This window comes from Pinus tabuliformis, chromosome 9 (genome assembly GCF_031772625.1).
Source record: "Pinus tabuliformis cultivar Carrire ecotype Pingquan chromosome 9, CPIR1, whole genome shotgun sequence".
NCBI classification, from domain to species: domain Eukaryota; kingdom Viridiplantae; phylum Streptophyta; class Pinopsida; order Pinales; family Pinaceae; genus Pinus; species Pinus tabuliformis.
Window position 1 is genome coordinate 1,841,841,648 of NC_142307.1, and position 72,089 is coordinate 1,841,913,736.

The following is a 72,089-nucleotide window of genomic DNA, read 5'->3' on the forward strand; positions in this document are numbered from 1 at the left end:
TAATATGATTATTTATTTTTTTATTTTCTTTTTGTCTTTTATGAAATTTGTTTTTTTTGGTATTTTTGATTTATTTAATATTTTAATAATATTTCTTTCATCTTTTTGCAGGAATAAGGAACTAATGATTGTGATCCAAGTTTTAATGGCTAAGTGGTTAGTTTGCCACTGTGGAAGCCTATGGGCCCCACTTGCTCATTGGGATGCCATGTCACACAATGTGCGCCCCTCTTTTTTCCTGATTGGTCAAACTTCAAACTGCAATAATTTTATCACACAATCTTGGATTGAAGTGATGTATGCATCATCAGATAGCTCTTTTTGAGCTCTACAACTTGATGCCAATGTTGCTGAGGTTCAGGAACTTTGAAAATTAAGCCTTTGTGGAGCCACGTGGATCATTCCACCCCACTAAGGAGCTTTTGGTCCTCCAAAAGCATGAATACTATTTGTAATCTATTGTAATCCCTTGTCTATATAACAAGCACCTTTTCAAGGCATACTTCCTTCTCCTTCACCTTTTTTCTTTAGAGCCATAAGTGATGAGCCGACACTTGCACCCTCTACAAACCTGTAGTACAATATTTGCAAACTACATGTTCAATTACATGACCAATAATGACCCAAGCATCCCCATACTTGACAAGAGTTTATAAGACACACATTTTTCGTCAAATTTACATCATAATAGAAACCAATACCCCATTAATCAACAAAAATCCAAAAACATCATCGCTGCTTTAATAAGCGGTGGAAAACACATCATCATGTTTACAATTATATTGCAACACATGACTTAAAAAATGCGACCATGACAAGCTACTACATCTAGTAAAACAATATCTCACTCATCAAAGTGAATGGGTCATCTCCCTATGGTGGCTTTGCTTGTCGAACATCTTCACCAGTTGGTTCCTGCACAAGTGCCTATTCCTTGAGACATTGCTCTGGATGGAGCGTTCAACATGTGGCTCTTGGATTTCCACCTTTGTTGCAATGATTGAAAAAACTATTCTTCCTCCATAATTGCTTAATGTTCTTCCTTCCATGATGTGGAGAAGGCGTTTCACTTCTCGTCCTCTTTCTTGCTACCATTCTATTCCAGCACTCGGGAATAACATGCTTATACAAACCACAAAAACTACATTGTTTTCTATGCAATAAACTTTTCTCATCCTTAAAAATCTATTTTTAATTAAAAGGAACATTAGCATAATGAGACTTTTTATACCTCACTTGGTTGTCTCTAGTGCAATCCTAGCAATGAGAGCTTGCCTTAGCTCTTCCTCTACAATGTGCACTGTCATGGGAGGATTGTGATGTGTTCCAATCATCCTCTTTCCCTAATGGCTTTGACAATGCCTTGGAAGCTTCTGCTACCTTCGAGCACTCTCCTTCAATGTATCCCATCTTGGTAAGGAGTCTCAGGTCAGTTCCTAAAATGGGTACCTCAAGGCTTCCAACAGAAATAGCATCATGTGAAAATGAAACTGAAGAACGATCAACATTTTAACCTCAATTGTTGAATCTGAAGCAAGTGATTATGGCTCCGCTAAGCCTTCGTTTCACTTCAACGCTTCCAAGGCCTCTTCTATGGCTCATAACTAAAGTTGCAATCTTTGCTTCTCCTCTTTTTCTTCTTGTAGAATTCTCCTCAATTTAGCATTCTCTCCCTAAAGGCTGTAATTGATCTCCTCATTTGAATGATGATAAGATGGTGAAGAAGAAGAGTGTTCACTCGACGAGGTAGATGGAGCATCATCCTCTGCTCTTTCTTTCTCCTGTTCTTTTATTTCCATTTTCTCCTCATAATTTTCATATATTATATCTACAATGTGTGCCATCTTGAGGAGGTCCTCATAGAGATATTTGTTGCTCCCCATCTTCCTTCTTGTTGCACGTTCAATCTTTGCTTATCATTCACACTCGCAATTCACATCGGGGAGAAGACCGCTATGATACCATACTTGATCCGGATTCTCTCAGCTATCGAAATTAACTAAGATCTTTTACTTATGTGATGTTAGCATAATTTCATGTGAAAGAGTATGAAAAAACACATGTGCATACTTTAAAGAAGAGGAAACATAATGACATCCATCAAATCAAAGAACACACATAAGTTGATAATGGAGTTCACCGTGGGTTACATCTTTGGTTAAGGTGTCAAGAGTGAAGAGGCCGCTTCATAAACACTGCAAGATGATGATGATTACATGGTGTATTATTTGTCATTACAAGGATAAACTTCCCTAAATAAGATTAGCATGTCTCTCCATGAGATGTTCTCCTATAAGAACTCTCACTCATATGAGCCCTCCATTAGTATGAAAAAATATCTAATTCTCACATGAATTGGTATACAAGTACCCTCCAATATAGTAGTAAAAAAAGAGGTGAACATCAAAGCATCATCTCAGCAAATCAAAAGAAATACATGGCATCACTGCATCATATAACTCCACTTCTAGGGATGGCCTGAAAATGCACAACTCTGCTGAAGAAATGGACTGCACCATTGAATTCATGGTACGAAATCATGTCAAATGACTATAAACACGACCCCTTTCTAACACCGTCAAAATATGGGCCCTCGGGAATCACAAAGATTCCCCAAATATTCTTTCTCACTGGTTGACTAGAATTCTACTGCTAAGGTCACAAATTTGACTTCACCATTGTGCTCCTTGCGAAAAACTAAGTAATTTGAGTATAAAATCGGCTTGGTTCTAAAACTGTCAAAATTCGGCCCTCAAAGAATCTTTTAGATTCCTCATGAACCCACAAAGATTTCACTCTGCAAGTTGACTGAAATTCCACCACTCAGATCAGGAAAACGATCACGCCATCAGACTCCTAGCTAAATTCTAGTTCGTTTGAGTATAAAGTTGGTATTATTTTGTCACTAAACTCGATCTGGATTCTCTCAGTGATCAAAATTAACCAAGATCTTTTACTTATGTGATGTTAGCAGAATTGCATGTGAAAGAATATGAAAAAACACATGTGCATACTTTAAAGAAGAAGAAACATAATGACAGCCAACAAATCAAAGAACACACATAAGTTGATAATGACGTTCACCTAATGTGGGTTACATCTTTGGGTCGGGTGTCAATAGTAGGGAGGCCGCTTCATTAAATGTTGCAAGATGATGATGATTACATGGTATATTCTTTGTCATTACACGGATAAACTTTCCTCAATAAGAGTGTCATATCTCTCCACGAGACGTTCTCCTATAAGAACTCTCACTCCTATGGGCCCTCCTTTAGCCTGAAAAAATATCTAATTCTCACATGAAGTGGCATACAAGTTTCCTCCAACATAGTAGTAAACAAGGATCTCAACATCAAAGCATCATCTCAACAAATCAAAAGAAAGACATGGCATCACTGCATCATATACCTCCACTTCCGGGAATGGCCTGAAAATGCACAGTTTTGATAAAGAAATGGATTGCATCGTTGAATTTGTGGCATGAAACCGTGTCAAATGACTGTAAACAATACCCCTTTCTGACACCGTCAATATATGGGCCGTCACGAATCTCAAATATTCCTTCTCACTAGTTGACTAGAATTCTACTACTTAGGTGGAAAATTTGACTTCATTATTGTGCTCCTTGCAAAAAACTAAGTAGTTTGAGTGTAAAATCGGCTTGGGTCTGAAACTATCAGAATTCAACTCTTAGAGAATCTTTTAGATTCCTCATGATTCGACAAAGATTTCCCTATGCAAGTTTACTGAAATTTTGCTACTCAGATCAGGGAAATGATCATGCCATCAAACTCTTAGCAAAATTATAGTTCGTTTGAGTATAAAGTTAGCATAACTCTATCACTGTGAAAATTTTCCTCCCCAAAAATATTTCAAATCCCTCACTAATTTTGCATAGAATATTCTAGAATATTCCTTTAAAATATTCTGTGTCGAAAATCATCCCTGCTCTTAGCTCTGTCGTGTGGCTCCACCTCCATTCGTTCTCCCTTAGAATTAAATGTCATGGTTTATATATGATTTCTCCGACACGAATTACAAGGCCCACCAGTGTAGCACATTGGCTAGCGCAGGGTCATTGGTTCCAATCTTACATACGCTCATTTTATATATATATAAAAAAGACCGTTGGTTATGTGTTAATCGTAGACCATCATTACAAACAGCAGTTACAAAACTTTCATTTAAAATAGTCATGGGTTTGTCACTTTAACAAATGGTTATTTTATAACAATACTCGTTGTGTGTTAACCGTCGACCATCATTACAAACAGTGGTTACAAAACTTTGATTTAAAATAGTCATGGGTTTTTCACCTTAACAAATGGTTATTTTATAGCCATATTCATTGCATACATATGGTTCCATATGGTATATTTATTTTTTTAAATAAACCAAATTTCTTTTATTATATGGTTTTTGTTATAACCATAAAAAACTACTTGTTTGAATATGGTTATTTATTTATTTTAATATTTTCTTTTTGTATTTTATGAAAATTGGTTTTTAATGGTATTTTTGTTTTATTTAATATTTTAATATTATTTTTGGTCTCTTTGCAAGAATAAGGAGTTAATGACTGGGATCCAAGTGTCAATGATTAAGTGGTTAGTTTGCCACCATGTAAGGTCCCACCTACTCATTGGGATGCCATGTGCACAATGTGGGCCCCCCTTTTTTCCTGTCTGGTCAAACTTCACATTGTGATAAGTTTCTCATACGAACTTGGATTGGCAGTGTTTGCATCATCAGAAATCTCTCTCCGAGCTCTACAACTTGATGTTAGTGTTGTTGAGATTCAAGAACTTTGAAAATTAAGTTTTTCTAGAGTCACCTGGATCAATGAAAGTGTATTGAAAGAAAGCAATCCTAAACTACTACTATTGGAAACAATTTTTTGCAAGAAATCAAACATGAGGAGGTTAAGTTTGCTTTGATTGGTAAGCCTAAGGTAATTCTTATGAGTACAAATTTCAATAATTTTTCTAACAAAGTTAAAATTATGTTATATGAGTTTCTTAATATTGTAGTTGATGATTCTCCAGATGAATTTCCTACCATAAGGAGTATCAGTCATCACATAGACTTGATTTCACATGCTAGTCTTCCATATAAAGTAGATTTTAAGATTACCGCAAGGAAGAATGAGGAGATTAAAAATAAGTTGCAAGAGTTGTTGGATAAGGGTCTCATCCGAGAAATTTTGCGTCCATGTACTTTTCTAATAGTATTAACTCCAATGAAGGCTAGAGGATGGAGAATGTGCAACAACTCCATAACTATAAATAAATAAATAATACAATTAGGTACAAATTTATCTTGCCTCACATTAATGATGTACTATATTATTTAAGTGGTGACAAATACTTCTCCAAAATAGATTTGAAAAGTGGATATCATCAAATTTAAGTTAAGGAAGGAGATGAATGGAAAAAGGCATTCAAAACTAATAATGGATTTTATAAATGGTTGATGATGTCTTTTGAACCAACCAATGTTCCTATTATTTTCACTAGATTACAAAATGAGGTCTTCAAAGAGTACATAGGTAAATTTATTACCATCAGTCAAAAGAAGAATATTTGAGGCATCAATGTGCATCCTCTCTCAAAACTATCCATCCATTGCATGCATGGTCACCTTGCCAATTGAACATGTGATGGCATTGGCCCGCCGTGCATCTCCATGCATTACCGTGTGTTGCAAGTTGCAAGAATGCCCGCACAACGTACGATAGCATGTTGTGAGATGGCGTGCCACTCATGCTACATTGAATACCCAATTATACCCAAAATTGTACAATATAACCAAATCGGCAACTCCAACATGTGATCATGAATCAATCAATGTACCAAATTTCCCATCCCTTGTATACGCACACATATATTCATCTAAATAATGCACCTTAACATTAAGAGTCTCACATGAACCTAACAAAATTCCAATTCCATATAAAATATTTCAACGTGTTGCAAAACTGACAAAGAATGAAAATGAAAGTGTGGAGCATAGATTTCTCTTCTCAATATTCAAAGTATTTAAATATAATACATAGAAAACACCAACAATAAATCAATGGAGTGAAACTCGACTAAACTGAAGTAAAATTGAACTGACTATGAAACCTAGTAGACAACATAATAAAATGTGATGACACCTAGCAGACTTTGAGATTAGTATCTCAACATGCCCTCATAATCTCAACTGTTACAAGTAGAGGCACTTACAATGCCTAATTTCTCTCTTTGAAATTCAAATACATTTTTTCCCAATGACTTTGTGAAAATATCTACAAGCTGATCTTTGGAACCAAAAAAAGCAAGTACTATGTCCCCATCATTGACAAGCTCACAGATGAAATGAAAATGTGTGTCAATGTGCTTGCTCTTTTTGTGCAAAACATGTTTTTTTTTTATGAATAAATTGCTGAAATGTTATCACAGTAAATAAGAGTTGGCTCCTTCTGAATATTTGAAATATATTTCAACAAAAAGTTGTTGAATTTGTTATAAATATCTTGCTTGTGCCGAAGATATTGAAACGATTGACTATTTCTTGGATGCCCATGAGATCATATTGGCTACAAGGTGAAAAACATACCCTGAGGTGCTTTTGCGATAATTTTAATTGCATGCATAATCACTGTCTATATAACTTGTAAGTAAGCAATCTTCAAAATGAGTGTAGAAAAAACCATAGTCTTGTCCCTGCAATATACCTTAAGATCCTTTTTGCAACCTTCCAATGAGAAATCTTTGGTGATTGCATAAACTTGGAGACAAAACTTGCTTCAAACATGATATCAGGTCTAGTTGCAATGAGATACAACAAACTAAAAACTAGAATTTTATACAATGTGGGATAAACTAGAGGTGCTACATCTTCTTTTCAGAACTTGTTGCCTTGAGCGATCAGTGTCTCAACAAGTTTGCAGTTGGTCATTTTGAATTTTTGGATGATACCAATGGCATATTTTTGTTGATCAACAAAAATTCCATTAGGATATTGTTGAATTTCAATGCCTAAGAAGTATTTTATGACCCCTAGATCATTCATATCAAACTTTGTTTTAGTTTCTGCTTTGAAGTGTTCTATCATCATAGTGTCTGCATAAAGAATATCATCTATGTAAAGGCATACAATAATAATTTTACCTTCATGATTTTTGGTATACAAATTTGGCTCATGGTTGCTTCTTAAAAACCACTTTTTATGAGATAAGTGTTGATGTGACTGTACCAAGATCTTGGAGTTTGTTTCAATTCATACAAGGCTTTCTTCAATCTGTATACCTTATGCTCCTATCCTGGAACTTCAAAACTAGGAGGCTGCTCTATATAAACTTCTTCCTGCAATATACGATTTAAGAAAGCATACTTTACATCAAGTTGATATACTTTTTGTTTATGTTGATATTTTGTGGAAAAAATAGTTCTAACAGTGTCTAACCTTGCTACTGGAGCAAGGTTTCACCATAGTAGACACCAAACTATTGAGAGAATCAATTAGAAACTAGCCTTGCCTTATGCTTCTCAATTTCTCCTTTTTCATTCAACTTGGTCTTATATACCCATTTTACACCAATTTTGGTTTTATCTCTTGGGAGATCAGCTAATTCCCAAGTCTGGTTCTTCTCTATGGCAACAATTTCTTGGGTAATTGCATCAAAGCAATGTTTTTCTTTAACTGCGTCTTCCAAATGGGTTGGTTGAGATAAAAGAAATGAAAACATATTATGTTGGTCAAACTCATGGTCTTGTTCACATATTTCTCTTTCTGATTGTCTTCCGAAGATGTTGAATCACTGGTGGATTCACTACTTGAAGATGTACCATTTTCAGAATGGTATGGCTCTTCTTGAACCTGCAATCTTGGTAGTTGTGGTGGATAAAAAGGTTGATTTGAAGCTTCATCAACATGATCATACCAAGATTTATTTTCAAAAAATTTAACATCTCTGCTTAAAACAAACTTCTTGGTAACTAGATTGTAAAGTCTATAGGCCTTTGACTACTCACTATAGCCTACAAAAATACATCTTTCACTTCTATCATCAAGCTTCTTTCTTAGCTACTCAAGAATATATGCAAAAGCTATTGATCCAAAAATTATAAAGTGAGATAAATTTACCTTTTACCATTCCATGCTTCTTGAGGTACTACATCTTGGAGACTGGTTGTTGGAGATTTGTTGAGAACATACACTGTTGTCAAAACTGCTTCAGATCAATAGTCATTAGACAACTTCTTCTCACATAGCATACATTTGGCCATGTTCATGATTAACTGATTTCCATTTCTTCTACTCCATTATCCCGCGGAGTATATCTTGTTGTGTTATGTATGATGATTCCTTGTTGCTAACAGAAAGCTTTGAAGTCATTGGAACTATATTCTCCTCCTCTGTCTGACCTCAAGACCTTCAAAGGCTTTCCACTCTTCTTTTTTGCTTATGCTTTGAATTATTTGAACCTTGAGAATGTATCTGATTTATTTTTGAGAAAATAAAGCCATATCTTCCTGCTATAATCATCAATGAAGGTCAAAAAATAAAGGCTACAAGCAATGGACTGTGTCTGAATTGGGCCACATATATATGTATGGACTATCTCTAAAGGCTCTTTTGCTCTAGAGGAAGATGTGGGAAAGCTATCTCTTTTACGGTTTGCTAGAATATTGATTTCACAATTACAATCTTTTTCATTTATAACAGGGATACCAATGACTATAAAATGTTTTTGAAGCAAAACTAGACTCTTTACTGGGATATACCCATACCTATAATTTCATAGTTGAGACTCATCTATTCTTGACACATTATGGGAAAAAGACTGTGAGATATTTCAACTTCTAAGAGTCAATGGAAACATCCTATTATTGGTTTTTTCAACCTTTTCTATCAGTCTTCTATTGGGAAGTTTGTCATAAATATAACATGTGTTCCCTTGGAATATTACATCATAACCATGTTCCATCAATTGACCTACACCTATGAGATTATTCTTCAGATGTGGGACATAATAAACATCAGGTATATATTTATGCTCATTATGTTTAGTAAGAACAGAGACAGGACCTTTCCCTTCAGCTTCAATAGAGGAATGATCTCCAAGAGTAATTCATGATGTTATGGAAGCATCAAGATAAGAAAACAAATTTTTGTTACCTATCATATGATTGTTGCAACCACTGTCTAGCAACCAAAGTCCTTGTTGTGTGTATCTTCAGAAAGATGGCAAGAAAGAAACATTGTTTCAAAGGATTCTCCTTCATTGTTGGAGAGATGGACACTGCATCTATGCTAAATTGATTGTTTCTTTCTGCATTGATGTTCATACCACCAAAATTTCTTACAGTAATAGCATTGAACATTATATTTTCTCCTTGTTCTGCTTCTATATGTTTGGTTCTGTGGAAGTCTCAGTTGCTCTGCTGCATGATGATGTTATGATCTGCATGTGCTTCGACCTTTGCCTTACTTGTTGTCACCTCTATATACTCTGCCTCTGTCTCTACCAAGAGAGAGATGTGCTCTGAAATCTTGTTCCAGGGAATCTTTTGCGAAGTTAAGTCTTGTCTCATGTGCCAAAGGTGATCCAAACAATTGTTCTACTAAAAAAGTTGTAAAATCTTTGGATTCTAGAATGGCTATTAAAATCATGTCATATTTCTTGGGCAAGCTTCGAATGACTTTTTCAACAATCTTCTGATCTGTAATGGTTTTACCAATGAGTTTGATTTGATTGGTTATTATCATGACTCTAGTCATGAACTGGTCCACAGTCTGTGTGTCAGTCATCTTCAGGGTTTCGAACTAAGTATTATATGTTTGCAATTTAACAATCTTCACTGTATCATTACCTTGATATGCAACTTTCAAGATTTTTCAAGCTTATTTTGGTGGATGCATGAGTTATCTTATCGAAGATAGAATCATCGAATGAGTTCTGAATCTAACATTTGGCTTTGTGTTTTTTCTTTCTTAGTTCAATAGTTGCATCATTCTGATTATTGATCATGGTTGCCAATTCTTCTTGGGTCGGCTCTACATAAGCATTCTGAAGTGTATCCCAACACTCATGGGCTTACAAAAATGTCTTCATTCTTAAAGACCAAAACTTGTAATTTTTGCCAAACAAATCATTGTCTAAAATAAAGAACTAGACAAAGTCATTTCACAAAGTATAGATGTGCACCCTCTTTTTAACAAAAACTCCTTAAAAAAAAAACTCTCGCAACACCCTTACAAACTTTATCTCAAATCCTTTAATTTTTTTTACCAACTTTCTTTTTAAAATAAAAATTTTTTTTTTTAATTTTAATTTTAATTTTTTTAATAACTTAAAAAAAAAATTGTTATGAAACCAGCTCACAAAAAGATAGAAAAGAGAGATCCACACCTTAGAATTCAGCCTCTTCGAGGGGGCAACCTCCTTTACATTACATAAATGAACAATTCTTGGATGATACAAATGACAAAACCTCCTTTCTATATATAGGAGTCTAAGGAGTCACAATATAATCCAGCCGACCTAACAATAATAATATAAAGCCACAAAAATAACAATAGAGGGATTCTATGGGGCACAGAAATAACAATATGGGGGTAATAGGGGCACAACAATATAAATAAGGGGTATAACTACAATAGTAATGGGGTAATCACTAGTATTATAGGGACCCAACATGCCCCTCTCCTTCAAAAAAGTGTTGTCCTCAACGCTTGAGTAGTTCTGGATACTTCTGCATAAAATTCTCATCCTCCCATGTGGAATCTTCAGCGGATAAGTTCTTCCACTTGATAAGATACTCTGAAATTGATCGATTTCGTAGCTGTCGAGTTCTTGTTTCTGTGACTGCTTCCGGTTCCAATATAATTTTTCCTTCCTCGTCAAGTTCTGGCAATATTGTTTGAACTGGGAGCTTGTCGCCTATAACCTTCTTTAAACATGAAACATGGAAAACTGGGTGCAATCGAGAAGCTGCAGGAAGCTCCAATTTGTATGCCATAGTACCAATCTTTTGCAACACCTTGTACGGACCATAATACTTTGGTGATAATTTATTATCCTTCTTAGCTTGCTTTAGGGACATTTGCTTATATGGTTGTAGCCGTAGGAATACCCAATCACCTACATCAAAACTTCTTTCACTGCGATGTTGATCTGCCTGTTGTTTCATTCTATTTTGTGCCAACACGAGGTTATCCTTTAAGAGTTGGAGGACTTGTTGTTGATGTTCGATGTGATGTTCCACTGCCTGAACCTTAGAATTTTCTCTTAAATATGATGTGATGGATGGTGGTTGATACCCATAAAGTGCCATAAATGGGGTCATTTTTGTTGCTGTATGGAAGGAAGTGTTATACCACCATTCAGCCAGAGGCAACCATTTGACCCATTGTGTCTGTTTATCAGATACAAAGCAACGAAGATATCCTTCCAAACATTTGTTTACTATCTCAGTTTGCCCATCAGATTGAGGATGATAAGATGAGCTATGAGCTAACTGAGTACCAAGACAAGAAAATAATTCTGTCCAAAAATTTCCAGTGAAAATGGGATCTCTGTCACTTACAATAATCTTTGGGTTTCCATGTAGCTTTTGAACTGTTTCCATAAATGCAGTAGAAACTGTACTGGCTTTAAATGGATGTGATAATGCACAAAAGTGTGCATACTTGGTAAGTCTGTCAACTACCACCATGATGACACTCTTTCCCTCAGACTTGGGTAAACCTGTGATAAAATCCATTGAAACCTCCTCCCAACGTTGGCTTGGAATGGATAAAGGTTGTAATAGACCTGGTGTCTTAATTGTTTCAACTTTATTTTGTTGGCAAACCAAACATTCCGCCACAAACTTTTGAATATCTGATTTAAGGCCATCCCAAAAAAATTCCTTCTTAACCCTGTGGTAAGTTTTTAAAAATCCTGAGTGCCCTCCTAAGGGAGAAGTGTGCAATTCCATAAGAATCTTTTGTTTTAGCTGGGAATTCTTACAGAGGTATAAGCGATCTTTGTACCATAACGAATCATTTTGCCAGCTAAATGTATCAGAAGTACTGGAATCTTGTTGTAGCTTTCGAATAAGTGCCCACACTTCTTCGTCATTCTTCCATTCCTCCCTTGCTTCGTTTATCCAATCTGGTTGGATAATAGAAATGGCACACAACAATGCTTCCACATCCTCATCCTTTCTTGAGAGTGCATCTGCCACCACATTTTGCTTCCCTTTTTTGTAGATGATTTCAAAGTCATAACCCAACATCTTTGTGACCCACTTTTGTTGCTCTTCAGAGGATAATCTTTGTTCTAAAAAGTATTTAAGGCTATCATGATCCGTTTTTACCTTGAAGTGTCTTCCCATTAGGTAGGGTCGCCATTTCTTAAGTGCATGGAGTATTGCCAACATTTCCTTCTCATAAATAGCTTTGCTTAAAAACTTTCCCTTGATTGGACGACTTTCAAAAGCAATGGGTCTTTCATCTTGCATTAGAACAACACCAATTCCATTTCCTGAAGCATCACATTCCACAATAAAGGTTTTTGTGAAGTCCGGTGTAGCTAAGACCGGTGCTTGGCACATTGCCTCTTTAAGATGTTCAAAGGCCTTTGTTGCTTCCGGAGTCCATGAAAATGCATCTTTCTTCAATAATGTTGTTAGAGGTGCTGCTATTCTCCCATAATCCTTAACAAACTTGCGATAATACCCTGTCAACCCAAGAAATCCCCGCAGATGCTTTATGGATGTGGGGATTTTCCATTCCTTAATGGCTTTAATTTTGCTAGGGTCTACCTTAACTCCTTCATGAGATACAATATGACCCAAATATTCCACCTCCTGGACTCCAAAGAAAAATTTGGATCTTTTTGCATATAATTGTTTCTCCTCCAATAGTTGTAGCACCCTGTCACCAAGATTTGCTGTAGATTAGTATATCATCAAAAGATACTAACACAAATTTTCTAAGGAATGGTTTGAAAATTGAATTCATCAAACCTTGAAATGTTGAAGGTGCATTGGTAAGGCCAAAAGGCATGACCAAAAATTCATAATGACCCTCATGAGTTCTAAATGCCGTTTTCGGAATGTCTTCAATCTTCATTCTGATTTGATGATATCCCGAACGAAGATCCAACTTGGTGAAGTAAATTGATCCATGCAATTCATCCAGTAATTCATCAATGACAGGAATGGGGAACTTATCTTTAATAGTGAGCTTGTTGAGCTCCCTATAACCTGGACACATGCGCCATGATCCATCCTTCTTGTGCACCAATACTACTGGAGCTGAGAAAGAACTTTGACTCGGTTGAATTATACCAGCCTCTAGCATTTCTGCAACCATACGTTCAATTTCACTTTTTTGGACATAGGGATATCTGTACGGCCTGATGTTTGGAGGAACACTTCCTGGAATCAGATGAATAGCATGATCATGATCACGCATAGGTGGGAGACCTTTGGGAGTCTCAAATACCTTGGAATGATTGTCCAGGACTTTTTGGAGATCTGGAGAAATAGATGATTCCAATGTGGAAACATCTAGCGAACATAATTGTGCAATTACACCTCTTTGCTCCTTTTTTAGAAGCTTTGTCATGCCATTAGAGCTGATTATCTTTCCTGGTTTCCCTGCAATACCCCTTAATTCAACTTCCTTTCCTTCCACAGAAAATTTGATGAAAAGTTCTTGAAAATTAAAAGCTATTGTACCCAAGGATTGTAGCCATTGGACTCCTAGTACAACATCAGCACCTCCCATTGGAATGGAAAGCATTGGGCTAGTCAATACATATTCTCCCATGGATAGCTTGATATTATGGCACTTTCCAGAGCAATTTATTGTTCCTCCATTTGCAATCATCACTTGACACTCTGGTGCTGGATATAGGAAGCAATTCAATTCTTTTGCTACCCTACAATGAATAAAATTGTGGGTGCTTCCTGAATCAATCAACACTATTACCTTTTTCTTCTTGATTTGTCCTTCTATCTTGATGGTTTGAGGAGTGGTAATTCCCGCCAATGCATTACAAGATATGGTCGGATTTATTTTTTCTTCATCTAGGCTTTGTTCCTGGAGTATATCCTCTTCTTTTGACCTTTCTTGCTCCTTTTCTTCTTCCTCTTCACAATCTATGTAGAATAATTTCTTCTCAGCACACTTATGACCTTTTGTGTATTTGCTATCACAATTGTAACAAAGCCCTTTTGCTCTTTTTTCTTCCAATTGTTGTGGTGTCAACCTTGTAGGTTGTGGAAGACTATGGGCAACAACACTTCCGTCTTTATAGTTGTGAATGGTATGCTTCCTAGTTGCCATAATTTTGCTTTCCATTTTTCTTGCTAACCTGAATGCCTTCTCTAATGAATCAGGTTCCCAAAGGCGAACATCATGTTGGATATTATCCTTTAAAGACCCTATGAACACATCAATCCTATGCTCCTCTGGAATATCTTTTACCCTTATGTTCAATTTTTGGAACTCCTCAATGTGCTCCATTATTGAACCCTTTTGTTTGAGACTTATCAATTGGCTAAAAAAAGTGTTGCTTTTTGTATCCTCATAATGTGCTATCAATTCTTCCGTAAAAATTGCCCAAGTGATAAATTTTTTACGAGAGAAAAGCCATTGATACCATACAAACTGATTTGGTTCCAAATATAAAGTTGCCATACGTACCTTTTGTGTGTTTTGCACATTATTGAGATCGAAGAATTGCTCCATCTGTAATATCCATGTGGCGGGATCCTTGCCATCAAACTTCCTCATATCGATTTTTGGAATATGGTGGGTCTTCGATCCAACATTAGCGTCTATGGAATCATGATTAACATTTCTTTTGTTCGCATCATGAGTTTCCTTTACAACCTTTTCACCATTAGTAAGTATTTCTTGTAGAAAATTTGTCAAATCTGTCTTCAAATCTGCCATGTCTGTCTTCAAATCTGTCTTCAAATCTGCCATGTCTCTCTTCAAATCTATCTTCGAATCATCCATCTTAGCTTCCATGCCCTTTATCTTAGATTCCACGCCACTTATCTTAGCTTCTGTTAGCTTTTGTGAGCGTGACATTTGTTGCACTTGTTCTTGTAATTTTGATATATCATGTAGCATTTCTTCCTCTTCTTCATGAGTCATGCTAGAGCTTTCAGGTTCCTTACTAGGTGTTTGCATTTTCTTTCCTCGGGGCATCAGTTACCGATAATAATGCTTTACTATGCCCTTTGAATTCCGTTAAACCAAGCTTACACAAAAATTTAAAAAAAAAACTACACACCTTTTTTCACTTTATAGAAGCCTGATATTGAATCTGATGTATCTCTGTAATTTCGGATCATCCAGTTTTGAAATTGCTACCTGTAGTAGCCTTCTGCGTCCTCTTTCCAATGCCACAAGTCTGAGCCAAATTGGATTCTCCAAGGAAGAGTTATGTGAAATCTCCCACAGTGACTTGCTTTTAGACTGGTTCAGTAGAGCGAACTTGTACGACGTGCCACGAGTCACTGTTTCAACCTTTGAATCTGAAACACACACACAAGAAACTAAAGTTCATCCTCTTTCTGTACCTTTTTACGAAATTTCAATCCGATCCTCAGAGAGAGAGTTATGACGATTTTCCCCAGGTCACCTGTTTTGAATGTAATTCAGGAGTCTGCAAAAAGGCCAACTTCCTCAGATCATATCTCCGAAAATATCACGCAAAAACCTCTGAAATTCGGACCCAAGGTTCAGCACAAATTCTTCTCAAATGGGTTTTTTTTACGACTTCTGAAACGTCACAGAAAAAACGTTATAGCGAAAATTCCACGATGACCTGTTTGGAGCAGCGAAACCCTAGAATCCAAAGCTCTGATACCAAATGTTATGAAACCAGCTCACAAAAAGATAGAAAAGAGAGATCCACGCCTTAAAATTCAGCCTCTTCGAGGGGGCAACCTCCTTTACATTACATAAATGAACAATTCTTGGATGATACAAATGACAAAACCTCCTTTCTATATATAGGAGTCTAAGGAGTCACAATATAATCCAGCCGACCTAACAATAATAATATAAAGCCACAAAAATAACAATAGAGGGATTCTATGGGGCACAGAAATAACAATATGGGGGTAATAGGGGCACAAAAATATAAATAAGGGGTATAACTACAATAGTAATGGGGTAATCACTAGTATTATATGGACCCAACAAAAATTATAATAACAAACTCCTCTTTTTTCAAGTAATATTTTATTTAAACAAACTCTTTTATAAAAAGGTTTATCTTAAATAAAATTATTAATTCAAAACCCTTTTATTACCAATAATCTAATTCAAAGGCCTTTTTGTAATTGATCATATGGAGTATTTTAGAAATACCGGGCGACAAAGCCTTAGTTTGACTTTTTTGAAAGAATGTAATACATGGATGTTTCGTTACATTGTTGTTGAGCGGAAACAAACAACCCATCGTGCCTTAAGTCACACAATTAGCTTCTTCAAACAACAAAGACTTTTTCTCTAATTTTTAGGCTAATAAATTATTCCTTGTAACCTGATCTTCTTGAATGATAAATTCACCCTACAATTTACATCTTTGTGACCATGGTTAGTGCAATTAAAGAAATATCCAGGATAAATACCCTCGTACCTAGTAAAAAATCGATTCTTGTAGCTTGGTTGTTGAATTATCTGAGATGTATCAACATGTTATTTGATTCAATCCTATGAATTTCTCTACTAAACATTTCAACTTGCTTGTTGTGTATTTCAATTTGGGTTTGTGGAATTATTTATCCCTTGCTGGGTGAAATTTTATTTTTCCTTTTTATCCTATAACTACAAATTATACTATGTTTCTCTCTCTGTTATTGCATTGGGTTTGCTACATCTCTTTTGTTATCGCCTAGATTGACCTCAGGCTGAATGGAGGCAATTCTAGGGTAACCACAAACCAAGCTTAACCTGGTAGCTAGCCCTACCAGGTCGGGAGAGGGCTCTCTCCTTATGAATCTCAATCGAGATGACTGAAATAGGTAAAGATTTTAGGCTAGGTATAGTAGCTTGAAAGGTTTGATTGAATTTTATTGGTGTTTTCCAAATCAGGAGGAGCTTGGCAATTTGGTTCAGGGAAACTAAGTCGAAATTGTAGGGGATTCTATGGAGCAAGGTAGGTATTATCTTCAGCACCATAATCTTGATGGGGTGAAAGGCTAGACTGGTTAGGAGCTAAGAAGGGCCTGAGCAAGTCAAGAATCCTTCCTAAACAAAAGAAAACATGAAATACTAGTTTTTTCCCAAAGCAGAGCATTAAAACCTAATGTATTCCACCTATCTAACTTGAAAAAACCAATCAGAAGCAATTATATGAAAGAGGCATACATAAATGACATGAAAACATATTAACAAAAGAATAAACACATGCTAAAGGCCACACCATAGGGATCCCATAAAAATAGCTGCAACTTTATTACTTTCCTGTCAAAACTACTACAAAATGATATGTGTTCAGTACATGAGCATCCAGCTAAATCCAACCCTTGCAAATGAGAAAGAGAATACATGACATAGACATCTAAACCACTCATTCTAGCCATCAAGGGTTGAATCCAAGAGAATATGAGTTGTTTCAACCATTTCTAAACTAAGAACAGGAATCTAGGCAGTCAAACAACTTGCCTCTACAAGAGTGGAAATAGATTCATTACCCTCAAAACCACTTTTTGTCCATGAATCTACCATCTACTAGTGTTTGACTATTACATTTACAATCCATGGAATTAATTACATCAGCAAATTCACTTGCATGAGAGAGAAATCAAGAAAATAGGTGAAATTAGGCAAAAAAGTCATCCTGAGTGAAAAATGCCCTACGTGCAGCGCCACTGGTCCTATGCACAGTGCCAATTTGAGTCCACTTTTGGAGGCCTTCCCATCATCCAAATTGAGCCCAAGATAGCTCATTGGAAAGGTATTTAAGTCTAGTTTTTGGAACACCTAGAATTTCTAGATTTGGAGCTCATTTTCCCCCTCAAAAACCAATTCTCCCAAGGCTGCTTCTGTGTGTCCAAAAACTGGCAGAGAGGTCAAATTTTGAGTGTTTTTGGACCTTTTGGTGGACTAAATCTGCTCCAAAAATTCTGAAAATTTCTAGGGTACCTGTTCTTAATGCCTTCAATCCAAAAATGCAAACCATTTGTTCATTGAATGCCCTAGAAAAATCATAGCGCTGGTGGTGCTGCACTTCTGGGAAAATTTCCTGTGTTTTGAATTTCCAAAATTTCAAAATGTCAAAATTTCTTCAAAAGCTGCCCAAATTTGGCATGAGACACCACCATCAATTGCTTTGATGGGCTAGGGAGGCTTCAACCAACATCTTCAATCTATCTTGCTCCTTTTTTCCTTCCAAATCTCTCCTTAGCCTAGCCTTTAACTTTCTAATCCTCATGTTACAAATTTTGTTGCAGGTCATGTAATGGTATGCCATATGTCTGAGCATTTTCTTATCCCTATTGGCCTTCTCAATGAGTCCTTCAAGATGTATGTTGACTCTTTCAAGCCAAGTTTCCCTATCATTTTCAATCTCCTGCTCAATAGGAGTCAATGTGACATGAGCCTCTTTGGAAATTTGCCTATTTGCTTTGATCATTTCCAGCTCCATGAGGACTTGTTTGTCACTCAACTATTTGTTTTCCTGTTCTAAGTATGTGATGACATACTTGGCTCTCTCTAGGTTGACCGCCAAAGCTTGTATTTGAGCTTCCCTTTCTTTTATGATGATGTCTTTGATGGTTTCTTGATCCTAAGCCTCTAAATAAATAACATCATTGTCATGTTGCAGCTCCTCATGCTCAGTCAAGTCAAAATCTCTTTCCTCCTCATCACCAAAGCTTTCCTCCTGCACTTTTTCCTTGCCTTTTCTCAGCTGCTCGACCTGTACCTGTTTTGTCAATGTAGAACGCAAAGCCCCTTCCACATCTTGTGGAGATAACATTTTCCTGTGGACTGATAAAAAAGGCAAGGTCCCTTCCACTCCTTGTGGAGCAAACACTTGTCTGGCAGCTGCAAACAACTTCCTTGACCCTCTTTGATATGTCAAGAACACCGGCACTTCAGCAGTCTTTGTCTCATGGTGTTCATCTCCTATTTCCACATGAGTTGAAGGCCCAGCTATCTCTTGCACCATGGATGGAGGAATCTGAGGTCCCCTGAACATGTCATGAGCTATGAAAGTCTCCCAAGGAATATTGAGAAGACTGAGATGGTGAAGGACAATAATTTTAATTAAGGAGTAATGATATATACTGTTCATCTGCTGGGGATATGGATTCTTCTGTACAAGGTAAGCCATCTTGTCAATGTTTCTAAATAGAAAGTAAGGGAGATTCAACATTTTTACTCTCCTAAAGTGCATGACAAGTCTGATATGGTAGGTATACAACCTGGAAAACCTACCCTCACAAGTGAAATACTCTATGATAATCTTCATCAAAGAGAAATACCTATTCTCCAAGAATTTGAAGGGGAAAAGCCTCTTCACCTGGTTTCTGTACTGAGGCTTGATGTAAGGCTCATAGTAATGCTCATCTAGGTCCTGAGCCTTATACCATTTCTCACCAACATTAGGAATTCTAGTGGCCTCTGAAATAATTGATGGTGACACTGTGAAAGTCACCCCAGCAAGAGTCACTTTGTTGTTATGTAGGTTGGCCACAAAGAGTCTAGCCAATTCATGATGAAACTGCACTCTCTCCACTAGTTCACAAAATTCATAACAATGAAGGTGCCTGAAACAAGAAACTGCTAATGGAGAGGCTTGTAGTTCTACTAAGCTAGTTGGTTCCTCTCTTGTGATTTTGCCTCCCTTATGAGGCTTTCTCTGTTGCCTTCTTCTCTCCACTGAACTATCACTTGTTGTCTCTTCATCATAATCAGAATCACCTCTATCCATGATTAATCAATTTTCTTGGTTTACACAGTTTAGACAATGTATGGGATGAATGATATGCTCTAGGGTTTATAGGGATGGGTATGGATGACTTTAGGAAGCTATGGGTAAAGTATGAGAGGGAGGGGAAGGTTTAGGGGGTGATAAATGAGTGGTGGAATATGATAAAAATGATGGGAATAATAAGTGTAGGGTTTAGTTATGGGTTTGAATGATGAGAAAAACAAAATGACTAGGGTTTTATATTGAAAATTAGGGTTTTTTTGTAGAGAGTGAAAAACGTGTCTAAAACTTCATATATGCAAACCAATAATCAAGTAGAGCAATGATACTTACTTGTGCAAGGTGGTTGTGGAGGTAATTTGGAAAAAAATTGAAGTTTGGAAAGTTTTTTGTGCTTGCTGCCCTAAGCGCAGCGCTCCTGCTCAGACATGCAGCGCCATGTCCAACACACATCGCCCGTTATAATTTACACTGCTAAAAATGGCCCTAAGCACAGCGCAAGGCTCTACACGCAGCGCCCTCCTCCCTACGTGCAATGCCAAGCCAAAACACTCCAGGAGCGTAGCGCCAGTTGCCTACGCACAGCGCCGCCCCTGTTTCACTCAAGAACACTTAAAAATTTATTTTTCCTTCTTTCCTTTAGCTCCTTTGATTTGCAAGATGAGAATATGAAATGAAAATAGAGTAGATGGGTTTATATATGAACACCATTTTAATTTTTGTCTTTTGAAAACCCACTTTTCTAATGTTTCTTTTCCTTTTTGGAAACCCTGATTTTGATGCCTGTTCATTTTTCTTTGCAGGTGGATTTGCTCATGTTGACTTGATTTCTTTGCAGGGTTTGTAGCTAGGCAATGTGGATTGATGCTTGAGAGCAGCTGAGGATCAATATTACATATAGGAACAATGAAATTACATAAGAAATGACAATAAAATAAAATACTCTGTTTTCACCTCAAAACATGTTTTGAGGTGAAAATTACATTAAGCTGTAAAAAGAATAACTTTTGACTTTCCAAATGCTATGCTTGAGTTTATTTGACATCCTCATGTCCTTGCTGATCTTTATTGGCATTTTCATCATCAAACTTGACTATGGTGAAAACCCTAAAACCTAATGAGACCAAACCCTATGACCTAATGAAATAAACTGCAGAGTGAAAATGAATCATGACTGAAGACTATAGAGAAGAGGATCAGCAAGTATATATCATGAGGGAAAAATGAAGTGACCTCAACCATCAATGAATCCATGACCTAATGGAGTGATGGAAATTTATAGTATGGGACTCCTATTATGCCAATGCAAAAGAGCAAATTTTGATCACTGATGGCAGTATGACAAGACTAACACTAACATCTTGCATTGTTTGAATTTTTAACAGCTTGTACAAAAGTAATAACTTTCTTACCCTTAATCACAACTGTCAATCTTGACTCACCTTGAAATCCTAAGCTTCTTATATCATGTGAGAGTCTTTGTGCTTCAAGAATTTCATTCAAACAGTTAGTCCCTTTACCAAATTTTTCATTAATACTCAAGTGGGTATTTTCAAGCTCTTTTCTTAGAGAAAAATATTCTCCTTCAAGCCTTTCACATTCTTATTTTTTATCTTTCAGTTGTTCATTCGAATTTTCTTGGATTTTCTTGCCTTCATCAATTTGTAAGAGCAGGGATTCAATTTCTTCAGTTTTATAATTGACCAACAATTCCTTTTGTGCTTTATTTTTCTTTCTCAACCTTTGGATATCTTCAAGAGCACTAATTAAACTCACGCTCAAGGTTAACTTCAACCTCTTCTCCATCAAACTCAACAAGTTCTATTTCCAAATTGTCTATGGCCATGAGCATAAATTATTTTAAGGTTTCATGAGATTTATCCTCATCAATTTATTAGTTGTCTTCACTCTCAAAGGAGTTGGAGTCTTGGATGTAGAATCTCCCTTTGAAACGTTCTATACTTATTCCTAGAACCATGCTCATTCTTCTTCTTATATGGACACTTAGATGCATATTGACCTATTTTTCCACAGTTAAAGCACCTAAAAGGTAGCTTACCTATGTACTTTCCTAAGCCTCTCTTAAGCTTCCTCACAAACTTGTCATGCTCTTCATCTGACTCACAACATGAGTCATTATGTTCTTCCTTAGGCTTCTTGTCTACTTTGAAGGTTGAATCTCTTGCTGTAAGTTTTCCATTAGAAATCATAATCTCATAGGAAATAAGAGTTTCAATCACTTGATCCAATATGATAGAATTGAGTTCCATCATCTCGTCAATTGCTGAAACTTTAGGATTAAATATTTTAGGGAGAGATCTCAACACCTTTTTCACTAGTACTAGCTCTTTAGTTCTTCATCAAGACCTCTTATTATATCCGCAACTTCATCAACCCTAAAAAAATATTTTGTAATATATTCGTCATCATGCATCTTCAAAGACTCAAATTGCATTCTAAGACCATGAATTTTTTCTTTCTTTACCTTGCTATCACCTTCATAGAAGCTTCTCATTTTGTCCCATATTTCTTTTGTAGTAGTGCAATCCATGACCTTGACTAGTTCTCATTTAGGTAGGCCAGTGAGTACAAAATTCATGGCCTTAGCATTTCAAGTAAATTCAATATTTTGATCTTTAGTAATTATAGTTGGATTATTTTGATATTCTTCTTCCATTGTGTCCCATACATCAGCACCAAGATATTGAATATAGGTTTTCATCCTTACCTTCCAAAAAACATAGTTTGTTCCACTGAACATAGGTTCCCTATTGGTGTATCTTCCTTCCTCGTTTTCCATGGTCCCTGATACTTCTTCAAGTTGTTAAACTGATCCTGAGGTAACCAAGCTCTAATATCAATTATTAGAATCCAAGACAATATTGAGAGGGGATGAATTAGTATTGTGAGAATTTAAAACTTTCCTTCACGAAGTAAAGAATACTTAAACACCAACAATCTCTTTAGCAATAACACATGTTATCATCATTATCAATCAACATAAGAAGAACATATTAAACACATAGATACTCCAATATTTTTATCAATTGTTTTTATAAAGGCAAGATTCAACTTACTATTACATTAATTAGTAGGTTGCAACCTACTTGAGAGCTTCGACACTCAAACTATTGGTTTCTTAGGCTCCAACCTGAAGGATACTACTACTACCTATTTTATCAATTGCTACTAAAAGGAGATACAACCCCTGAATTCATCAGCGAACACTAAAAGGAGCTACTACCCTTGTATTTCAAGATACAACTTGTTGAACCTCCTTGGTTTATCTTTCATTCCAATTTCAAAATCAAACCATAAAAACCTCTCTTTTGCAAAATAATTTTTCTTTGTCTCCCAACCACACACCCTAATCACCAATGCAAATTTTTCTACAACATCACCATAATATAGCTTCATCAATATTTTTATTTAATATCTTGATCATCATACTTCCTTTTTATTCAATTTCTGCTTATAAAGAATAAGAGTTGATATTTTTAGATTTACAACTTTAGTTAAGTTCAAATCAATAAATTCTTTCTTTTAACTTGCTTTTCTCTTACATTCCACTTTCTTCAATTTATATTGATGTGTGCTAATATTATTTAGTCTATAATCACCATTATATATGATAAAATATGAGTTGAACATTTGATTTCTTCAATTATGGTGAGTTACAGGATTTAACAGTCAGTCTAGCTACAATTATAATTTTGGTGAACTGCCAAATTTGGATAAATTTCCAAATAAACCACTAACTACTCTAGTTCTCCACTAACTTCACCAAGTTCCACTCAGTTATGGCTATATTGTCTGTTAAATTTTTTGTAACTACCAAATATGGCACACAATGCCAAAAACTCCACCAACTTCAGTATTTTTCCTGTCGAATGGCTACTTCAACTGTTGAATTCTGGAATGCCTGCTTGTTAGCACATTCACCAAAAAATCACAAGCTATGACCAAATATTGAACACTTTTGGGGCTAAACAAGGTTGGGGGTTAGGACCATTTACTCTATGCAGATTTCGTTCTTCCATGACTATCCGAAGGCCTAAGTAGGTCATGTTCTAGAGGCTTGACTAGCTCAAGTTTCTGACTAGGAAAAAAATCATTAACACTGAAAAATCAAACAAAACATGACCCCTCGCACAATTTTTTAAACTCTGCAATATCACTAAACTGCATCATGTTGATGCCATTTGGGCCACATGGCCTCCTATGCATGGTCCATGTGTCACTCGTAAATACACCACTTAGGCACCTGAAAATTCCAAGTGAGCATGACACATGTCATCTTCTTGGAGTGCCATGTCACATGTGCTTATGTCATTCTAACATCATCCCAGATCTTTCAATTTCTTACATCATGCTGACCCCATGCATCATCATTGTAGGTTTTAACCCCGTACAGAAATTACCTGCATACAAATTCTAAAACACAGAAAATAAACAATGCGAGATCATAACACATAAAACACATATACACAAAGATTTTCCCCTAGATCCCAAAACCGAGACTACCAGCTTGATTTTTCATTATGTTCCTTTCAATGTTACAATACATATTTATACATGCCGAAGCATCCAATACCATGGACCAAAAACCATCGCGTCCAATACCATGGAATGAAAACCATCGCGTCCAAAAAACATGTACAAAAATCATGCCAAAACCATAGGTGGGTCCGCCCAACCTAACATAGGGTCCAAAACCAAAAACAGGTGCCCTTCAAACCCCCTATTAACTACGTGGAAAGAATATAACACAACCCAACATTCTCCCACTTGTTTTTTTCTTTCCACAAGGGGCCACAAGAGAGCTTAGTCATTTTCCCAGCCCTGAAATGTCCATTGTCTCTCTACACCAAGAAATCTTCTCAGAGCTCACAAATTTTGTCAATGCATCTGCAGTATTCTTCAAAGTGTCCACCTTTACCAGCAACACCTTTTTATCTTCTATCATATCCCTCACAAAGTGATACTAAAAATCAATGTGCTTTATCTTTGAATGATATGCAGGGTTCTTTGCCAAGAAAATTGCACTTTGGTTGTCACAGTCTATCCGTATAGCTTCCTGTACTAATCCCATACTTGAACACAATCTCTACAACCAAACTGATTCCTTGCTTGCATGAGTGGCTGCCATGTATTTTGCCTCTGTAGTTGATAGTGCCACTACAGATTGTTTCTTACTCATCCAACTGACTGCACCTCCAAATAGGTTAAACACATACCCACTTGTAGATCTTCTTTGATCTAGATCTCCAGCCCAGTCTGCATCAACAAAGCCACAAATATCCAACACTCTATCCAATCTTGGTCTTCCTTGGTAGCACAGACCATAACCACTAGTGCCACGCAAATATCTGAAAACCCGCTTCACTGTTGTCCAATGCTCCTTTCCTGGTTTTGACGTAAACTTGCTCAATACTCCCACTGCATGTGCAATGTCTGGTCTAGTACAAACCATTTCATACATCAGGCTACCGACTTCACTTGCATATGGAACAGGGGACATGTCCTCTTCCTCTTCTTGTGTCTTGGGACATTATTCAGCAGATAACCTCACACCTACACTAATATGAACCTTCACCGGTTTACTATCCTGCATATTAAACCTCTGCAGTATTGTCTCGACATACTTCCTCGGGTTTAACCAGAGCTTCCTCTTTGCCCGATCTCTTTTAATTTCCATGCCCAAAATATAGTTTGCAGCACCAAGATCTTTCATGTCGAATTTGGAGGACAATTGGGTCTTCAAATCCTAGACAATTTCTCTGTCATTTCCAACCAACAACATATCATCCACATACAAGACCAGATAAATAACATGGTCACCAATTAATTTAAAATACACACAATGATCTACTTTGCTTCTGGTGAAGCCAAGTCCCCGTATAAATGTATCAAATTTCAGATACCACATCCTTGGTGACTGTTTTAACCCATATAGAGACTTCTTTAACTTGCATACCAATTTTTTCTTGCCTTTCGCTGCAAAGCCTTCAGGTTGCTTCATGTAGATTTTCTCTTCCAGATCCCCATGAAGAAATGTTGTCTTCACATCCATCTGTTCTACCTCAAAATCAAAAGCAACAACACCAGATAAAAGTAATCTAATAGAAGTTACCTTGGCAACAGGAGAAAAAATATCACCAAAATCAATCCCCGGCACCTGGGAATAACGTTTTGCTACCAACCGAGATTTGTATTTCTCCACTTTTCCTTCTGCATTTGTCTTCTTTTTGAACACCCATTTGCTGCCAATGGGTTTCCTTCCAGCCGGCAACTCCACCAGATCCCAAGCCTCATTTTTGCGCAAAGATGCCATTTCATCAACCATGGCCTCTTTCCAAAGTTTTCCATCCTCTAAATCTATTGCTTCCTTCACAATTCTGGGATCATCGTCAGTAATATATAAAGAAAAATTTGAATAGAAAGTAGATGGACTATACCTTTCAAGTTGCCTTCTTTCTCAAACTGATCTTCTCACAGCCAGAGTTTGTGGCTCTTCATCTTTTGATTCCTCCTCTGCTGTAGAGTCTGATTCTTCCTCCTTTAGCTCAAACTCTATCTTCTCAAGTTCCTTTCGTTGGACTTCATGTTTAATAACATCTTTCACCTCTTTGAACACCACATCTCGGTTGTACACAACCTTCTGTGTGACTGGGTTCCAAAGCTTATAACCCTTTAAACCATCCTTATACCCAATAAAGATGCACTTTTCAGATTTACTATCCAACTTGGTTCATTTCTCCTTTGGAACATGTACATATGCATCACATGCAAATACCCTTAGATGTGAAAGAGAGGGTTTCTTACCAGTCCATACCTCTTGTGGAGTCTTATCCTCCAACACTGATGAAGGTGACCTGTTGACCAGGTAACATGCAGGTTCCACCACCTTTGCCCAGAATTCCTGTCCTAACCCGGCACCACTGAGCATGCTTCTTGCCCTTTCCATCAACGTCTTATTCATACTTCCTGCAACTCCATTTGGCTGAGGTGTATATGGAGTAGTCTTCTGCCGTGCTATACCACACTTCTTGCAGAATTCTTCAAATTCCTTCCTGCAAAACTCTTCGTCATTATCCGTCCTTAGCACCTTTATCTTCTTCTCTGTCTGGTTTTCCACCAGAGCCTTAAATTCTTTAAACTTATCAAAGACTTCAAATTTATTCTTAAGGAAATATATCCATGTATTCCTTGAGAAGTCATCTATAAATTATACATAGTACATAGACTTACCCAGTGATGGAACCTTCACAGGTCCAAACACATCACTGTACACAAGTTCTAATATCTGTTTCGCCCTCTTACTACCAGAGGGGTAAGTCAGCCGATTCTACTTCCCATATACACAATTTTCACAGAAATCAAAATCCAGAGAGCTATTACTCATACCTTCTACCGTACCTTCACCATGAAGTATCTGAAGGCCCTTTTCTCCAATATGTCCAAGTATTTGATTCCACAGCATGATCTTCTCTCCAGAGACCACTAGATTTTCTGCTCCACTTTCAGGAACCATAGAACTGTTGCACCCATCAATAACAGTGCTACCTTGTAGCGTGTACAGAGTTCCAATCCAAATTCCCCGCATCAATACCAATGCTCCCCAAACCATCTTGCAGGTATCCTTCTCGAACATTGTTTTTACACCTGCATCATCCAGCTTGCTAACAGAAATTAGATTTCTAGCTAATGTAAGAATATGTAGAACACCTGGAAGCGTTCTAACCCTTCCACCTTGCAACTTCAACTTTACTTTTCCACGGCCAACGATTCTAGCCTTCCTGTCATCCCCCAAGAAGACATCACCACCATCATATTTCTCATACTCGGAGAACCACTCTCTATGGGGAGCGAAGTGAAAAGATGCACCTGAGTCAATCAACCATGCCTCATGATCTACATGTGTACTTGAAGAAGCCAAGTACACATCCCCACCTTCATCTGAGGTGGTTTTCACCTCTGCAGAAGGAGCCTCATCAGATCCCTTTCCTTTGTCAGGAGATTTAGATTTACAGTCCCTTTTGTAGTGCCCTTCCTTTCCACATTTCTAGCACACCACCTTTACAGGTTTTCTTGGAGATTTAGATCTCCCTTTAGATTTAGATCTCCCACTCGATGACTTATTTTTGTTTATGTTCTGGGTCCGCCCTCATACAGACAAGGCATCGCCATTTTGGCTCTCCATATTTTTCCCTCTCATCTATTCCGTCAGCAAGGATGAGACTATTTCATCAAAATGCAAGGTAGTTGCATTCCTACCTATTGCAATAACCAGACTATCCCACGAATCTGGTAGAGAACACAACAAACTGATGCACTTATCTTCATCTGAAATTTTAATATCGACAGACTCTAACTGACTTACCACAATATTAAATGCATTCAGATGCTCCATCATCGAGTCTCCATCTTTCATCCTCAGGTTATACAGTTTTTTCCGCAGGAACGGTTTATTCACCAAAGACTTAGATTGGTACAAAGTCCCTAACTTTTCCCACAAAGCCTTCGTCGTAGCTTCCCTTGATACATTTAGCAATACTAAATCTAAGAAACACAATCGTATTGTGCTCTTTGCCTTCCGATCCAACTTCTTCCATTCTTCATCAAGCACTCCCGTTGGTTTAGTACCTGGATCTACCGTGATCCACTGGTCTTTATCCACCAACAGATCCCCCATCTTGAGTTTCCACAACTCAAAACTCTGACCATTAAATTTCGCGATCTTTATCTTTCCACTGCTTGTCATCTTCTTTCACCACCAGAATCGATCTCACAAATCTCCCACTAAACAAGGTCTACCACAGGCCTGAGCGAAACCCCTCAGCAACAAAGGCATCCCCTTGAATCCAAAATAACTCTGATACCAAATGTAGGTTTTAACCCCGTACAGAAATTACCTACATACGAATTCTAGAACACGGAAAATAAACAATGCAAGATCATAACACATAAAACACATATACACAGAGATTTTCCCCTGGATTCCAAAACCGGGAATACTAGCTTGATTTTTCATTATGTTCCTTTCAATGTTACAATACATATTTATACATGCCGAAGCATCCAATACCATGGACCGAAAACCATCGCGTCCAATACCATGGACCAAAAACCATCGCGTCCAAAAAACATGTGCGAAAATCATGCACAAAACCATAGGTGGGTCTGCCCAACCTAACATAGGGTCCAAAACCAAAATTTTCTGGGGCACTGCCCTAGACCCCATAAAGTGGGGTTACGGGTGCCCTTCAAACCCCCTGTTAACTACGTGGAAAGAATATAACACAACCCAACAATCATGGCTCCACCTATGCTTCCACGCCATTTCTCTCACACAGTCTAATTGACTTCTACTTCAATAGACTTCCATTCTAATCAAATTTCAGACTAATCAAATTCCATTCTAATAAACTTTCAGTCTAATCGACTTCTAGTCTAATATAATTCCAGTCTAATCAACTTATAGTGTAATAGAATTCCAGTCTAATCTACTTTTATTCTAATCAACTTCCAATCTAATATGACAAAATACACTGACTTATTCTACCCTTAGCCTATGAAATTTGGTTGCTCATAACATTTGATCCAAGGGTTCCCTTTTTTTACTTCCATATATTGTTCGAAATGGTTTTTCAAGATCTATCCATCTGAGAAAATTCCAGGACTCAGAATTTAGGTTGATCTTTCATTCCAAAAAATGATCAGAATATATTTCTCCATAAGCACCTATTTCACGAATCTACCTACACACAACTGATATTTTCCAATCCATGACTTCCTTTGACATCAATGGCAACATATTTATAATAGAAAATTGAATGAGTGACTTCTTGTATCTTTATAATGTGATATGTTGGAGCATTAAGACTTTCATGTAGGAAATGTTGAGAAGAAAAGTGTAAGAAGTTTTGTGTTTCATGAAAATAATAGAGTGTTTCCAGCATAAAGGAGTCGTCATTGGTATGAGTTGCTCATGAATTTTTTTTGAGTTTATTTTATTTATATTGTTATTTTCATGGAGATGCTTCTAGCAAATTTCATGAAGTTGTATGAGGTTTGAGGTCCGCAAAAATATTTTTCTTTGCATTCAAAACCCAATTTGGAGGTGAAAAATATTTGGGGTTTGGCTTAATTTATGATAGCTTGGAGCATGCTAAGAAATATGAACCCAAATATAGACTAATTTGGTGGAGCTTGCACAGAGACTTGGAGCTTAGAGATTAAGAATTAGTTTGCAAAGAAATAATGGATAAAGGTGTGTTGGAAGTTGAGTGAAAGTAATTGGTCGTACTAGATCAAGAGGTCAAATTACACAATTCCAAGTGAATTTCTTGGATGATCAAAACTAGATAGTTATGAGGAATGTGAAACGACCTGTCAAAGAGTGTGATTTCCTCACTCTTTAGAATCTAAAAGGTAAGAAAGAATATTGTGGTTATGTTATTTAGATTATAGATTAGATTTTTGGTAATCATGTTATTCATATTATAGATTAGGAGTTTTTCAATGGATTATATTTACAACATTTTCTTTTTTTTTTTAAATGCAAAGAGATAACATGCAAGCCACTAAACTATATGTGATAAATGCATTTCAATTTGTTTAGGAGTACTAAGACCTATCTTAAATTTGAGAGAATTAGAACCATAATTATGAATTCAAATTTAGGTTACTACAATTATAATTTTATGTGAAGAAGAATTATTACATAGTTGTGCTTCCTTCCACAAGAAAAGAAATTATCAAGAGCCAAGTGTCTGTAAAATAAATTGTGAAAAAGATTGCACATATAGCTCTAGGAGCTAGAGGAGAAAGAATAAGTCAAGGAAGACTAATTTCCAACCAAATATTACTTGAATAAGTAAGAAGCATATAAATAAGATTAGATGCAATGGAGATGGCATAAAGGAGAGGCATTGACATCCAAAAAATTAACAATTGAGAAGAGTTCTCAAAAGAAAAATAAGTCAACATTGAAGAAGAAATTCCAAAAGAAAAAAAGGTAAATATAATTATGGGATTGAGCACAAAACTAATTTTATAAGTTCCCTTGTATGAGGATAACTTAAATTCTGAATATTTTATTAATTAGATCAATGCCATGGATAAATATCTTAATTATGAGAATGTAGATGTTGAGAAAAAGGTGAAATAGGGAATAAGTAGGATAAAAAGACAAGCATCATTATGATGAGACAATGTGCAAGTAAAGGAGAAGAATAGGGGAAGAATAAAATTACCTATTAGAATTGAATTATGCTAAAACTAAAGGGTAAGTACATGCCTACATATTATCAGTTAAATATTTTTAGTCAAAGGAAAATTTTTAAGAAAAAAAATATGTTTTTTAAAGAATATACAAAAGAATTTTATAAGATAAGGGTTGATCATGTAGAAGAACACCCTAAAAAAATAAGAAAGATATATTAATGGCTTAAGATATGAAATTCAATATGAACTAAGTATTTTGTCTCCAAGAAATATTGAATAAGAATATAAAGTAGCTCTCAAGGTAGAAGATAAATTGGAAAGAAAACAAAGCCAGAGAGGAAGTCGTTGAAGTACAACAAGAAGCAGAGATCAATTAAACAAAGGAAAATCAAGTGGTCAAGGAATATTTCCAACTCAAAAAGAAGTAGTGGTTCCTATTAGCTAGAAAAATCATCAAGAGCGGGACATTTTAAAGGAAGTAAACCATATCAAAGAGGTAGAGGAATATGTTTTGTTTTTAGTTGTTTCATGTGCAACAAAATCAACCACAAATAAAATGAATATTCAGGGAACTAATCTATAAATCAAGGAAACATACACATTGATTATATTGATATAAAAGGTATGAAATTATCTATAGATAAGAATATACTAGAAACTATAGAATCTTTAGTGATGGAGTCATATTGAAACCAACCAATGAATTGAAAGAACTTCCAAAAAGAAAAATAATTTCCCTAACTATTTGCAAATAGAAAGGTAAATTTTGTAAGGTTGTTATTGGTAGTCGGAAAACTAGCATTTTTTTGTCTATAATGGTGGAGAAATTACGTCTAGAGAAAACAATGCATCCTACTCCCTATAGAGCATCAGGGTTGTAGAAGGGACATCAAATATTGGTCAAAATGTGAAGTAAAGTTTCAAAATAGATGTTACAAATATAAGGTACTTTGTGATGTTATTCCCATGGATGTATGTCATGTTTTATCAGGCATACCTTGGCAATATGATAGAAGGAACAACACCTACATTTTTGGAAAATATTGAGAAAAGAATACACTCTTTTCTTTGAATGATGAATGATTGAGATTCTCTTAGCTACCAGAATTAACCAATATCTTTTACTTTTGTGATGTGCAGCAGAATTGCATGTGAAATAGTATGAAAAACCACATGTGCATGCTTTAAAGAGGAGGAAACATAATTAGATCTATCAAATCAAAGAACACACATAAGTTGATAATAGAGTTCACCTGGTGTAGGTTACGTCTCCGGGTAGGGTGTCATGAGTGGGGAGGCCACTTCATTAAATGTTGCAAGATGATGATGATTACATGGTGTATTCTTTGTCATTACAAGGAGAAGATTCTCTCAACAAGAGTGGCATGTCTCTGCACGAGAAATTCTCCTATAGGAACTCTCACTCATATGGGCCCTCCTTTAGCATGAAAAAATATCTAATTCTCACATGAAGTAGCATACAAGTATCCTCCAACATGATAATAAACAAGGATCTCAACATCAAAACATCATCCCAGCAAATCAAAAGAAAGACATGACATCATTGCATCATACACCTCCACTTTCAGGGATGGCCTGAAAATACATAACTCTGCTAAAGAAATGCACTACACCATTGAATTTTTGGTGCAAAATTGTGTCAAATGACTGTTAACAAGACCCTTTTCTGACAATATCAAAATCTAGGCCCTCGGGAATCTCAAAGATTCCTTCTCACAAGTTGACTGGGATTCTGTTGCTCAAGTGATAAATCTAACTTCACCGCTACGCTCCTTGTGAAAAACTAAGTAATTTGAGTCTAAAGGCGGCCTCATTCTGACACTGTCAAAATTTGACCCTCGGGGAATCTTTTAAATTCCTCACGATTCCACAAAGATTCCCCACTGCAAGTTGACTAAAATTTCACCGCTCAGATCAGGAAAATGATCATGCCATCAGACTCCTGGTGAAATTTTGGTTTGTTTGAGTATAAAATTGGCATGATTATGCCATTATGAAAATTTTCCTCCTAGGAAATATTTTAGAATCCTCATTAATTCTACATGGAATATTCTAGGGAATATTACCTTGAAATATTATTTTTCTCAAAAATAATGCCCACTCTCAGTTCCTCCATGTGGCTCCACCTCCATCCATTCTCCCTTAGAATGAAATGTCATGATTTATATATGATTTATCTGATGGGCATTACAAGGCTCATTGTTCTAGCACATTTGGTATGGTGTTGACCACGTGAGGTCATTGGTTCCAATCTTGCCTATTCTCATTTAATATATACATATATATATATATATATATATATATATATATATATATATATATATATATAGATAACAGATACCATTGGTTATGTGTTAACCATTGGCCATTATTACAAATGGTTGTTACAAAACTTTCATTTAAAATAGTCATGGGTTTGTTACTTTAACAAATGATTATTTTATAACCATATTCGTTGGCATAAATATGGTTCCATATGGTATATTTATTTTTCTAAATAAAGCATGTTTCTTTTATCATATGATTTTTGGTATAACCATAAACAACCACTTCTTTTAATATGATTATTTATTTTTTTATTTTCTTTTTGTCTTTTATGAAATTTGTTTTTTTTGGTATTTTTGATTTATTTAATATTTTAATAATATTTCTTTTATCTTTTTGCAGGAATAAGGAACTAATGATTGTGATCCAAGTTTTAATGGCTAAGTGGTTAGTTTTCCACTGTGGAAGCCTATGGGCCCCACTTGCTCATGGGGATGCCATGTCGCACAATGTGCGCCCCTCTTTTTTCCTGATTGGTCAAACTTCAAACTGCAATAAGTTTACCATACAATCTTGGATTGAAGTGATGTTTGGATCATCAGATAGCTCTTTTTGAGCTCTACAACTTGATGCCAATGTTGCTGAGGTTCAGGAAATTTGAAAATTAAGCCTTTGTGGAGCCACCTGGATCATTCCTCCCCACTAAGGAGCTTTTGGTCCTCCAAAAGCATGAATACTATTTGTAATCTATTGTAGTCCCTTGTCTATATAACAAGCACCTTTTCAAGGCATACTTCCTTCTCTTTCACCTTTTTCCTTTAGAGCCATAAGTGATAAGCCGACACCTACACCCTCTACAAACCTGTAGTACAATATTTGCAAACTACATGTTCAATTACATGACCAATAATGACCCAAGCATCCCCATACTTGCCAAGAGTTTATAAGACACACTCTTTGGTCAAATTTACATCATAATAGAAACCAATACCCCATTTATCAATAAAAATCCAAAAACATCATCGCTACTTTAATAAGCGACGGAAAACACATCATCATGTTTACAATTATATTGCAACACATGACTTACAAAATGCAACCATGACAAGCTACTATATCTAGTAAACAATATCTCACTCATCAAAGTGAATGGGTCATCTCCCTATGGTGGCTTCGCTTGTCGAACATCTTCACCAGTTGGTTTCTGCACAAGCGCCTGTTCCTTAAGACATTGCTCTGGATGGAGCGTTCAACATGTGGCTCTTGGGTTTCCACCTTTGTTGCAATGATTGAAAAAACTATTCTTCCTCCATAATTGCTTAATGTTCTTCCTTCCATGATGTGGAGAAGGCCTTTCACTTCTCGTCCTCTTTCTTGCTACCATTATATTCCAGCACTCGAGAATAACATGGTTATACAAACCACAAAAACTACATTGTTTTCTATGCAATAAACTTTTCTCATCATTAAAAATCTATTTTTAATTAAAAGGAACATTAGCATAATGAGGCTTTTTATACCTCACTTGGTTGTCTCTAGTGCAATCCTAGCAATGAGAGCTTACCTTAGCTCTTCCTCTACAATATGCATTGTCATGGGAGGATTGTGATGTGTTCCAATCATCCTCTTTCCCTAATGGCTTTGAAAATGCCTTAGAAGCTTCTGCTACCATCGAGCACTCTCCTTCAATGTATCCCATCTTGGTAAGGAGTTTCATGTCAATTCCTAAAATGGGTACCTCAAGGATTCCAACAGAAATAACATCTTGTGAAAATGAAACTGAAGAGCGATCAACATTTTTTACCTCAGTTGTTGATTCTGAAGCAAGTGATTATGGCTCCGCTAAGCCTTCGTTGCACTTCAATGCTTCCAAGGCCTCTTCTATGGCTCATAACTAAATTTGCAATCTTTGCTTCTCCTCTTTTTCTTCTTGTAGAATTCTCCTCAATTTAGCATTCTCTCCCTAAAGGCTCTAATTTATCTCATCATTTGAATGATGATAAGATGGTGAAGAAGAAGAGTGTTCACTCGAGGAGGTAGATGGAGCATCATCCTCTGCTCTTTCTTTCTCCTGTTCCTTTATTTCCATTTTCTCCTCATAATTTTCATATATTATATCTACCATGTGTGCCATCTTGAGGAGGTCCTCATAGAGATATTTGTTGCTCCCCATCTTCCTTCTTGTTGCACGTTCAATCTTTGCTTATCATTCACACTCGCAATTCACATCAGGGAGAAGACCGCTATGATACCATACTTGATCCGGATTCTCTCAGCTATCGAAATTAACTAAGATCTTTTACTTATGTGATGTTAGCATAATTTCATGTGAAAGAGTATGAAAAAACACATGTGCATACTTTAAAGAAGAGGAAACATAATGACATCCATCAAATCAAAGAACACACATAAGTTGATAATGGAGTTCACCGTGGGTTACATCTTTGGGTAAGGTGTCAAGAGTGGAGAGGCCGCTTCATTAAACACTGCAAGATGATGATGATTACATGGTGTATTATTTGTCATTACAAGGATAAACTTCCCTAAATAAGATTAGCATGTCTCTCCATGAGACGTTCTCCTATAATAACTCTCATTCATATGGGCCCTCCATTAGTATGAAAAAATATCTAATTCTCACGTGAATTGGTATACAAGTATCCTCCAATATAGTAGTAAACAAAGATGTGAACATCAAAGCATCATCTCAGCAAATCAAAAGAAAGACATGGCATCACTGCATCATATAACTCCACTTCTAGGGATGGCCTGAAAATGCACAGCTCTGCTAAAGAAATGGTCTGCACCATTGAATTCATGGTGCGAAATCATGTCAAATGACTATAAACACGACCCCTTTCTAACGCCGTCAAAATATGGGCCCTCAGGAATCACAAAGATTCCCCAAAGATTCTTTCTCACTGGTTGACTAGAATTCTACTGCTAAGGTCACAAATTTGACTTCACCATTGTGCTCCTTGCGAAAAACTAAGTAATTTGAGTATAAAATCGGCTTGGTTCTAAAACTATCAAAATTTGGCCCTCAAAGAATCTTTTAGATTCGTCATGAACCCACAAAGATTTCACTCTGCAAGTTGACTGAAAATCCACCACTCAGATTAGGAAAACGATCACGCCATCAGAGTCCTAGCTAAATTCTAGTTCGTTTGAGTATAAAGTTGGTATTATTTTGTCACTAAACTCGATATGGATTCTCTCAGCGATCAGAATTAACCAAGATCTTTTACTTATGTGATGTTAGCAGAATTGCATGTGAAAGAATATGAAAAAACACATGTGCATACTTTAAAGAAGAAGAAACATAATGACAGCCAACAAATCAAAGAACACACATAAGTTGATAATGACGTTCACCTAATGTGGGTTACGTCTTTGGGTCGGGTGTCAATAGTAGGGAGGCTGCTTCATTAAATGTTGCAAGATGATGATGATTACATGGTATATTCTTTGTCATTACACGGATAAACTTTCCTCATTAAGAGTGTCATATCTCTCCACGAGACGTTCTCCTATAAGAACTCTCACTCATATGGGCCCTCCTTTAGCCTGAAAAAACATCTAATTCTCACATGAAGTGGCATACAAGTTTCCTCCAACATAGTAGTAAACAAGGATCTCAACATCAAAGCATCATCTCAACAAATCAAAAGAAAGACATGGCATCACTGCATCATATACCTCCACTTCCGGGAATGGCCTGAAAATGCACAATTTTGCTAAAGAAATGGATTGCATCGTTGAATTCGTGGCATGAAACCATGTCAAATGACTGTAAACAATACCCCTTTCTGACATCGTCAAGATATGGGCCGTCACGAATCTCAAATATTCCTTCTCACTAGTTGACTAGAATTCTACTGCTTAGGTGACAAATTTGACTTCATTATTGTGCTCCTTGCAAAAAACTAAGTAATTTGAGTATAAAATCGGCTTGGGTCTGAAACTATCAAAATTCAACTCTCAGAGAATCTTTTAGATTCCTCATGATTCCACAAAGATTTCCCTATGCAAGTTTACTGAAATTTTGCTGCTCAGATCAGGGAAATGATCATGCCATCAAACTCTTGGCAAAATTATAGTTCGTTTGGGTATAAAGTTAGCATGACTCTATCACTGTGAAAGTTTTCCTCCCCAAAAATCTTTCGAATCCCTCACTAATTTTGCATAAAATATTCTAGAATATTCCATTAAAATATTCTGTGTCGAAAATCATCCCTACTCTTAGCTCTGTCGTGTGGCTCCACCTCAATTCGTTCTCCCTTAGAATTAAATGTCATGGTTTATATATGATTTCTCCGACGCGAATTACAAGGCCCACCAGTGTAGCACATTGGCTAGCGCAGGGTCATTGGTTCCAATCTTACATATGCTCATTTTATACATATAAAAACAAGACCATTGGTTATGTGTTAACCGTAGACCATCATTACAAACATCAGTTACAAAACTTTCATTTAAAATAGTCATGGGCTTGTCACTTTAACAAATGGTTATTAGGCCGATAGGCCTTCCTATGCATCAACAATTGTCAACACTTTTAACCTGAACCGTTTGATCAAGTTTGACAGTTTCAACCGTTGATTTGAAGTTGACTGCTTTTTCCAAATATTTGAGTTGCCTTCTTTTCACCTCCAGTTCTGCTGTGCATTGAACCTGGCGCTTTGAGTTGCATTACTGCTTTTTCCAATTCTTTTGTCACACTGCTTTTTCCTTGACAGTTGTTGTTGCTGTTCTTCTTCCCTAGCTTTTGGCAGCTTCTTGGCAAGCACTAAGCTTCATCCCAGTGAAAAGGAGCGCAAACATGAGAACTAGTGCAAACATCCCATTTCCAAAATTCCATGAAGGTTGGAATTGAGCAAGATTTGGATATTCCCCGTGAGGAATACAGAATTCATCCACAGCACCATGTAGCAGGTAGTTTAATGCATTGCATCAGTTATCTTCCAAAGTTAGTCTTCATCTTTCTTTACTGTATTCTAATATTGAAGGGTTGGAATGTTTTAGCTAATCTATAATTCACGTTTCAGATATTATTAAATATATTCTCCCAAGCCACTATAGAAACATATTATCAGACTTTTTTCTCAGTTTTCTCAATCTATAAGCCTTGGATTTAGAATTGATAGCAATTATATTTCCAAGTTATTGAATTCTTCACACATGAAAATGGAAGTATGTTATTAAAGATTTATAAGCATTTGTATGTATGCTAGTCTCTGAACTGTGTTATTCTTAAGATTGATAGGAATAGAACATTCTGTAATCTGCAATAACCATAGAACCTTACAGTGATTGCCTGTTGCATGAAGAGAATCGCAATCAGCATAACAAAAAGTTCACCAGCTATGCGGGTAAATCTATTAATAATTGAGCATGCACCCAAGAATGCAAACAAGATCAACAAGAATGATGTCCAGACACATACCCTACACACCAAAGAGCGGAGAAGTTATCGAGTAAAAAATACATATAATACACAGGAGCTGACAGTTGACCCCTGAAAAGCTTGGCAAGATAAATTTATAGCCATCAAACATGATTAATCATCTTGTTTGACATAACAAAGGTCTACAGGGAGATCTAGATTCTATACCATGCTGCCCAAGCCAAAAACAATTTTGGGCCCAAATCTGCTCTGCCTTTGGCAAAATTATACATGAATGTATACATTATTACAGTTGGCTCTTTTTCCTTGACAGTTGTTGTTGCTGTTCTTCTTCCCTGGCTTTTGGCAGCTTCTTGGCAAGCACTAAGCTTCATCCCAGTGAAAAGGAGCGCAAACATGAGAACTAGTGCAAACATCCCATTTCCAAAATTCCATGAAGGTTGGAATTGAGCAAGATTTGGATATTCCCCGTGAGGAATACGGAATTCATCCACAGCACCTGTAGCAGGTAGTTTAATGCATTGCATCAGTTATCTTCCAAAGTTAGTCTTCATCTTTCTTTACTGTATTCTAATATTGAAGGGTTGGAATGTTTTAGCTAATCTATAATTCACGTTTCGGATATTATTAAATATATTCTCCCAAGCCACTATAGAAACATATTATCAGACTTTTTTCTCAGTTTTCTCAATCTATAAGCCTTGGATTTAGAATTGATAGCAATTATATTTCCAAGTTATTGAATTCTTCACACATGAAAATGGAAGTATGTTATTAAAGATTTATAAGCATTTGTATGTATGCTAGTCTCTGAACTGTGTTATTCTTAAGATTGATAGGAATAGAACATTCTGTAATCTGCAATAACCATAGAACCTTACAGTGATTGCCTGTTGCATGAAGAGAATCGCAATCAGCATAACAAAAAGTTCACCAGCTATGCGGGTAAATCTATTAATAATTGAGCATGCACCCAAGATTGCAAACAAGATCAACAAGAATGATGTCCAGACACATACCCTGCACACCAAAGAGCGGAGAAGTTATCGAGTAAAAAATACATATAATACACAGGAGCTGACAGTTGACCCCTGAAAAGCTTGGCAAGATAAATTTATAGCCATCAAACATGATTAATCATCTTGTTTGACATAACAAAGGTCTACAGGGAGATCTAGATTCTATACCATGTTGCCCAAGCCAAAAACAATTTTGGGCCCAAATCTGCTCTGCCTTTTGGCAAAATTATACATGAATGTATACATTATTACAGTTGGCTCAGCCACTCCAAGAATTAGCAATGGTTGACCTCCAAAAATTGAATGTACGATTCCACAGATGGCAGTGGAAGCCAAGGTCTGAGCTCTAGTCAGGATGCCACCTGCAAGAACCAAATTCAGATATTAAATTTCAGGTTGTTGAATTTTATTTAGACTCGCGCTTAATTAATTAAACTGGTCCAAGCATTTCTTAAACAAAATTGTCCCGAAAGGTACGTAATTATGTGAAGGGCCAACAATCTCAAAATTGCTGCAATTTTACCTATACTCCTGTGCAGTTGCTCTCCAAATGATATCACGGGAATGGCTGATGCAAAGAATATGTAAGTTGTGGGAGCAAGGATTCTGAATATGACAAAAAATCACCAGTTAGTGAGTGCAAACAAATTTGTCTATCGATATAGATATTTTGGAATCAGTGATCCATTCTCAAGTTTGTTAAGTGTTGTGACCAAAAAATTGAAATGTCTTCTCTTCATTTTTAAACCCATGTAGCTATTAGATTGTAAGCTTCAAAGAGTTTAGGAGGCAGACCAAAACAACTGTCCAGGTAAATATTAACTTTCAAATTCCAATTCTAGAAAAAAGAGTTTTTCTAGCATAAGAGGCCAACAAAACAATCACATATTGCAATTCAAGTATTTCAATGTTTAGTATCCTCTTCAAATCAAGATATAAGCACAAAATGGAGACAATAAATTGCAGGGTGTCTGTTATGTTGCATCCAACAGAGAATAAATGTACAGAAAGCTGATGGAAAACAATGCATCAATTTTTATTTTTATTTTAATTTGTGTGTGATTTATGGAGAGATCCAGATAATTCCCAAAAAAACATGGACTGACAATAAGTAGTTCAGTAGTTTTCATTTATTTCATGCAATTGGCCTTTAATTCAGAATTATTTAAGTCTTCAATGTTTTCATCATTCAATATGCTATTGTTACCCAATCATATGAATGAGATTGTTCCTTCTTTCAGTGATCTCTAAGCATGCACTGCAATTTGACTGCTTTTTCCAAATATAAGTTGAGTTCCCTTCTTTTCTGCTTTTTCTGTTGTGCATTGAACCTGGCCCTGTTATGCTTTAATTCTGCGTGCACTGAGGACGATCCTCCGAAAATGCTGATAATTCCCACCTAAGACCATAACAACCGCAAGCTTCCTTCCTCTACTCTGCTTCTGTTCGGGACATTCCTCACCATAACCATGGTGGAGCCGAAGCAGCTAGCTGATTGTAACGGTGTCAAGGTAAAGGCAGTCCCCTCACATACGTTTGGGTTCTCTTATTTTAAGCTCAAGTTCAATGTGAGATTACTGACCAGCCAATTTTTTAACACTTACTCTGCTAAATGAGAGGGAAGTTTTCTTTAAATTTGTTCATTCTTTACTTTTCCTTGTATTTCAAGATTGTGCCCCAAATTTGACGTGAAATTTATTGTTTATCAAGGATGAATGTTTACAGACAGCCTGCACAGGCTCCAACAAGTGGAATTTCAGTCCAAGTGATGCCGTCATGGGATGTAACCATAACATGTTAGGAATTCGAGGTGTTCTGGACTATGTGATGTCGCATTTGAATCCTGACGGTCATTTTGGTTTAAATTCTGCTTCTATGTTTTGAGCGATCGGAGTCATTTCCCCTGTTTATTGCTGCATTTTGAGTTTTGCAAGGCATTCTAGTTTCCTCTTAAAAAAAATAAGGTCTCATTAAATTTACGCTTTCTGGTAGTGATTTTCGAGATGTCAATGAATTTACCTGACTGTCTGTTCCAATTCATTCATTCATCCATCATTTGAGGAATTAGTGCAAATACGAAACCATTATTCTCATTGTTTTGTGGTAATAGCAGTAGTGGCGGGAAGACCTCTCTGGGTTAACCTTTTGGCTCAACTTACCCTCCAATAGCTCATGCTACAAAAGAAAACCCTTTAGTGATAAATCTGCAATCACAACTAAAATTTCTGATTACTATCATCAGGTTGATGTTCAAACTGTGGAAATTTCATTACGGTAAGTGGTTTACTGCATGTGTTTTGTTTCATCTTGCGTTTTTAGTCTCAAAGACTAGGGTTTAATGTTTTTTTTGGTTCATGGCGTCTCCTTTTGTTCTAAGAACGACCTTTAGCAAAAGTGTTGTCTGCACCCTGAGGAGGATCATCGCTTGGGTTTCTCCTCGGAGAGAAAAATTTAGAAGAGTAGTGTTTTATATCTATATACATGTGTTTGGGGTAATAAAGAACTTATAATATACGTTTATGTAGTTAGAAGAAATAGGGTTTCTAAATTGTAATACGAATCGTTGATGGAATTAAAGTTTGACAAATTGTTTGCCGTGGTTGATATGAACGGATGTAAGATAAAGCCGATAATCTCCTCACTCGTTGTTGTCTCAGGTTGGATATCAATTCTTCTCATTTATCACACTCATCTTACCCTGGAATAAAATGTACGACTTAAACAATGGTCCTTGGAGGACAACTTTTTAGTTTGAGATTATATTTGACACAATTTTTTAATCTCGTGGCAATTATAATTATCAAAAATTATAATTGCCTTGACATTGCCTTTGTTTATTTCATTTTACTAAATGTTTACATGCCTATCAGGACAATTAATGATTTCTATGTGAAAATGCTAGAGTATGATGTACAATGCATGAGTATCCATTCTACAATCAGTATACATTATTTTTTTTTTGAATTAAGAGTGTCTTTAAAAAAAAAAGTGGAAAAGAGATCGCTTGTTCCTTTAAATCACACTCTCTTTAAATAAAATAGAGCTATAATTCATTGGGGATAGGCATAACTGTTTAAAATGCCGAGGATAATGTATATATTCTACAAGTTTTTATGCCTATAAGTTTTTCGTAAAATTTCAAAAAATACATGGCAAAGCATGTAACTATCTCCTGTATAATTGCTTGTGATAAACACACAATACTAAGTAAAATATTTAGAAGTATTCAAGTGTAATAAGTCTAGTATGTTCCACCAAACATGATGCATAGCTATGGAGTGTCATAAGTTTTTTTGTACCTACAATTTTAATAAAAACTCAATTTACATAGATTTGGCATTTTCAGTGTGGTTTCTATTGTTCATGGAATGCTAGATGTTATGCTACTCACGTTAAGTTATCTTTGTTTTTGTTTTCAAAAAAGTTATATAGGAATATGTATACCTTACATGGGCTTCTGCAATGACATTTATAGTGTTGTTAGTTGTTTGTTTTTAAAATAGAATACATTTACATGAAATTTTCAAATTCTCTTCTTTTTTGTTTCAGTCATGTCAGCATTTTTAAATACATGTGAATGAATAGAAAGTCTTGTGGTTTTCTTTAAGTATTTCTGCTTTGACATGTTGCTTTGTTCTCTTTTTCACTTCCAGTATAAAGAACTTACATTCCCAGTCTGTTCTGTCTCCTATATCTTTTACTCTATTTCATATTTAATAAACTGTACAATATCAATAGCAGCGGAGAAGGTGGCCCAACCTTTTATAAAAATTCAACAATTCCAACTTCATAAATCTATCGGCCTCTCTTTGTACCTTTTGGTGCAATTGCTAGTTTTATAACAATACTCGTTATGTGTTAACCGTCGACCATCATTACAAACAGTGGTTACAAAACTTTGATTTAAAATAGTCATGGGTTTGTCACCTTAAAAATGGTTATTTTATAGCCATATTCATTGGCATACATATGGTTCCATATGGTATATTTATTTTTTAAAATAAACTAAGTTTCTTTTATTATATGGTTTTCGTTATAACCATAAAAAACTACTTGTTTGAATATGGTTATTTATTTATTTTAATATTTTCTTTTTGTATTTTATGAAAATTGGTTTTTAATGGTATTTTTGTTTTATTTAATATTTTAATATTATTTTTGGTCTCTTTGCAAGAATAAGGAGTTAATGACTGAGATCCAAGTGTCAGTGATTAAGTGGTTGGTTTTCCACCATGCAAGGTCCCACCTACTCATTGGGATGCCATGTGCACAATGTGGGCCCCCTTCTTTTCCTGTCTGGTCAAACTTCACATTGTGATAAGTTTCTCATACGAACTTGGATTGGCAGTGTTTGCATCATCAGAAATCTCTCTCCGAGCTCTACAACTTGATGTTAGTGTTGCTGAGATTCAAGAACTTTGAAAATTAAGTTTTTCTAGAGCCACCTGGATCAATGAAAGTGTATTGAAAGAAAGCAATCCTAAAGTACTACTACTCATTGGAAACAATTTTTTGCAATAAATCAAACATGAGGAGGTTAAGTTTGCTTTGATTGGTAAGCCTAAGGTAATCCTTATGACTACAAATTTCAATAATTTTCCTAACAAAGTTAAAATTATGTTATATGAGTTTCTTAATATTATAGTTGATGATTTTCCAAATGAATTTCCTACCATAAGGAGTATCAGTCATCACATAGACTTGATTTCACATGCTAGTCTTCCATATAAAGTAGATTTTAAGATTACCGCAAGGAAGAATGAGGAGATTAAAAATAAGTTGCAAGAGTTGTTAAATAAGGGTCTCATCCGAGAAATTTTGCGTCCATGTACTTTTCTCATAGTATTAACTCCAATGAAGGCTAGAGGATGGAGAATGTGCAACGACTCCATAACTATAAATAAATAAATAATACAATTAGGTACAAATTTATATTTCCTCACATTAATGATGTACTATATTATTTAAGTGGTGACAAATACTTCTCCAAAATATATTTGAAAAGTGGATATCATCAAATTTAAGTTAAGGAAGGAGATGAATGGAAAAAGGCATTCAAAACTAATAATGGATTTTATAAATGGTTGATGATGTCTTTTGAACCAACCAATGTTCCTAGTATTTTCACTAGATTACAAAATGAGGTCTTAAAAGAGTACATAGGTAAATTTATTACCATCAGTCAAAAGAAGAATATTTGAGGCATCAATGTGCATCCTCTCTCAAAACTATCCATCCATTGCATGCATGGTCACCTTGCCAATTGAACATGCGATGGCATTGGCCTGTTGTGCATCTCAATGCAAGTTGCAAGCATGCCCGCACAACGTACGATAGCATGTTGTGAGATGGCGTGCCACTTATGCTACATTGAATACCCAATTATACCCAAAATTGTACAATATAACCAAATCGGCAACTCCAACATGTGATCATGAATCAATCAATGTACCAAATTTCCCATCCCTTGTATATGCACACACATATTCATCTAAATAATGCACCTTAACATTAAGGGTCTCACATGAATCTAACAAAATGCCAATTCCATATAAAATATTTCAACGTGTTGCAAACTGACAAAGAATGAAAATAAAAGTGTGGAGCAGAGATTTCTCTTCTCAATATTCAAAATATTTAAATATAATACATAGAAAACACCAACAATAAATCACTAGAGTGAAACTCGACTAAACTGAGGTAAAATTGAACTGACTATGACACCTAGTAGACAACATAATAAAATGTGATGACACCTAGCAGACTTCGAGATTAGTATCTCAGCATGCCCTCATAATATCAACTGTTACAAGTAGAAGCACTTACAATGCCTAATTACTCTCTTTGAAATTCAAATACATTTTTTCCCAATGACTTTGTGAAAATATCTACAAGCTGATTTTTGGAACCAAAAAAAGCAAGTACTATGTCCCCATCATTGACAAGCTCACAGATGAAATTAAAATGTGTGTCAATGTGCTTTCTCTTTTTGTGCAAAACATGATTTTTTTGATGAATAAATTGCTGAAATGTTATCACAGTAAATAAGAGTTGGCTCCTTCTGAATATTTGAAATATATTTCAACAAAAAGTTATTGAATTTGCTATAAATATCTTGCTTGTGCAGAAGATATTGAAACAATTGACTATTTCTTGGATGCCCATGAGATCATATTGGCTACAAGGTGAAAAACATACCCTGAGGTGCTTTTGCGATAATCTTAATTGCATGCATAATCACTGTCTATATAACTTGCAAGTAAGCAATCTTCAAAATGAGTGTAGAAAAAACCATAGTCTAGTGTCCCTGCAATATACCTTAAGATCCTTTTTGCAACCTTCCAATGAGAAATCTTTGGTGATTGCATAAACTTGGAGACAAAACTTGCTGCAAACATGATATCAGGTCTAGTTGCAGTGAGATACAACAAACTACCAACTAGACTTTTATACAATGTGGGATAAACTAGAGGTGCTACATCTTCTTTTCTAAACTTGTTGCCTTGAGCGATCAGTGTATCAACAAGTTTTCAGTTGGTCATTTTGAATTTTTGGATGATACCAACGGCATATTTTTGTTGATCAACAAAAATTCCAATAGGATATTGTTGAATTTCAATGCCTAAGAAGTATTTTATGACCCCTAGATCATTCATATCAAACTTTGTTTTGGTTTCTGCTTTGAAGTGTTCTGTCATCATAGTGTCTGCATAAAGAATATCATCTATGTAAAGGCATACAATAATAATTTTACCTTCATGAGTTTTGGTATACAAAGTTGGCTCATGGTTGCTTCTTAAAAACCACTTTTTATGAGATAAGTGTCGATGTGACTGTACCAAGATCTTGGAGTTTGCTTCAATCCATACAAGGCTTTCTTCAATCTATATACCTTATGCTCCCATCCTGGAACTTCAAAACCAGGAGGCTGCTCTATATAAACTTCTTCCTGCAATATACGATTTAAGAAAGCATACTTTACATCAAGTTGATATACTTTTTGTTTGTGTTGATATTTTGTGGACAAAATAGTTCTAACAGTGTCTAACCTTGCTACTGGAGCAAGGTTTCACCATAGTAGTATTGAGAGAATCATTTAGAAACTAGCCTTGCCTTATGCTTCTCAATTTCTCCTTTTTCATTCAGCTTGGTCTTATATACCCATTTTACACCAATTTTGGTTTTATCTCTTGGGAGATCAGCTAATTCCCAAGTCTGGTTCTTCTCTATGGCAACAATTTCTTGGGTAATTGCATCAAAGCAATGTTTTTCTTTAACTGCATCTTCCAAATGGGTTGGTTGAGATAAAAGAAATGAAAACATATTATGTTGGTCAAACTCATGGTCTTGTTCATATATTTCTCTTTCTGATTGTCTTCCGAAGATGTTGAAACACCGGTGGATTCACTACTTGAAGATGTACCATTTTCGGAATGGTATGGCTCTTCTTGAACCTGCAATCTTGGTAGTTTTGGTGGATAAAAAGGATGATTTGAAGCTTCATCAACATGATCATACCAAGATTTTTTTTCAAAAAATTTAACATCTCTGCTTAAAACAAACTTCTTGGTAACTAGATTGTAAAATCTATAGGCCTTTGACTACTCACTATAGCCTACAAAGATACATCTTTCACTTCTATCATCAATCTTCTTTCTTAGCTACTCGGGAATATATGCAAAAGCTATTGATCCAAAAATTATAAAGTGAGATAAATTTACCTTTTACCATTCCATGCTTCTTGAGGTACTACATCTTGGAGATTGGTTGTTGGAGATTTGTTGAGAACATACATTGTTGTCAAAACTGTTTCAAATCAATAGTCATTAGACAACTTCTCACGTAGCATACATTTGGCCATGTTCATGATTGACTGATTTTCCCTTTCTTCTACTCCATTATCCCATGGAGTATATCTTGTTGTGTTATGTATGATGATTCCTTGTTGCTAACAGAAAGCTTTGAAGTCATTGGAACTATATTCTCCTCCTCTGTCTGACCTCAAGACCTTCAAAGGCTTTCCACTTTGCTTTTTTGCTTATGCTTTGAATTATTTGAACCTTGAGAATGTATCTGATTTATTTTTGAGAAAATAAACCCATATCTTCCTGCTATAATCATCAATGAAGGTCAAAAAATAAAGGCTACAAGCAATGGACTGTGTCCAAATTGGGCCACATATATATGTATGGACTATCTCTAAAGGCTCTTTTGCTCTTGAGGAAGATGTGGGAAAGCTATCTCTTTTACGGTTTGCTAGAATATTGATTTCACAACTACAATCTTTTTCATTTATAACAGGGATACCAATGACTATAGAATGTTTTTGAAGCAAAACTAGACTCTGCACTGGGATATACCCATACTTAGAATTTCATAGTTGAGACTCATGTACTCTTGACACATTGTGGGCAAAATACTATGAGATATTTCAACTTCTGAGAGTCAATGGAAACATCCTATTATTGTTTTTTTCAACCTTTTCTATCAGTCTTCTATTGGGAAGTTTGTCATAAATATAACATGTGTTCCCTTGGAATATTACATCATAACCATGTTCCATCAATTGACCTACACCTATGAGATTATTCTTCAGATGTGGGACATAATAAAAATTAGGTATATATTTATGCTCATTATGTTTAGTAAGAACAGAGACAGGACCTTTCCCTTCAGCTTCAATAGAGGAATGATCTCCAAGAGTAATTCATGATGTTATGGAAGCATCAAGATAAGAAAACAAATTTTTGTTACATGTCATATGATTGTTGCAACCACTCTCTAGCAACCAAAGGTCCTTGTTGTCTGTGTCTTCAAAAAGATGGCAAGAAAGAAACATTGTTTCAAAGGATTCTCCTTCATTGTTGGAGAGATGGGCACTGCATCCATGCTAAATTGATTGTTTCTTTCTGCATTCATGTTCATAACACCAAAATTTCTTACAGTAATATCATTGAACATTATATTTGCTCCTTGTTCTACTTCTCTATGTTTGGTTCTGTGGAAGTCTCAATTGCTCTGCTGCATGCTGATGTTATGATCTACATGTGCTTCGACCTTTGCCTTACTTGTTGTCACCTCTATATACTCTGCCTCTGTCTCTACCAAGAGAGCGATGTGCTCTGAAATCTTGTTCCAGGGAATATTTTGCGAAGTTAAGTCTTGTCTCGTGTGCCAAAGGTGATCCACACAATTGTTCTATTGAAAAAGTTGTAAAATCTTTGGCTTCTAGAATGGCTATTAAAATCATGTCATATTTCTTGGGCAAGCTTCGAATGACTTTTTCAACAATCTTCTAATCTGTAATGGTTTTACCAATGAGTTTGATTTGATTGGTTATTATCATCACTCTAGTCATGAAGTGGAATAAAACTAAACTAAACTAAAACTAAAATGACTATGATACTTAACGACTAAATTAAAATAAAATTAAAATAACTATAACACTTAACAGACAATATAATCAAATGTGATGATACTTAATAAACAATAAAATCAATATGTAAATAAAAACTAGTTAAAAATATCTTTCAATAGATTTCAATATATTTAAGACTTGAGAGTGAAAGGTAATACGGAAATGGCAAGCAAGTGGACCCGTAGGATGTTAGTATTTGTTATTATATTGCTCTAAAAATCTGATATCGATAAGGATATCTTTAAAATAATATTTTGCGTGAGATTTTAATATAAATTCATCACATGTGACTTTGACGAAAACATGCAACAACATAGGGATCATGTAGTTGCATATCTTATAAAGATACTGCATATCTTATAAATGATATCAAGTGTTTCGTGTCACCCACTTCATCACAAATGTCTACCAGTGACATGATGACCTCTCACATCTGTCAAAGAGAGAATTATCCAACTACTCATTTTAAAAAAATAAAATCCGATTATCCATACTTTTCCTTCACAGAAATTTCTAACATCTTTGGAAGAATGAAAGGATCCCATTATTCATCGGTTTCTTCCATATAGCATTTCAAATACCAACAAATTCATTTTTTCTGAATATAGAGTCGTTGCGGTGGTCCTTACTGAGAATATAGAGTCGTCGAGAAAGCACAGAAATGAAAATTAATTGTCGTCTTCTCACAAAGGATCTGCAAGATAAATTTTCGGTTAAATTCAGAAATGGTTTTTGTCTGTGTGAATTCGCTCAATCCAAATATACCCATTGGACATTCCGAAAAATGATATAACATATTTTACGGTGGTGAAGGATATGTGTTCGTGATATCGAATAACTATAAAGAGATTAGATATGCTTCTAATAACTTTTTTCAAATGAGAAAGTCAGTGCATGTATATATAGTTTTGTCTCAGATTGGACTACAGAGACTTGTGAGACTAAACTTGTCACGACCCCACACTATAATGTTTTAAGATTATTTGTGGGTATTGTGCGGCACCGACACAATTTCATCTTTTTAAGTTACTTTTACCCAAACTACGCCTACTTCCAATATTTAGCCAGTTATTTGTTCAAGTGTATTCTTACTCAATTATGCAAAGGAATTACATTTACTTCAATTCATATTATATCTACTTCATCAATGTGCGATATTGTAAACAAAGAATACAAGTATATGATGGGAGGGGGAAACTCCCCAAGTAGTTCGCCCCAACTATTATAATTATTCAAAGTTACAAAGTATCTTTACAACGGGTCAGCCACACCAATATGCAATGGGCTATCTCTACAAAATATAATGGAAGTGCCATGCCCTTACGTTGTGCGCACTCATAAAAGTAAACCAACCATGTGCCCAACCTGTCATTGATGCACTATAGGAAACCCCAAGAAATTTTCACCCAAAGTAACCAAGTTCGGCCCTCTCCCACGGAAATTTGACCTTTCAAATGTTTGGCCCCTCTTCCTTTAGCGAACTGCCCAACCTGCATTTTTACCAAGTTGTGCAACCCTTCCTTCTTGTTCGTCCCACAGTTCTGCGATTCACCTTTTGACTTCATGTTTTGTGTGAGCTCGTTGGTGATGTCCTCCTCCAACTCATCCCACTCCTACTTATACATGTTTGTCGCCACCCTTGTGTTTGAGTTGATGCCCCTCATGTTGAGTCGATGCCCCTTCACATGTGTTAGCCAGCATAACATATGTGCATATGTCGCGTGGTGTTCGCCCATAGCTTTCCAAGTTCTACACTCAACACCCATGCCCGTCAAATGGTTCGTTTAGTCAGCGTTCCCATCATTCGTCCACACGCCCACCCATGCGCACATCCTTCCCGCGTTCTCCAACTCACCCAAGGCTCCTCTCTGTGCCCATGCATTCGTCTCACCTTCTTTCTTGGTGCTCTCTTGCCTGCACGTCACACATCAGTTCACCCTTCGTTAACGCACTCGACGCCCATGCGCTCACACACTCGAGTGACTTGGGCACGCACGTTGCCAACTCCTTCAATTCGTGTTTTGTGTGTTGCCCTTGGACGCCTAGCCTTTGTGCAAGTGTGTCCACCATGCGACCTACCCACTCGGTTCAGTATTTTGACTCTTCAAGTGTCTGTCAGAGGTCATGGGTGACCCCTGGCCATGGTGCCAACTCAGGGCCCTAACATCCTCCCCCACTCTAAAAAGGTTGTCGCCTTCAATAACATCATCTCAGCAAACTCCATCACTAAGACCAAATGTTGCAAAGTGCTACCAACTCCAACGTCAATCGTCCTTGCTGCATAACTCCTTCCCTTCATCACACGAACCTCCACCAAGGCTTATGAATCTATGTGGGTAAGACTCCTCAATCGATGGTCATCAGCCATAACTTTCCATAATCCTCCATACTGCCCCATCTCGTGGAAGGTTTCTCCCTCCAAGTCAATTGTATGGTACCACTGCAACATATATCGGGCCAACCTACTACATCTCGACATCATTGAATTGTTGTTGCAATACTTCAACTCAACTCCAACATATCTCAACGCATTTCATGATCCCATGACTTGAACTAGTTGGGTAGCTAATCCAACTATCACATCTAAACCATGAGAATGCACCTCCTCATGCCTTTGTCAATCATTTCTCCAACATTTTGTCACATCTTCAACTCGATCAAGAACTCTTCCCATTAATCCAACGCTCAATGTGCCATATCCAGGTCCATGAAGAAGTCTCCATCTTATCTACGATATGCTACGCACTAATGTTGTGAAAGAGGAAAGTTCACACCTGCCTCATCATCCCATCCATGTGCTATCCATAGTCATAGACCAACAACCTCCATGTTCATAAAAAATTGCTAAGTCTCAGCAGATCAACCCATGCCTAAGTGCTCCCACCTAGGCACCTCCATCGTTGCAACTCCATCCAACTCCAAAGTGTCTCGCCTCTATAGAATCCATGAAGTCACTCCTCACGAACACATCCCATACTATGCCTAAGGTATGTGTCCCATACTGCATCAAAGTCAGGTGTCAAATTGACCTCAGCTCCTTAATGAACCAGATACTCCAAGACACCATAGTATGAAGTCTTCATTGGTTGTAACTCTCTCAAGTCATCATAAGCTTCTAATAACCATCTCCATTCAACATTTCAGCAAGCACACTTGTCTCAATCACAAGAATCATCACAAGTTGCCTTTACCCACTTCATTGTATGAATGCTCTCATAAGCTGCCCATGTTCTCCTTCAAAATGACCATGGTCTTGTTGTTCTTCAAAATGACCATGGTCTTGTTGTTCGAACATGTCCAACATATCCATTGGTCCATATGTAAAATGTCCTCATGTCGCATCAGCAAGTCCATCTTTCCCACATCCCTGCCTTGGAAATTCTCCTTGATGCCAATATATGACATGAATACAAGTGCTCTCGCTTGATGCCTCTGCATGAAGTCTGTCATGCATCCCTTCTTCTTTAACTCGATGCCCATGACTTTGGTTTCCCAACATGTCCACTTCAGCAGACCCATCACAACTTCAGTCGTCACATCCTTTCTTTCATTCAGGTTCATGCCCTCAGTCACTCTACCTTCATATCATTATCACATGTTCCTTCCTTCATCCTTGTCTCCCCCACTACAGGTCCACCAATACTACTCCTTGGCCTCAACGAAACTGTAATGATGAAGTACACCCAAATCATGTGTATATCAAGTTTCCTCCACTTCATTTCGGTGTGCCCTTCCTTCATTCTATCCATGAGTCATGTCAGACACCTAGCCAATTCTCCATTCAGCTAAGCATGACTCATTCATTGCAAAGTTCATTACGTTCCACCATTTTTACGAGCATTCGCACCTTCTACCCCAAGGTTGCAAACTACCCCAACAAGTCCTGCAACAAATAATGTTCAATGATGCCCAACTACACAAGGTCTCATCCCAATCATCCATCAAAATACTTTCCATTGCATCGGAAAACACATACTCCCTTTGCCCATCTCTACATATGGCCCATCTTCTAAGAATTCCAATGAAACACAAGTTATAGTAATACTTACATTTTCATGAGGTCACTCCAAGTGAGTGCCTCCTTCTTCCGATGGTTGCATTGTGCACGAATCTGGTTCAACTTGTGCAAGTAATATCGCGCCAAGTTCCTCCTCTTCCGTCGGCACATTTGCAACACTTACTTCCTCATCATATATTGCATCTTTGCCTTCATAGCAATCGTTGGCTTCATCCCGCCCAACAGCCCATCCAAGTCGAAGAATCTCTCCTTTAACTTCATCCTCCAAAACTTCAAGTTCATCCCGAACTGTACAAGGTCTACATAATTATTTCATGGCACCCTAGCCAACTTTCCATTATTTAACTCAGCCCTTGACCCAAGTCTATGTCATTGTAAAACACGTCACACGGCAACCACAAATCAACTCTTACACTTCGACCTTCTCACCCAAAAAATCATGGCAGTTGTGCCTCCAAGTACCCAATCCCTTTAGCTTAGCCTTGACCCTGACATGCCTCTACCACTGCCAAACTTCAACACTTCAAATTAGGTCGGTATTACTCGAACCAAGATGATACCATCTGTCACGGCACCACGCTATGATGCCTTAAGATCATTTGTGGGCATTATGTGGCACCGACATAATTTCACATTTTCAAGTTACTCTTACCTAGACTATGCCTACCTCCAACACTTAGTCAATTATTTTTTTAAGTGTTTTCTTACTCAATTATGCAGTGGAATTACATTTACTTCAATCCATATTACATCTACTTCATCAATGTGCGTTATCCATCAACAAACATAACAATTCAACAACAATGAAATATCGTAAATAGAGAATATAAGTATATGATGGGAGGGGTAAACTCCCCAAGTAGTTCAACCCAACTATTATAAATCTTCAAAGTTACAAAGTATCTTTACATTGGGTCAGCCACGCCAATATATAGTGTGTTGCCTCTACAAAATATATCAAAAGTTCTACACCCTTACGTTGTGAGCACTCATAAAATTAAACCAACTGTGTGCCCAACCTATCGTTGGCACACTATAGGAAACCCCAGGAAATTTGCACCCAAAGTAACAAACTTCAACCCTCTGTTGTGGAAATTTTACCATTCAAAATTTTGACCCCTTTTCCTTTAGCGGACTACCCAGCCTGCGTTTTTAGCAAGTCGTGCAACCCTTCATTCTTTTTCGTCCATAGTTCTGTGATTCACCTTTTGAATTCATGTTTTGTGCGAGCTCGTTGGTTATGTCCTCCTCCAACTCATCCCACTCCTACTTAGAAATGCTCATCACCACCCTTGTGTTTGAGCCGGTGCCCCTCATGTTGAGTCGACGCCCCTTCACATGTGTTGGCCAACATAACATATGTTCATATGTCGCGTGGTGTCCACCCATATCTTGTTGTGTTCTACACTCAACACCCATGCCCGTCGCATGGTCCGTGTAGTTGGTTCACTTGTCGCATCATCCGTGTAGTTGGTTTGCCCGTCGCATCGTCTGTGTAGTCGACTTTCCCGTCATTTGTCCACACGCTCGCCCGCACACACATTCTTCCCATGTTCTCCAACTCGCCCCATGCGCCTCTCTGTGCCTAAATTCTCATCTCGCCCACTTTCACACACGTCGCACATTGGTGCGCCCTTTGCTAACACACCCGACAACTTTGTACTCACTTGCCTCACCCTCTCGGGTGAATTGGGTGCGCATGTCACCAACTCTTTTAATTCGTGTTGTGTGTGTCGCCCTTGGGCGCCCAGCCTTCGTGCAAGTGTGCCAATCGTGTGACCTACCCACTCGGTTTGGTTTTTTGACTCTTCAAGTGTCCATCGACAGTGATGGATGCTCATTGGCCGTGGTGCCAACTTGAGGCCCTAACTAAATCCCATACCTACTCGTTGGACCAAAGCCTCAAAAGTTATTAGGTATTTATTTATTTTAATTTATGATTGCATCGAGAGTTAGTAGTTAGGTGATTTTTATGATTGCAATTGGAATTTTCAGTTTGTTTTAGTATAGACTTTAGCTTTTACATTACATTACAAAATTTAAAATAAATTTTAATATATATATATATATATATATATATATAATAATTTAAAGAATTAAAATTAATCTATATTCATTTTTAAATATAGATTTATGAATTTATTAAATGTCAAATGTATTATATATTATAATGTAGATTTAAATAATTATAAATATTACATATTAAGAAATTATATAGGATATAAGTTTATTTTATAATTACAGTGATTTATTTTTGTTTATTTAAATTTTTATAATTATTAAAGTTGTAATTACAAAATTTTGATTTTAAATTTTTCATATATTTATATTAAACAATTATAATCACAATATATAATTAATTCATAATTGCGTTTCTATTTATTAATATAAATTATTTAAATATGTATTAAATATCAAATCAAATTTAAAATATTTTCACATTAAATTAAAATTATCTCCATTTATATATTACGCATAATTTTATTTTTTTGTTATTATATTAACTAATTCTCGTGAGTTTCATAATGAAAGTGGGAATAACATCAGATTGTCAGTAAGTGTTAGTATTAATGTGAAGTTTTAAAGAAATGTTAATCTTTACCTAAAACAATATTAGTTCTGATAATCAACCTGCAATTTAATAAATCTTTATCCAAATGCACAATAACATTTCCAACTATCTCATATGAACATAATGGTGATAACGAGATAACATTACTTAACGAGTTAGTGCACATTCCCATATATTTTCACATGAACATTGATAATAATGAATTACTACTTACTGCTACAACGCATGCATTAAATATCAGATGAACCTATGGCCAAATGAGTGATGTTGATTGATGAGGGGTGTTCCACCCATTCGTAGTTGATCGATAACTCAAACTTCTTTACCGACACACCCCCAAGCATTGTATTATGATTTTATAGAAATGACTTACTCAAGTCTACCTATTCTTGATCTGCAAATATTTATCACTTTCAATATTAGATGGTGGAATAACTTGACGCAGCCTCAGTGTAGCATATCTACCTATGGTTCCACAGCTGGAGACTCCTTTCCCTTTTTCTTCGGGTCATTATGTACTCAACTTGACCACTTGTAGCCTCATAGCATGCAGGACAACCTCCCACTATTAGTTAATTATTACCTAGGACTTGTTCCATCATCAGACCATATCCCATCTATGCTAGGTGGCCCTTAAAATATGTTGTTTGTCCCCCATTCAAACATCCTTTTTAGGGAATCGGAGTTGTTGGGCTTGCCATTTTTCCTTCAAAATATTTTCATCAATCAAGTAGGGATCCCTTCTATAAAATCACAATCCATACTCATTACATCAAATCTACATCTACATTTGTTTAGTTATTATTACTGAAATAAAATGTCTGCGATATATATTACAATGTTTGTCACCTATTCAGGTGCCTTAATTCAAATAATAGTTCACGATAATTTTCTAAAAAGAAATAAATAATTTTTGGGCATTACCATTTTCTAGATGTTCATATATTAAAAAGTGAGGTCATAACTTACACAAAGTGAGGCCATAACTTATACCCAAAATAGCATCAGATGAAAGAGTTTTTCACTTGTGTTATCCATCCCATCATTGAGCTCTCTTTCCATAAGATTCTAGCAATACATTGATCTCATTATCTACAATAATTCTTTAATAGCGGACTAAAAGATAGTTGATCATAATGATGTTGTAATCCTAAAGACTGTTATTATCTCCAATTTCAAGAAGAACATATTTGAACAAAACCATCAAAGAATTAATAGATGTAAATGTTTGGTTTGTCATTTGTCTTTAAAAAAAAATTCATCAATCAAACGGGGATCCCTTCTATAAAATCACAATCCATACTCACTAATATCTCTCATCAATCTAGATTTGTTTATTTATTATTACTGAAACAAAATATCTACCATATTTATTACAATATCTATCACCCGTTCACATGCCTTAATTCAAATAATAATTAATAATAATTTTCTTAAAAAATAAATAGTTCGAGGGCATTACCATTTTCTAAAATTTCATATATGAAAAAGTTGATGAAGTGGATTGAAAACATAACATTATTTTGACTTCAATGAAATTGAATAAGTTCAACTAGTAAATATTACCTTTGGTAAATAAAAAAAACTATGTATACAAGTAGTGGGAGGTGCTAAATATGGATAGGAGATGGAGAAGAGAACACAAAATCCTTAATTAGGAGAATATGGTCATGAAATCAGGATGTAAGTACCTAAATTTCAAGCATAGTACCTAAATTTCAAGCATACTTGGAACGTGTGTATAAAGTTAAGAGAAATTAAACTAGAATGAATCATGTTGAGAGAATTATTTTGGAAATTTTTATCGCATGACGATGAGAATTAGTTTCAAAGAAGGTAAAGAGAATACGATAATGTAAAATGGATTGAAGCTGTCCATTAAAAGATAGGTATTTGTATAAGAATTAGTTTCAAAGAAGGTAAAGAGAATACGATAATGTAAAATGGATTGAAGCTGTCCATTAAAAGATAGTTATTTGTTTGGGATGTTCTAAATATAATAGATTTATGATGATATGGTTTTAAGAATTGAGAAGGTGAATATGAGGAGAAATAATAAGGGAAAGTAAGAGAGGAGAAAGAAAATTAAATTATTTTAAATATGATTATTTAGTGTGTTAATTGTGAATGTCGGATGTATTTTACTAAATAAAATGTGTGTAATCTCAATATTGTGGATAGCATTTCAAACAAGAGTGTAGAAGAAATCATTTTGGTAGAATATTCTATAGAAAAGAGAGAAAAGATTGAGGTAAATGATTTTTTGAAACAATCTTAAGAAGTAATAATAAAATTGTAAAGAAGAAATGTTGTATAAATGAATGACATTGCTACATTAAGTATTTTTATAGTGGGAGCTGGTATTTGATCATAGATTGGTTCTGCAATAGTGGAATTGTAAAGAGATGATGTTACTTTACATGTAATAATATAGATAATATAAATGAGAATCTATGTTTTCCATAATATTTTGAATATTAATGTTTTTGTATGTGAAATCATATTTGTAATAGAAAAAAATAGAATGGAACAAATAAGAAAAAGAATGTAGTAATTATACCAAGAAAAGCTAATACAAACGGATGGAGATTAAGTGGAATAATGTTTAATTAAAAAAAATAGCAAAGAAGTTGTTGCAATGAAAGTAAAAAAAATGAGATGCTTGATTACCCAGAAATGTTGGATTTTTTTGAAACAATAATGATGGCGTAGAACAAGGAGCATGGAAACGTAAAAAAAAAATAACTGAGATGGAGAAATGTGAGGGAATGATCTCCATCATGTAATATTTGTAATAATTCCAATATGTAAATGAATTATAGTGAGAAATAAAAGAGAGAACGATGATGGTGATGGATTTTGATGATGAAGGATTTGTTTATTTAGATAGGAAAGTTATAAAGTTGTGGATTACAAAGAGGAAATTGAAGAATGCAAACTATAAAAGAAGGAAATATGAATTAATAAAGTTTGTATAAAATGAGAAAAGTAAATTTAAAAAATTATAAGGATATTCAAATTGTTTTTGTTTTGTTTTTGTTTTTGTTTTTTTTTTTTTTTTTAGAAACGGTTATGGGATTTCATTAGGTTTTTGGCAAAAAGCCACAATTCAGATTACAGATAGTGGAGCTTCTTTCTGAGCGCCTTTCCAACAAGAGGATCATAGCACATATGCTTATGAATCTCCTCATTTTACATTTTATAATGTGATCTATTGTTGTTGTTTTTCTAAGCTTATGAATGCATACAAACTTCTTCAATAAAATGCAATAAAACATGGAAGATTAGGGGATTGGATCCCATGAGGTTTCTTTGTCTTTGATAATAATCCCAGCAGATAACTGGGCTACCTTGTTTGCCTCTATGTCTGCCTCTTTGTTGTTTACTCTCAATACATGGAAGGATTTCAAATTCAAGGGTTTTGTCATGTCTTTGATCCTTGTAATCGTCCTTGCAAGATGCAGATCTGCTGGATTAGAATCTGTCACCATTATTTTGATGATGACCTGTGAATCTCCAAATACATTTGCCTCCTTGTGGCCCAACTCTTTAAGTAGTTTGATCCCTTAAAGAAGGGCCATCGCTTCAGCTTGCATGCTTGAGGAGTGACCCAGTCTCCAAGCATATCTGTGAATAGAAGTTTCTTTTGAGTTTATTATGAGCCCTCCTGTGCCAGCAATTCTTGGATTTCCCTTGGCTACCCCGTCAAAGAAGAGAGAAAGAAGTGTTTGCTTGGAAATCCAGGACTGAAATTCTTCTTCATCTTTTCTGATTTGCCAATCTTTGGGAAAGATAGGTATGGTGGTCGATTTTTGGAATTGGAGATTGAGTGTAGCTCCCAACTCGATATCTTGCTGGAATAGATTTGTATCATCCCTTTTGTCTCTCAGACATTCGTTCAACTGACATTTTATTGTATTTGCAACGAGTTTGAAATCCTGTTATTTATTTCTGAATATCCTTCTATTCCTCTCTAACTAGATTTTCCAGCTGATGAATTTAGGAAGGGCTGTCCAAGCTGCTATGATTATTTTATTTTTAGGATTTGGACCTGGGTATCTGGCCAGCGATCCAGCAAACAGGTCCAGGACGGAACAGGGGAAGATGAAGTTAAAGTTCCAGGTTCTAAGAAGCTCTTGCCAAATAAGGCCTGCAAATTTACACTCTATCATGATATGAGGGGCGGTTTCCAGGTTTTCTTTGCATAACGTGCATCTTGAAGGGCCGAGAAAGCGCCTCTTCTGTAACCTATCATTTGTAAGGATTTTTCTGTGGCAAAGAAGCTAGCAGAAATGATCGATTTTTGGAATAGAGGGGAATTCCAGATGCCCATCCAAGGAGCAGGGTTAGGAGGAATGTGGGGTCTTTCCACGCACTTGGAGTAGCCCAATGCAACTGTGAAACCTTCCCGCTGCTGACCCCACCCTCGGACATCCTTCCTCCGAGCGTGGATAGGAGCCAGCCCATGCAAAATGTTAAGGAAAGTTGCGTAGTCATTATGCAGTGCGGGTGGAACTGGGAGCTGCTTCCAACCAGACCAGCAGTCACTGCTCCAGCTCGAAATATCCCACAGCGATTTGATATTGGCGTCCTTCATCCAATTCCTCAATTTGATCATGGAGTTCTATTTAGCTAGTGGGGGCTTGTTCATGATGCAATCATCCCACAAGTTGATGTATTGACCATTCCTAGGTATCCAGAAGGCATGAGCATTTACTAGTGGGGTTGCTTTGTTACTGAGCATACTGAAGGGGGTTCTATATTCAAATTGTTGTTTGAATGACATTGTGAGAAAAATGCTAACATTTTCCAACTAACTGAGTTTGATTCAAGAACTTCCTTTATTATGTGTTCTTAAGTTTTCTTATATTTGTGTATTAAGAAAAATATAAAATTTTGCTTATATTGGTGTATTAAGAAAAAAAGTATAAAAAAAATATGTTGTATAAAGATTGTATAAAATGAGAAAAGTAAATTTAAAAAATTATAATGATATTCAAATTGTTGTTTGAATGACCTTGTGAGAAAAACGCTAACATTTTCCAACCGAGTTTGATTCAAGAGCCTCCTTTATTATGTGTTCTTAAGTTTGCTTATATTTGTGTATTAAGAAAAAGTATAAAAAGACAAAAATGTATTGCAATGGAATAGTATAGTTTTAAGGAAAAACTCCAGGAAAATAATAATAAATATGAAATAATAAATATGAAAAACTATTAGGTTTGTTTTTTTTAATTAAGAAATTAAACTAAAAAAAATTAACGTAGTGATATAATTTTCTTTCCTTTAGTAAAGTTTTATAACTATTAAAATAAGATTTTTCAATGGTTGGAGTAGTTTTAGGGAAAAAAATCATGAGAAGCTTATGAATGGGAAAATATTTTTTTGGCCTTAGATTAATTTGATTATCTTATTTCTTATGGTTATATTATTTAGAAACTAGTACATAGATTTTTTTAGAAACGAGTACATAGATTTTATGAATGTACATGGGCTTGAGAATATTAAACATTAATTTAACAAAAAAGTACTTGTAAAATTATATCATCATATTTATTAAAAAAGCTTGTAAAATTATATAATCATATTTATGTTTTTAATTAGATTGTAAATTGCGAAATTTATTTTCTTAATTTTAAAAATATTTTTTTTTACAAATTATTAAATATATTATACTTTGTTTGGTATAAATTATGATCTTATTTTTTAAAATTATTAAGCATAAATGAATGGTGGTAGATAAATTATAAGTAATGTTTCAAAATTATTTATTTATTTTTTAAATTATTGTGAACTAATATTTGAATTAAGACACATGAATGGGTAACAAACATTGTAATAAATATTGTAGATATTTGATTTCAGTAATAATAAATAAACAAATGTAGATTGATGAGAGATGTTAGTAAGTATGGATTGTGATTTTATAGAAGGGATCCCCACTTGATTAATGGAAAATTTTTGAAAGACAAATAGTAAGCCCAACAATTTTCATTCCCTTAAAAGGAAATTTGGGTGGGGGATAAAAAATTGATTTTAAGGGCCAGTTAACACAGAAGTGATATGGTCTGATGATGGAACAAGTCCTAGGAAATAACTAATTGATAGTAGGAGTTTTTCTACACGCTATGAGGCTACAAGGGGTCAAGTTGAGTGAAGAATGACCTTTAAGGAAAAAGAGAAAGGAGTCTCCAACTGACATAGCATAGATATATGTGCTAGGCTAAGGTTGTGTCAAGTTATTCCACCATCTAATATTGAAAGTGATAAAAATTTGAAGATCAAGAATAGGTCGACTTGAGCAAGTCGTTTCTATAAAATCACAATACTGGGCTTGAGTGTGTGTCAATAAAGAAATTTGGATTATCAATCGACTATAGATGGGTTGAACGTCTCTCATCAATTTGCATCACCCATCTAGCCACAAGTTCATCTAATCTTTAATGCATTTGTTTTTGTTGTAAGTGATAATTCGTTATATCGATGTTCATGTCAAAATATCTTGGATTGTGCACTAACTAGTTAAGTAATGTTATCTCGTTATCACCAATATGTTCATGTGAGATAGTTGGAATATATTACTGGAAACTTAATTGTGGGTTTGGATAAAGATTTAATAAATTTCAATTTGATTATCATAACTAATATTGTTACATGTATGGATTAACAATTCTTTAAAACTTCACATCAAGACTAGCACTTACTGATCGAGGATCAACAATATGGAAATTGTTGAAATTCCTTTAATAAAGTGTCAAATTCGTGAATGTCTAATCCTTACAATAATGCATTCGATTAAGTAGATGGAGAGGTCCAAGGTAGAGCACTTATCATTGAGAGGATGGTTTACATTCTAGACACAATCGAATGCCTAGATAGGTAAATGGAGAGGGTGATGTGAAGGTTGTACTAACTCCTCTCTAAAAAATCCCTTCTGCACTCACAAGGAAGAATAACCTAGAGTCAAGGGAGAGGATAAGACAACAGTCCTATAACATTCACAAACTTTAGGAAGAGTCTCATAACTAAAGGTTATCTTAGTGGAAGCCTTCGATTCTAAAGGAAAACATATGGGTTCAAGAAATGTTGAAGACCCATTTTGTGCCAACCATGTATGAGCTCCCCTCTTCTCATATCTTATAACCCCTTTGAAGTAAAAGAAAAGGAACTAAGGTATACATTGTGATTGGAGAAGAAGCAATCTAACATAATGTAACACGAGGTAGCATACGAACTAACTAGTGTGGAAGGAAATAAAATATGTAGGCCATAACACAGAATAAACTGGGATCAATTACCCGAATAACAAAGGAAAGGGACTAGTCATAACTAAGAAAAATTATGATATCGCCTAGAGGAGTTTTCTAATCCTGAATAACATCTCGGTATGACAGTGATGGGAAATTAACAATCCCTGAAGCCAAAAATATCCTAGAAGAGTATATGCTCTAGGGTTGACTATCCACGGTTGAAGGTGAACGAGGGCAACACAGAGTGCAATTAAACTCCACATACAAAATGAAAATAAAGCACTTATAACACGCACCAAAAACCCCATTTGTGACTAAGAGGGAATAAAGTGTCTCAAAACTTATGACCAAGGTTGGTCTAAAGACCTACCAATAACCCTTCGGGAAAGGTTGCAACCCAAGTCGAGAAAACCCCAATCTCAAGAGAGTTAAATCCTACTGAGTTGTATACATTTTATATCAAAAGTTTCATACAGTTAAGGTTCCATAAGTAGAATTTAATAATACATAAATCACAAAAAAAATCATATACCATACATAGAACCCAATATTACGAAGCAATGGAATCACAAGGTTATGGGAGAACACCCATACCCTATCCAGCCAAAAGAATGTACACAAAAGAAAAGAGGACCCCTGAATTAATATTTAGAGAAATGTAAACAGAAATGTTTTCCATTAAAAACCTTAAAGGGAAAATATCAAATTAATGTTACAAATTCCATGAACATGGGTCTTAGGGTGTAACTCTCTCCCAGATAATTACAACAATGAAGTCCAAAAAACTTCTAATAAACATTAAAGAGTAGAAACAATCAAAACAAATCTAAAAGTATCCAAAATGAACCAGAACCATGTAAGGAGTTGAAAAAGAAAGGGGGAGTAGCCATCCTCTCATCATAATGCCAAGGGTAATAATGTCGTAGAGGAGTTCGACCAAAAGCTAGCTTAACTCCTTGCCTTAGCCTACAACAAACCATTCCCCAACCCACACTTTTGAAATAAACCTCATTCCCAACCATATCAAGTGGAATTTAATGTCTCGAAGGATAAGTAACAAAAATTCCAAAATAATTCCATAGATGACAAGAAGGCGAAGCTTACATATATTGAAAAACAACTCCCTTGAATCTTCTGTACAATGCAAACATTGTGGTAAAAAAAATCCATACTCAGAGATCAAACAACATCGGTAACCCTTAATGATGGCACTCAGAGCTATGGAGTGTGGGAATGGGGAGGGAAGGGACATCAAACCAGTAAAAAAAGTAAATAAAAAAATAATAAAAATAATAAAAATAAAAATAAAATAAAATAAAATTAAAAATTAAAAAAAGTAAATTAAAAATTAAAAAAATTAAAAAAATAAAAAATAAATAAAATAAATAAACATGTATATAGTTAGCTTCAAAGTAAATACACAGAGTCATAGAGAAATGAGAACAATAAATAGGGAACCATAACTCTGATGGGAAATATTTCTAAGCCCCAGACCTAAACATTCCACCAACCTAATCAATCCACTATCCACCTGCCTCGTAAGCTCATCCGAACCTCAGATTGTTTTAGCAGGCTTGGCAGCGAGCCGCCATGTTACCCGTGGTAAACCCCACATCAAGGAGAAAGAGGGATCACCATTCATTTATCCATACAATGGTCTACAAAGGTCCAAGCACATGACCTAGCATGAGGTAAGGAGGTATTAAAGCCAAGTGACACACTATGAAAATCCCCCACCATGTCAAAACATATATAACCCTCAGAGAGAAGGATCACTATTAAGACCTATGTCAATGTGGTCGATGAGACACCAACTAATATGGTGGTATGCATGGTCTGTCCATTGCCATGAGGGGCATGGCGACTTGGACCAATGACTAGGAGACACAGTATGGGTACAATCATAATAAGAGTATATATTGTAGTGGTATTGGAACCTTGACTTGAGCATTGACATGTGGGTGACAAGGACAGTAAGGCCACAATAGACTGAAGTCCTTAATTTTCATATTGTGTAGTGTATTAGCCCAGGAATGGAGTGGGTACACACCAAACTTAAACATTGATAAAATAAATCATAAATACACAAATACATACATACATACATACATATAAAAGGAAGGAAATAACACCTTTATAAACAAAACAAAAATTAGGGGCATTTATAGGAAAGTATTATAGAATTCATAGAGGGATGTTACAAATTGTATTAGATCCTAGGTTTACAACACTTAGAACTACATGGGCAAGTAGTCAATGAAACAAAAAAAATAAGGAACAAAATTAGGGAACCAAAATAACTAATAAAGTTTGACCATCACATTTGTAGGTTAAATGGATGAGAAGGGAGATGGAGAGATTCCACACAGAAGTCCAGAAGGGAGAGAACATCTTAATGGTAAAGAAATAGGGCTAGGGATATATGTTGAATTACCAAATTCTAGGCATCAAGATATCCAATATCTGTAGTTAGTCTTGTTAGAAACTATGAAGAGCATGTAAACTGAAACGGAAAATTACAGAACTAATAAGAAACTCCTAACGAGAATGCAACTATAATAATAGAAAATGCAGGAATAACAACATGGGATAAATGTAGCATTTCTAAAAAGCCTAAATGATTAAACATAGTTGAAAAATAATGGGTAGTGCTAACACACCGAGGAAAAAAAATCCATAAAAACACTTTAAAAGAAAGGAACCACCTGACTTTGGAAATGAATTATCAAATGAAACTGTTATAATTAATATTGGCATTGAATCATCAAACAACAATGAACATGATGAACAAACATTTCCAACAAAGAGAAACAGTGCAAAGGAACTGCAAGGGGAATTCAAGAATGTTATGCAACCAGCTTACAAAATAGAATAAGAGATAGATCAGCGCCTTCAAAATTAGCCTCTTCGAGGGGGCAACCTCCTTTACATTACACAAATGAACAATTATTGGATTATACAAATGAAAACACCTCCTTTCTATATATAGGACTCTAAGGCGTCACAATATAATCAGAGCCGACATAACAATAATAATATAAGGGCACAATAATAACAATAGTAGGCTTCTATGGGGCACAATAATTACAATATGGGGACAACACGGGCACAACAATAACAATAAGGGGCTACAATGACAGTAATAATGGGGGAATACACTAGTATTATAGGGACCTAACATGTCCCTCTCCTTAAAAAAAGTTCTTTCCTCAACGCTTGAGTAGTTTTGGATGCTTCTGTATAAAATTCTCATCCTCCCATGTGGAATATTTAGCGGGTAAATTCTTCCACTTGATGAGATACTATGAAATTGATTGATTTCGTAGCTATCGAGTTCTTGTTTCTGTGACTGCTTCATGTTCCAATATGATTTTTCCTTCCTCGTCAAGTTCTGGCAATATTGTTTGAACTAGAATCTTGTCACCTATAACCTTCTTTATGTATGAAACATGGAAAACTGGGTGCACTCGGGAAAATGCAGGAAGCTCCAATTTGTATGCCATAGTACCAATCTTTTGCAACACCTTGTATGGACCATAATACTTTGGTGATAATTTATTATCCTTCTTAGCTTGCTTGAGGGAAATTTGTTTGTATGGTTGTAATCGTAGAAATACCTAGTCACCTACATCAAAAATTCTTTCATTGTGATGTTGATTTTCTTGCTATTTCATTATATTCTGCAACAAAGTGAGGTTATCCTTTAAGAGTTGGAGAACTTGTTGTTGATGCTCGATGTGATCTTCCACTATTTGAACCTTAGAATTTTCTCTTAAATATGATGTGATGGACAGTGGATGATATCCATAAAGTGCCATAAATGGGGTCATTTTTGCTGCAGTATGGAAGGAAGTGTGATACCACCATTCAACCAGAGGAAACCACTTGACCCATTGTGTTTGTTTCTCAAATACAAAGAAACGAAGATATCCTTCCAAACATTTGTTCACTATCTTAGTTTTCCCATCAGATTGAGGATGATAAGATGAGCTATGAGATAACTAAGTACCCAAAAAAGAAAATAGTTCGGTCCAAAAAATTCCAATGAAAATGGGATCTTCGTCACTTACAATAATATTTGGGCTTCCATGTAGCTTTTGAATTGTTTCCATAAATGCAGTAGTAGTTGTACTAGATTTAAATGGATGAGATAATGCACAAAAGTGTGCATACTAGGTAAGTCTATCAACTACCACCATGATGACACTCTTTCCTTTGGACTTGGGTAAACCTATGATAAAATCCCAAGGGCTCTGTTACAGTTGCGATAGCAAACACACTAAAGGTCATAAGTGTGCTGAGAAGAAATTATTTTACGTAGATTATGAAGAGGAGGAATAAAAGGAACAAGAGACATCAAAAGAAGAGGATATACACCAGGAACCAACCCTAGAGAAAGAAGAAATGAATATGACCATATCTTGTAATGCATTGGCAGGAATTACCACTCCTCAAACTCTCAACATAGACAGACATATCAAGAAGAAAAAGGTAATAGTGTTGATTGATTCGAGTAGTACCCATAATTTTATTCATTGTAAGATAGCTAAGGAATTGAATTACTTCCTATATCTAGAACCAGAGTGTCAAGTGATGGTTGCAAATGGAGGAACCATAAATTGTTGTGGAAAGTTCCATAATATCAATCTATCTATGGGGGAATATGTATTGAATAGTCCAATGCTTTCTCTTCCAATGGGTGGTGTTGATGTTGTAGTAGGAGTCCAATGGCTACAATCTTTCGGTACGATAACTTTTAATTTTCAACAACTTTTATTGAAATTTTATTGGGAAGGAAAGGAAGTTGAATTAAGGGGTATCACAGGGAAACCGGGAAAGATAATCAGCTCTAATACCAAATTTTATGCAACTAGCTCAGAAAATAGAATAAGAGATAGACCAACAACTTCAAAACTAGCCTCTTCGAGGGGGCAACCTAATTCTTGGATGATAGAAATGACAAAACCCCCTTTCTATATATAAGAGTCTAAGGGGTCACAATATAATCAGAGTCGAAATAACAATAATAATGTAAGGGCACAACAATAATAATAGTGGGCTTCTATGGGGCACAATAATAATAATATGGGGACAACACAGGCACAACAATAACAATAAGGGGCTACAATGACAATAATAATGGGGGAATACACTACTATTATAGGGACCTAACAAAGAAACTAAGGCTACCAATTTTTGAAAGGGATTCTGAAGAAAAAGAAGAAGTGTGACTAATGAATATGATTAAATATTTCCAATTTTATCAATCTTCCAGCGACCTAAAATTCAGGCTACCAACTTACCAGTTAAATGGTGAAGCCACTATTTGGTGGAAAAGTACCAAGACTACTCACAGAATCAAGGAAAAGGAGATGACATGGAAACAATTTAAGAAGGGTTTTAAGAAATAATATTTACCTGAAATATAATTTGATGACAAAGCCAAGGATTTTCGTGATTTGAAACTATGAAGTATGAATATAGATGAATTCACCACAAATTTTTTAAGACTACTCAGATGCGTACCCTACCTTCGGGGAGAAAAGGAAAACGTACAAGATACTTGAGATGTTTACCCTAGCATACCATAATTCAATCAAATTCGAAAATCCAAAAATAATGGATGAAGTTATAAGAAAGGAAAAAATATGCCATCAATAATTTAGTCAAAAAATATAGCAAATCAAACCATGGTCTACTAAGAAAAAGGAGAGATTATACTTCAAAGGAAAAGGTCTAAAATCCCCACCCTTCCACACGAGAACCAATATTTTTCAAGGGAATAATTACAATAGGAATGGTAGTACCCAATTCAAACTTGTCATAAAGTAAACATAGTCAAAAGGCTTACAAAATGGGACTGGACACTTTGTTAGGGGGCCCCTAAAATACTGGAAGTTTGGAGAATCCCATTTGGACCGAAATTGCCCACACAGAAAAGTGGATAACAGATAATCCATACACCATATCTAAGAGGCGTTCATGGTCAATTATGTAGTGTTGAAAATAGCAACAAGAAATGATAAAAATAGAATCCAGTATATTCCAATTTTAATTTGTCCTTGAATTAAAATTGAGAATTAAAATTCGAATTTAGTCTCACCAGCTACTTGGAAAATAATTAATTAATTCATCTTGAGTTAATTAGTTGGAGAAATTCAAGCTAGAAGTCTTTGTGAAGTCATGCAACAATTATCCCTTAAATTAAGGAGATTATCCCTTAATTAAGGAGATAAGGATGAGTTATAATTGAGTTGTAATTAGTTAGCTCAGTTAACTGAGTTATGTCTAGTTAAATTAGTTCCAAACAGTTTGAGGAACTAATTGTGAGTTCAGTCAGTTAATGCATGCATGCATCAAACTAGTGTACTCCAGATAACTGAAGATTCTCTCATAAATAACTCATGCATGTCTATTTAGAGAAAGACCCAGTTGAGATTAAAGACAGGGACAAGTTACTATCAGTTGCATGAGTTTTCCTATAAAGGAAACTCATCCATGCAGAAGGAACAAGGCTCCTTGAGGATTGCGCAGTTTTGCAGAGTGTGAGATCAGTGTGAGTGATCAGTGTTACACTTGGTAACAGTAGGATCACCCAGGAGAAACAGCGCAAGGAAATAAGAGGCTTGGAGGGCAGAGGAGAGGATTTGTGAGAAGCCTTGTTTGCCTATGAGCATCCAAGAGGATTGTACTGAGAGCTGGTTAGCTGTGGGAGCTAAGGCTTTTGATGTATTTCCACCTTGTATGATAATACAGATAGCGGAGTTTTTAGTTGAGGCTTTCCCCTGAGTATTTTCTGTGTTTCATGTGCATTGATTCTTCTTCTTATGGTTATATGTGTTCAGCTCTAATTCAGCTCAATATTTAAGCTTTCACAAGTTTGATAGTAGAAGTAGATTATAGTATTTTGCTTTGGTATATTGCATTATCGAGTTAATCTATAGTCAGATTTTCTACATATATCTCAGAGGTAGATTTGTAGAGAATTTGCAGGAAATTCTACATGGTATTGGAGCAAAGGTTATAAGAGATGTGAACAGTATACTGAGAAGAGAATTCAAAGTTTGAAGTTCGGGGTTGCAGGTGCAAATCGAATTCATCTCATACTTCAAAGTAGGTCAATGGCGTTTTATGGCTTAAGACTCGAGTATGCCTTGGATGGCAGCTTGAATTACATAGCATGGAAAGATCACATGGAAGTTGTATTAGAAGACAATGGCTTGAAGGATTTCATTGATCAAGAAGTCCCAAAACCAGCTTCAACTAATGCACAAGAGTTGGCTGAATGGAAGAAGTGTGTGGCGAGGGCAAGACGGATCATCCTTGAGGGAGTTCGAGACCATATTGTCTCGAGTCTCCATGGGAAGTATACTCCATATTCAATGTGGAAGACATTGAAGGACCTCTACCAGAATAGTAGCGACCAGAGGAAATTGACGCTCAAGGATAAGCTTCAAAGAATCAAGATGGAGAACCGCGATACTATTTCCACATATCTGAACAAGCTCACCACTTGTAGAGATGAGCTTAGCAGTGTGGGCATAACTACTGTTGAAGATGATATGGTCAGCCTCCCTCTCCTTGGCCTTCCAAAGGGCTGGAATAGCTACTAGGACTTTGTGAATGTAAGGGAGAAATTGTCGGATTTGGAACGACTGTGGTCAGATCTCATGCAGGAGGAGATCAGGAGGAGCACACGAGATGGTTCTTCGTCCAAGGATGATGAAGAAAATTTGACCTTAGCAAGTAAGGCAAGGAAAGGGAAGGGGAAGGTGTCCCATTTCGAATCGAATTCTTCTCATGGAGGGAAAAAGGTTGACAAGTCTAAAGTGAGATGCTTTAATTATCACGAGATGGGTCATTATCCGACTAATTGCCCATCGAAGAAGTCCAAGAAGGGATCCTCAAGAGGATCAGAAGGTGAGGCATTAGCCTCTCAGTTCGAAATGGACTTCACCCTCATTGCATGCATGGTGTCATCGATGATGGGTTGAGGTTGGTTTCTTGACAGTGGAGCCTCATTCCACATGACCGGCGATAAAAGTTTATTCAGTACCTTGGAGGAGAAAGACCTCAAGATGCACATAAAGATGGGTGACGATGAAAGGCATAGTGTTTCAGGAGTGGGCATGGTTGCTTTTTAGAGGGAGCATGGAGCTCTTATCACCTTGACAGATGTGAAGTATGTGTCTAGACTGAAGAAGAATTTGGTATCGATCGCGATGTTGGAGGAAAAAGGCTACGATGTTGTCTTTAGTAAGGGAAAGGTTTTCCTTAGACACATCACCACGATACAGGTGAAATAGATCAGTTCACAAGTTCAGAACCTATATGCTCTTGAGGTTCAAGATGCATGCAAAGCCTTGAGGAGCAAGGAAACTGTTAGAGACTTGGTGGTTGAGAGGGAGAGTAAATTACCTCTCAACATACAACCCCAGAAGAAGTCTCAGACAATTTTGGAGGAGCCACAATTGGAGATGTTGAGAGGAGACCGAGTGGAGGCATCCACTCCTGCAAAGACCTCCAATAGGGAGAAATTTTGAGCCAAGTTAGCAGATGGATCACATGCAGCCATACCTCTAGGTGTGAGGTGGGGCGATGTGAAGTGATAGTCTCAAGAACGCTGAAATTGGGCAGGGTCCATTGAGAGGTTTTATCTCATGGATTGTACCTTGCTACGGGAGCCCAAAGTACATAGTAGCAAGAGGAATCAATGGGATTGATGCAGTCAGAGATCAAAGTGACAGAGGCTAGAGCAGTCAAATACTGAAGAGCGTAGAGAAGGATTGACAACAGTACAAAAAGGCTGAGTCAGCAAAAGTGCAGAGTTTTCAGTTAACAGAGGCAATATCATCCATAGACTTTGATGACAGATGCATCACATTGATTCAGGTTGGATGTTTTTTTTGTTTCTGGAGATTTCTGGAGCAACAACATTAGAGAGAAGC